The following is a 72,089-nucleotide window of genomic DNA, read 5'->3' as shown; positions in this document are numbered from 1 at the left end:
CAGCCCCAACTCAATTTTGATTACATGGAAACACATATGAGTGTTAGAATCAAATAATAATAGGGAGTGTCGGATTTGCCGAATCCCCAAAAATAGGATTTGTGGATTCAACAATCATATCTTAATTAAAAGCTGTTCGTTAGGAGGGAGTTGGTTCCAGTTGAAGACTTCAAGGGAAGGCCCAAAAGGACGTGGGTAGAGGCAGTAAGAAAAGATTTTATGACCTATGGTTTAACTGAGGGTGTGGTCCTCAATAGAGTGGAATGGCATAACAGGATTTGTGTTGCCAACCTCAATTAATTGGGATAAGGCTTAGATGATGATGATTTAGGCACCCTAGGTATATCCGCGACTGATATATGTGAGGTAATCTCCCACTTTTGGCAATTCCAATTGGATTTTACCACGTTTTGACTGACACACACTGGGCTATAACATGTTGTACACCTCATTTATTCTTTCTCTGATCATTTAACCAAAAACCCAAAACAGCACACATCCAGCAGCATTGAATCCTGTACAGATCCGTGCTACTCTTTGTTATGATCTTTACCCATCCTTTCCCCATTTTCTCTTAAATGAAAACAGTTATCAGTGATTCAGATTTCCTCCTGTCCTTGTTAGCGTGACCGGTCTGGGAAACATTGTCTCCTTTCTGAATATCTTATCATCAGGGTCTTCTTGGATTCCTCCTATCCTTGTGTTTGTATGGAATCTCTGGAAGTTCTAGAACATAAACCGTCTTCGTTTGCCTTCCAACATATTTCTCCCTTTGAAGTTATTATTTACCACATCATTTCATATATTCTCTTCCTCCATGAAAGCATATGTGTCACATATGCAACCTAGGACAACTTACCTGCCTTCATGTTGTTTGCCTTATACTTCTGCCTAACCAAACAGCTCTATGTATGGTCCCTCTTGGACATATGCATGCAAAGGTGTGAATCGTGATGTGATTTTTGCGTGCATTGATATCTGCATGTTCTTCACTTGTATGTTGGTGGGTTATTATGGGTGATTAATGACTAACATGTCCACAGGAAATTAAGAGGCCGCGATGTCTGCTCAAGAATTTCAGAACGTGTCCCAAGCTTTTGTACGGTCTATGTTGTTTCGAAAGGAAGACTGTCATCTGTTCGTGCATCCACTTCAGAGACGAATGAAAGTGCCCGAGATGAAAGGAGTGATTCCAACCTTTCTACCAACAGCTGCTTAAGTTCTACTTCTAGCACACAGACAGGTATCAACCTCTGGACCATGATGTTGCAAGTTATGTCAAAAGAAGTGACATAGAGTTAGTGTTTGTTTGGATGCACCTATTGAATTAAATTGCAATTAGTTTAATGAAGTGTAAATGACTGAATTGTAATTACTTTCCTTTGTGTTTATTTTGAAAGACGAGGCTCCAAACTGCAATCACATCACTTTCAGGTTGCACTTGAAAGGAATGAATCTGCAACAGGAAATAAAATTACAATTGGTCATTTCTTTTTCATTGAACAGAACGGCTGCAATTCAATTCAGTTGTGCATCCAAACACACCCATAGGACATGTTTGGATGCATGAATTGAATTACAAATATTAGCCTAGTAAACTGGAAATAACCCAATTGTAATTTTTCTTAATTAGTTCTCATTCTGTGGAACTGAGTTCCAAATTGCAACTACTTTACTTTCAATTGGAAGTTGGAACTGAAAAGAAACGTGACCACAATATCCAGGGCTACTTCCTCATTTTGAATGCTAGCAAACATTATTCAATTATTATCATTTCATCTTTGATTAAACTGAATTCTCACTATCCAATCCGGTTATGCATCCGACTTAGTGTCACAATTTATAAGGATTTAAATTCTTTATTAATATATATTTGTTCTTTTGGTTTCAGAATGCACGAACACAACTCCATCTGTGAACTTCTCCCATTTTCGCAGTTCTTCTCTACCAGATCAGCGCTATCAAGCTCTTTTAACTATAAACCAGGCTGTTGTTAATAAAAGAGCAAGCCCAGATGATACCCACCATTCTAAAAGTCTATCCGTGAGTACTGAGGAGGAGGTCATGAGCTCCAATTCCAGTTTTTCAGACTTTCAGTATGGTGGCAGTATGGAATCTAGTTATAGAAGCTTTCAAACAGACAGTCAGTCATGCTATTCTGATCAGGCGTCGACATCAGATCTTCCTACGGATTCCCCTTTGCCAGGCAGCCAGGTAACCAAATTTCATCTGTCAATGCAGCAAAGTATGCCGGTAAACAGTATGGTGAGATGATCCAGACTAGTATGATAGGACTTATGGTGGATGGAGCATGGCTTGAAAATCTTCTTGATGGGATGATCCTAACCCCTAAAATTCAATTGTTGGCCTGCAACAGACGGTAAGAAAAGAAGAACAGATGGTCCACATTCAACTGAAAGGGCCTAAGATTGGCAGATATGATCCTCCAGTCCATGAAATTTTTTAGGAATGTCCAGCCACCACGGGCCCATCAGATCAATGGTCTGGGTCACGGAACCATTGGCCCACTTGCCCCAATCGAAAACTGATAATAGTGTGGATATTACGCAGATTGTGTAGTTTCTCATGAAGCTACACCTCATTTTTGAATCTGCAGAAATGAGTGTCCCTTCAGACACCAAAGAAGTTCAAAATAGGTAGTGGCGATGCTCGTTTTATTCTTTTATTTACTATATAATTGCAGGTGGATATTAGCTTTGAGCTAGAAAGGCTAAGAATTGAACTCAGGCATGTTCGGGGGATGTATACGATGGCCCAAAATGAGAAAACTGATGCTGCTCGGCAAGTAAGTTTCATTTTCTGCCTTGGAACCATCGAAAAAAGGGTAGAATGGTAGGAATTTGGATAGAGAGATATACTGACATCCATGCTTTCTTTCAGGTAAATGAACTAAGTAGACGCCGTGCAGAGGAAATCATCAAGCTCAAAGAAATACATGACCGTGAGGCGAAGGCTAGGGAACTAGCAAGCCTAGAGAAAGAAAGAAGTGAAGCTGTGAAATGGGAGGCTGAAGTTGTGATGGAATGTGCCGAAAGAGAAGTTATGCGAAGAATAGTAGCAGAGACGAAAGCTGCCCGGGATGCTGAAGAGAAACAGAAGCTAGAAAAGGCCCTTGTGTGTTCTGATCAGCAATACAAGAAGTTTACGTGGGAAGAGATAGTATCGGCTACCTCATCATTCTCTGACTCTCTTAGGATTGGAATGGGAGGGTATGGGATGGTTTATAAGTGCAACTTGCAACATACAATGGCAGCAGTGAAAGTCCTTCATTCAAATGAGGGGCATAGAACCAAGCAATTTCAACAAGAGGTATGAAGAATTTTGGAGTTAAAAAAAAGTGACAAGCCAGAAACTGTTTATCTATTGTTGTTATTTCTGTGAAATGTAACCTTTCTGTCAGTTCTTCGCCTCTTCGCTTTCTAAGATGATCAAAACAAGCAGACCAGTTTTGTCTGTTTTCCACAACTTGTTACATAATATTTGTTGCCTTCAAGGATCTTACTGAAACCATATCTATATGTTTTATTGCATTTCAGCTTGAAATCCTGAGCAGAATGCGTCATCCCCATCTTCTTCTTCTCCTCGGAGCATGCCCAGATCGCGGTTGCCTGGTTTACGAGTACATGGAAAATGGTAGCTTGGATGACAGATTGCTCTGCATAAATAACAAGCCACCCATCCCTTGGTTTGATCGATACCGGATAGCTTGGGAAGTAGCCTCAGCCCTAGTTTTCCTACACAATTCAAAGCCAGAACCAATAGTCCATCGTGATTTGAAACCTGCAAACATCTTGCTTGATCACAACCTTGTTAGCAAGATTGGCGACATTGGCCTTTCTACATTGCTTCCCCTTGCAGATTCTTCATTGTCTGCCATGTACAAGGATACTGCTCCCGCCGGGACGTTCTGCTACATTGACCCTGAGTATCAGAGGACAGGTTTGGTATCGGTGAAATCCGATGTGTATGCTTTTGGGATGGTGATCCTACAGTTGTTGACTGCAAAATCGCCTTTGGGACTCACCGATGTTGTGGAAACTGCTCTGGAAGAAGGCCGCTTGATGGATGTTCTGGATCGTCAAGGTGGGGAGTGGCCCACAGAAGAGACACAGGAATTGGCAGCCCTGGGACTGAATTGCACGGAATTAAGACGCCGCGACAGGCCTGATTTGCAGGATCAGATTCTTCCAATGTTGGAGAGACTGAAAGGGCTTGCAGATAGGGCCCGCAATCCAGCATCCAGTGTCATGTCCATCCCGCCAAGCCACTTCATCTGTCCAATACTTCAGGTTGGTCATCTCCTCTCACAGCTTCTGTATTATATTTCTGAAATCAGATCTGTTAAACCAGCATCACAAACTCTCAATTGCATTAGCATGCGTGCGTGTGTGCTTGTGCGTATGCATATATCATCAGTGTTTCAGCATTCGAATCATGTGGGATTAGAAGTATGGTTAATTTGTTAATAAATGCGAATGGAGATTATATTTCTGAATTTTTTGAAGCCCATGTGCACACATTGCACAGCATACAAGCCACGCATCAGGTGGGCCTCACCGTGTAGATGACCTGGCCTAATTATAGGCCAGTGCACCAATTAGTCAGGCCATACATGCATGTTGAAGGTGGATCATTGTCTAGTTTTTAAACCATCTGTTATTTTCATGTGTCTGGACCAGCTAACGAATTGATCTGCCTGATTCTGGGACCATGTCATCTACAAAGAAGCTCACATGGGTGCGTGCGGACTATGCTCTTCTTCAATTCAGCCCACCAATTGGTTTTGACTTTCATGGGATTCTGATTCTTTCTATGCAGGATGTGATGGATGACCCCTGTGTAGCAGCCGACGGATATACTTACGAGCGCCGTGCAATCGACCTGTGGCTCAGCATGAATGACAAATCACCAATGACAAATTCGCCGCTGCCCCATAAGTATCTTGTGCCCAATTACACCCTTATTTCTGCAATTATGGAGTGGAAATCCAAAAACCAATTACACCTACCATGCGATTCATGATTTCAATGAAGACTCATCAGCTAGATCCTGTCATGGATTGGTGATGGCTGTCTAACCACATCAATTAAGATCCTGTACGATACTACTACCAAGCGTAAGCTCATTTGATTGCAGTGAAGCCATTATCTACGTAAACACAGGCCGGAATCCAAAATTTGAAAAATACGATTAAAAAAAAAAAAAAAAAACTATGGTTGTATAAAATATAAAATGTGCATACTAGGAAGTTATATTTTTGAAGTCATGAAACGTTTGTTTTGGAGTTGGGAATATTGCGCTTAGTTGTAATTGTTTTAGTTATTGCATGAAGATTTGTACACTTGAATTTTGATGTATGAGAACCTGAACATTTGTTGGTAACATGGTAATCTTTTATTCAACTGTCAGTTTCTTTGGTTTGAATATCTGGATTGTGTTTGGATACACAAGTGAATTGAATTGTGAACATACTGTTTAATCAAGAGGAGAGAATGGCAAATATTTAGTGATGTTTCCTAGCATTTGTAATGTGGAAGTAGCCATCATTCCTCTTAACTCCTTGGATAAAATCACATTGCATGACCCGAAGTTCGGGTTGGGCCAAACGGGTTTGGGTTCATATTAATGGACGCATCTGCAGAACACGTGGCAAGCATATATTTTGATCTAGAACAGCTGAAACTTAGGTCCCATGATGGATGAAGAATGGCTAAAAAATGTTAACCTGTTTTAATTTGTATGTGAATCTGTGCCGCTGATCTCTCTTTTTTCTTTTTTTTTTCAATTATACATTCAGTGGTCATCGATCTGATGGCTAGGATCATCTTATAGTGAAAGTATATGCAATGCTGGAGTATGGTATAATTCTTATACAGTAACGACCTACCAATATAGGGTTGCAAGTGGACTGGTTAGATGGACCCAGGCCCAAATACAGCAACGAGCCATAATCATGGGATCCATGCCTCACATATGCAACTATGCAAGCCATGGGATCGATGCCAACAAGGCCCAAGCCCAGATCATCACATACGCAAGAGCTCATCAAGCCGGGCTTGAGCTCAAACAAGTACCATGTTTGGCCCAAATCAAGCCCATACGGAACCCAAATCCATATGTGTACTAGTAGATAATAATATATTAAGAATAATTTAATAAAAGATACTCAGGCCAAGCAGGGCAATCATGCTTTGGCATTCTAGGCCCAATATAGGACAGGTTTTCAAAAGATACTAGTAAAAGACAATGAGAACTGAAGAAATCATAAACTAAAATATATCAAATACCATAAATACTTTCAAGATTAGAATATCTAAAGTGAAAGAAGCTTTGACAAAAATGAAATAGGAAAGGCTTTGGACTAATTCGTATGCTATTAGAGGTTTGGAAGTGCACGAGAGATAATTAGTTATTTTGGTTGACAAAATTGTTCAATAAAATTATAAAATTTAAAAGAATAGGAAAAAAAAAAGTAAGATAAATGAAGGAATAATATCTTAGTACTTATAAGAACAAATAAGATATACAGGATTGTACTAATTATCATAGGATTAAATTAATAAGTCATACTATAAAACTTTCAAAGAAGTGATTGGACAAGAACCAAGGCATAAGACGAATGTATCAGAAAATTAGTTTACTTTCACGCTACAAAGGTCTACCATAAAAGCTATCTTCATAGTGAGATAGTTAATAGAGAAACATAAGGAGTAGAGAAAGTATCTCTACATTGTTTTTATTGACTTAAAGAAACTTATGAAAGGGGCCTTAGATTGTTAATCTTGCAAGTTATGGGAGACATGATTAAGGATATGAATAAGAGTGGTAATAAATGTGAGTACCATTAGTAGAGAAATAAGAGACTTCCCTGAGGGTTGACATTGAACCCACATAGTTTTACTTGGTGATAGATAAGTTAATGGAACATTTGTAAGAAGAAATCCCATAGTATATATTGTTCGCAAATGACATAGTTTTTATTAACAATATAAAAAAATGTAAACACAAGGTTAGATATACGAAGGGATGCTTAAAATTGTAAAAGATTTAAAATTAGTCAAATTAAAATGGAATAATTGGAGTGCAAGTTTAGTCAAGATGGCAATGAAAATGAGGAATTAGTTAAAATTGATAATCAAGAAGTTTCCCAAGTGATTACTTCCATCACCTTAAGTTAATTATATATATGTATGGGAAAAGGTTCTATGCGGTCAAGCTCATGGGAACTTCCCATGAGATCGAACTGTGTGGGCCCCACCATGATGTATGTCGAACATTTACACCATGCATTTTATGGGTCCCCTTTAGATTATGAGATATCCCAAAAATCAGTTGTATAAGGAACTCAGGTGGGCCATACCATCTAAAATCATGGGAAGACATGCCTAAAACATATAAAGGCACTTAGTGGGGCCCACCTGAAATTTGGATGTGTTTGAAACTTGGTCTGACCCTCATCCAAGTGGGACACACATAATGGATGGGCTGGATTTGTGAATCACATCTCGGTGGGCCCAACAAATGATTATGACTGTTTTAATGGAGGGAAACCCCTCTCAACTTTTGTATGTGGTGTGGCCCAAACAAGACACAGATTGACTTGATTTTTAAGCCCTAGGCCCACCATGGAATGGTGCATCTAACTGATGGTGTAGATCTTCGACATGTATCAAAGTGGGGCCCACACAGCTCGACTTCATGGGAAGTTCCCATGAGCTCGACCGCATAGAATATTTTCCCTCGTTAGAAATGCATAACTAATATGATATATATAAATTCATGAGTGAAGAGTTTGAAAAGAGATGTTACTCACAGAATTCAACTTAGGTAGAAGAAATGGAGCGGTGCCCATGGTTAGAGCATACCATGCTTCCCACCGATCTGATTGCGGAATGCATTTCAGTTTATACCTCTATAGTATCAAAGAGTGCGATCAATCAGGTCATGGATCGGGGCCCGGGTCCAACCTGTCAACCCGGATCCGAACTTGGGATCAATTGATAATTGGCTCAGATTCATGTCCACCGTGACTTCTACCCGAATCCCAGCCATGCACATTCCTAACTCTGGTAGGTTTGGAAAGGACCCGGATGATCAATGGACCAAATATCAGGCCCGATTAGTAAATAACGGGCCGAGTTCTACCCTATTTTGTATTGAGACCTAGCCCAAATATGGATGTGGGCTTGCCTTTCGGGCCCAAGTAGAAGACATACAGAACCCTACTAATCCCATCTCGTTGTCACCGTACACATGGTCATTCAAATGATGCACATGGACAGAGCAAGGCCACCGTCCAATATCTGTCAATCACCCTAACATCTTCAGCGTCCGTACACCGCACGTGCAACCGAAAGACGAATGCATCGTTTTCTGAGAATATATTTTTCTAAAAAAATCCACATGACGATTCCACAAAATCGACGGTCACATGGCAAACAGCTACCGATCACATGGCCCTGAAACGAGAAAGTTCCACCTTGTGCCGCACGTGCACCCGTATCCATGAAACTTCCTAAAATCGTTATCGGATCCTCTACGTGAGGGGGCGTTAGTTTCTACAACTGGACCCAAGGTTTGGTGATCCAGCCCGTTGGAGTGGTGGGAGCCATCGTGGATTAACCATATCATAAAAATATCGTTGATGGGATAATCTTAACCGTTAGATCACAGCCTGCAAATAGATAAAACAAAATTGTAAACTAAACTGAAAGGCCCAAGATTGGTGGTTAGGATCTTTCGACCTTGGATGTTTTGGGGAATAATTCGTCCTCGATGGGTTCATCACACCAACGGTTCGGATCACCGAAATATGGGCCCCACTTGTACGAAATGAATACCCGAGTATACGTCTATTCCACGCTACGCATCCTCGTTTTTTGGTGCAATGTAAGCCATCCAGGCCGGCGTATCCAAAGAAATCTAAGGCTGGGACGAAAAAGCTCCATCGGACGGCTGAGGATTTTTCGTACATATGCGATCCCACGGACGGTGGGATTCTTTTTTCGCGGAAAGAAGGTGTGATGAAGCCCTAAGGAAAGTGATTAAATAAAGAACTAGCGATTTGGTTTTGACCGGGAATCGGATCCAACAAGACCCGCCGTTTGACTGGAACTTGCACGTGTGGTCTACGGGGATCGCACGAACGACTCGCTGTCGATCGTTGGGTCTTCCATATTCCACGTCGGATGCACATGCGTGCAATCACGGAACCGAAAGTAGCAGTACCACAACGACCTTGACCTCTGATGAAATAACCAAAATGCCACCTGGGTCCATGTATGCAACATCTAAGTGCTGTCCTTGTACATAAATGATGTGTACTATACATCTCCTACAGTCCATTTCATGTGTTGAAGGTACATTTATAGTCATTTACCCTTATAATTGGAAAATCTAATGGCTCAAGATCCAAACATCACCCATGATTTCAAGCCTGGGATATGCACCTACCCACAAAGCCACAGATGCTCCGGCTGGTATTAGTATAAGGGCTGAACCTCATACATTTTAGATTTATTTATTTTTTTCTTTTCCAAAAAGTAATTAATTTCTACCACCTATTTTTATTTTGGATGATCAGTACACTGCCGCTCGGCTACAGGCGTCCATACTGGAGAAAGCCGGTGTTGCGTGGGAGCAAAAGGGTGGAAGTGTAGGTGGAGCTCCATTGAAAGCTACTCTACCCATCAAATGCATCACCCGTTGTAGGCCTAAAACATATAAATTAGGCTGGTTTGCTATTTAAATGAGCTTCACAATAAAGACAGTGGGTAAAGGAATACCTACTCTCCAAACTATTTCTCTTGGCTCACTTGAATCACAAATCATCCTGATTTATGGCTCTGAGCCAACTTTGCAGTGATATGGTAGCTTATTGGAGTAGATTTTACGTAAATATCATGGTGGGTCCCATAAAAATAAGGTTGGATATTCACCAACCTGCTCTTTCCCTTGATATGGTGCACGTAAATCATGTATTAGCCCGTGTTTCTTGCCCGTGGCATATATTGGGATAAAGCATCTGATGGCAAGAGTGGATTTTACGCATATTTGGTGAGCATTATTTTTCTAATTATTTTGGTGGTATGATCTACCTAAATCAAGAACTAGTCTGATTTTAGAATTAACCTAGATGGGTTAGATTTCACATAAAAAAATAAATAAAATTAAATTAAAAAATCACAGAGCCACCAAAGCCGGACCCTATTTGCTCACCCCAAATGGTACAACGGGGTACAATTGGTAAGTGAATGATGAGAGCGGTTTTTGCACGGCCTAGCATCTCACTATCCATCCATTTTCCTCATCATTTCATGGCATATGCCTAAAAATGAAGTAAATCCAAATTTTAAGTAGATCACAACGTAGGAAAAAGTGGTGATTGAACGTCCACCGTTAAAAACTTACCAGGGCCTACTGAAATGCCATCCAACCTTTTGATTATATCACCTGGATGAAAGGAAAAGGACATATATCAGCTTGATCCAAAACTTTTGTGGCTCATGGTAAGTTTGTAATGATCAATTTTCCCATGGTTATCGTTACCGGAGATTTCGATCTGCTTCACTTTTTGGATTGTGCTTTTAAATGGTCTTGGAAAAACAGATTGACAGCGTTGATTAAAAAAAAAGAAGAAGATATAAGTCAAGGTGGGCCCATGGTCAGCACCGCACTGTGTTGGGTGAGGCCGGGGACGCACCTAATCCGCCGACGTGAATGATGGATAGCAAGTGTACGGTGCAGGAAGAGAAGGCCATCACTTCAGAATTTATGCCCCGGTTGGCATTTCAAAATTATTTGAGGCAGATACGGTAGGTGGGCAATGATACGAAAGAGACGGCTCATCATCATACGGGGGACACACTTTCTTCACCGTACACATGGTAGGGAAGATCGTTGATTGGCACCATTCACCTGGTGGACCCCACCTACTCTAGAATTTAAATTTTCTACAAACTAGATGACTTCACAAGTCTAATATGGACCGTGACAAGCAAAAGTCAGTCAACGGTTGATATTTATCAGTCAAAATATGAAAAAGAACCATGTGTCTTTTGAACTAATGGGCCATCCATGCCAAGGCCCAATAGATAGACGGTCTCGATCCATAGTAAATGGCCTGAGATTACCTGAACTCAACTGGGCCCCACACCCATGCATTACTCAAGACCGTTGGCTGTCCAAACAGGCCCTTAACGTCCAATGCTATATGTAAAATATTGAATCAGGGACGTTTTTGAACCAATGGGCCATCCATGACCGGGCCCAAACAAAGCGGCAGAACTCAAACTCGTGCACCCGCGGTGTATGTTACCGGTCCTGTTTTCGGAATACAAGACAAAGTACGGGGGTACTATCGTAAATTAATATAGAAGAAGAGGACATAGGGCATCATCACGTGAGTCTCACATGGACTAGGACCTCGTACTGCTGACCTGGGAAATGGGTGGTCGGATAGTGAAGTAATCCATAGTTGGGGACACGTGGGACAGCTATCACGTAGTCGTGGGGACACCAATCATACAACCGACATTGTGCCGGAAACACATCTCTCATTTTCAACGGCTAAAATAAAATATATCCACTTTCTTTCCCTGCAAGCGTCCATGAGTTGGAATGACCAAAACACCCTCTACTCCTAAAATAATTAGACACGATAGCCTCTAATCGTAAGGGCTTGTTTGGCCGGGCAGATGGGATGGGATTGGAAGATAAATCCCGGGATTGGCCACGCGTGCTCCTGATCTCAGATATAGCAATCCCATGGATCTTAAGACAATCCACTGACATCACCATCATTACCTTTAAATCCCATCCAATCCCCCCTAATTCCTTCAAAATTGCCCGGTACGTGTTTGGTACGAAGGATTGAAAGGGATTGGAAGGTTTAATCCCGGGATTGGCGGGGCATGCCAAACAGACCGGATATAGCAATCCCCGTACATAGCAATCCCATAGATCTTGCACCAATCCAGTTACACTGCTATCATTACCTTGAAATCCGTGCAATTTGCTCTAATACTATCCAATCCCATCCAATCTGCCCGGCCAAACAGGCCTTAAAGGGGTGCTTGTCGCATGGTATTGATGTGATGGAATTGCATTTGGTCCGCCGCACAATTCCACCCAATATTTGGGAAGAATGGAAAAGCTTGGAATTAGATTAGATGGAATTGCATTGGGTTCCATGCCAAATCCACTCAATATTAGCAAGTTGTGTAGGTCCCACCATGATGTGTGGGCTATATCCACAGTCCACCCATTTTTCGAGATTATTTTAGAGCATGGGCCAAAAAATCAAGTAGATCTAAAGCTCAAGTGGATCCCACCATAGAAAGTAGCGGAGATTGAATACCTACCGTTGAAAACTTCTTTTGGGCCACATAAGTTTTAAATCTGCCTTATTTTCAGGCTCATGCCATGAGATGAGGTTACCAAACAAATGAACGGTTTGGATATAAAACATATGTGTTATTCTCAATAGGTTCAAATGATGACGGGTATATCCATTCAATGTACTACCGTATTACAAACATAGCATGGAATTAAGCTTATCCCATAGTAACCAGAGACAATCCCTGCCACATGCCGTATGTAATAATTACGTTTTTTTAATCTCATCCCACCTAATCCTTCCCAATACCATGCGCCAAACACCCCCTAATAAACCGTCTCATTCATAATGAACTTATTAAATCAACGGTTTTGATCTTATCGATGCATGGAAAGTATTCACCATTGACATGGAACCGTTGGATCCACTTCCTCTTGGTGATTGGCCCATCTCATGGAGATCCTCCTGGCCAGGATAACAATGGCAATGAGTTGGGTTTGCCAGAGCTCAATGAGTATGGGTTGGGCTCAGGTTAGAATATATGCTTCATGTAAATAAATGGGTTGGGCTTGGGTTGGACATAGCTCAATGAGAATAGATATGTTTGCATGATCGTGCATGTATATTTGTATACAATTATTAATTGAATAGGTCTAGGCATGCCTTCTACCTTGAGTTCGAGTTTTAAACCCAAATGTAGTGCTGTTGGATCCATCACAATTACAATAAAATGAGTCAATCAGGTTAAGCTATCAAGTTTGGTCGTAGGGTAATTAGTTGTGGGTTTGGTTTAGGTCATAAATTTTAACTAACCAATGTTCGTGCTTACTCAACCTGAGCCAAACACGGAGTATTGACACTCTAATTGGGTTAGGTTGTCAATAGGTACATAGATTTATGGGTCTGTCTTATTTTAATGGTTTTGGGTTTAATTTCTTGACTAATTAAGAAGTTGGGTTGGGTTTGCATCTCACTTCTTAGAGCTTGTTAGGTATGTAGAATTACGTAGTATTGAATTGCATTTAGTGAAATATAAATTTCATCTAATGTTTAGAATCGATAGAAAAAATGGATTAATACATGTATTTAAACTTTCAATATTTGAAGGAAATATAATAGAATTTATGGATATCAAAATTCACTATATTTGTAGGCCCCTCATTGATGGAAATGTTTTACCTATGTCGTACCCTTTATATGTGACGCTCGAGTTGTAAACGAATATGGGTGACCGACATCAATTGTGAAATCTGGTTTGTTGATTACAATTTCAACGTCAATCAAATATTGGTTTCATGTAAAAGTGTTTTTTTAAGTGAAATTTAATTCTAAATGTGGGATTAAATGGTCAAAATATCATAGTATTGCCAAACATATAATCATTGTGCAATACTGGTATTAATTTTATCTAATACAATGTAATGCATCTTTCTACACATGCCCTTAGGACTTCATTAAAAATATGATTTAATTAAAGTATGGTCATGTCTTCCAATTAGCCCTAGTTAAAGTTAGGTCTAACTTGGTTAATCTTAATAATAATATAAAATATTAAGTACATAATTCTAAGAACAAAATAATGCTTAATAAACAACACATGCATATCTAAAAGAGTTTCATTAATTACAAGCCAGGCACATGTCAAAGCAGCACGTTTGCCATCTATAGATACTGAATGCCTGTGCCCTTGACCGCAAGAGTCCTTGCAATCAGAAGCCGGGTGAGGGCTATTGTGATATTTTGGGATATTTGTTAGGACATGAGACCAAAAATTAAGCAAATTTAAAACTCAAGGAGGCCATGTGAGAGGAAATTCAATACTCTATCTATCCATTTATGTACCATCCAAAATGGTAGTAAGTTCTTCTATTGGGATAGATTGAAAACACAAAAAAATTAACATAATACAAAACTTTTATAATCATATAAATGTTTCAACGATGGGTGCTTAACTGCTATTGTTATCTTGAGCTCCATGAATGTTTCAATGGTAGGCATTCAACTTCTATTGTTGTCTCGTGGCTCACTTGAAGCTTGAATCCACCTCATTTTCTATTCCATGTATTAAATTGAGCTAAAAAAATGGATAGACAAGGTAGATTTCCTACTAATACTGTGGTGGGCCCTACGTAGCTTTCAATCGAAGTTCTTAGGCATGATAGTATACTAGGCAATTGGGCGTCCCCTAAGCTATCCATCGAAAGATTTCAATCATGTATTCTCATTTGATCCATAGAGATAGACCCAACTCGGAACTTAGGTCCAAAGCACTTTTGGACCCGGACCCAACCATTATGGAAAATTGAGACATGAGCCAAGGACTTGAACGGGCAAGACCCAAACCCGATTCGACCGACACGGATGATAGATGAACCCACTCAAACCTGATCCTTTTGACAACCTTAATTAAGGTGATCTCTGAAAAGAGGTGGACATCTGTGTCATTATACCTAAGCTAGAGGGTATTTTCGGCAGTTAGCGAAAATAGGTAGGAAGGAAGGACGACGACGATGATGAGTCGGAGTGAGAGTTCAATGATTGTGGGGGGGGGGGGTGGGTGTCGGGTCAAAGGTTAACAAGATGACAAGCGCGACCAGTGGTGGGCCCAGATGTCATGTCTTTCTTAGTCATGTTGCCACGTGTCCGTACAGGACGTGTTGATCCACGTGATTTCGGGCAGGTTTTCTTCTAGCTCCCACCCCCGCCAACGTGACATCCCACCCCCCGCTGTCGGGACCCCGAGGGCTCGCGGCTCGAGCCGTTCCGTTTCCCGACAGAGATGAAATCCGGCTTGAGCCGTGCCGTTTCCCGACTGCAACAGGATTCGCGAGCCGAGGCTTTGCATGGTTTATGAGGGTTGTTAGTTCTAGACGTCAGGTCTGCATGCGTAATCCGGACTACTGTTTCTGTGGGGCCCATCTTGGATGACCATGCTAAAAAGAACTGCTCGATCGGACTATCTGACCTATGCTAAAAAGAACTGCTCGATCGGACTATCTGACCTATGCTAAAAAGAACTGCTCGATCGGACTATCTGACCTTTACTGTTTGTCACTCAGGAAATAGACGGCTAAGAAATCCCAGTACCCGTACGCACGAAATCGTGAGGTCCAGAGATTTTTTAGGGCGTGGCCTCCGTAAATACCCTGATGGATTACATCCGCTATGCCAATCCATTTTGAAAGCTCATTTTAGGACATAATCCTTGGATGCTAGAGGTTTTTCTTCCATGTGCATGAGTTCATGTGTGTGTGTATATATATATATATATATATAGGGTAAAAATAGATTGACTAAAGAGAAGTGAGCTCAGACATCTCAGCGTGACATGAGATAGGCCAGCGCCGATCATGATTAATGAGCTCCTCAATGACCAAGGTAGATATGTCGGTCAAAACCAGCTCGGCCTCGCCAGCTCAACTTGGCCTCGGTCAGCGCAACTCAGCCTCGGTCAAGTCAACTCAGCCTCGACAGGTAAGCTCGGCTTCGGCAGGTCAACTCGGCTCAGCTATTCAGCTTGACCTTGATAGATCAGCTCGGCTCGGTCAGATTAGTTAGGTACGAAATTTTCTCCCAGTAACACATGATAGGAGTAATCACCCACGATATGATTCTTACGTAACTGCCGGCATCCATCACTCCCTGACATCTCGTGTAATGGCTGAAATTGTGTCTAAAATTACAGACCACACTGTCCTATCTTCACTATAAATAAGAGTCTCATCTACATTGGAAGGTACGCAATATCTCGCACTCTCCCTCTACAATTTGACTTAAACCCAGATTCTCCTGACCTGACTTAGGCATCGGAGGGTCCCCTGTGCAAGCTAGGGTCTCCTTTGTCCTTCTCTTGTGCAGGCTTATAGGGCTCGGAGTGAGTGCTCGGAGCTCGGCGAGGATGAACTAGATTTTTGCATTAACATTTTCGCACCGTCTGTGGGAAACGGAATAAAAGACCGTTCCTACTCTACCAAAAAATCGCGATGGCGAAAGCAAAGAAGAAAGCTCTAGATGTCATTGTTGCAGCCTAGCGAGAGCTCTTCCTGAAGCATTTGCTGCGGCCAAGTCAGAGCTCTTCCTCAACAGCTCAGCTCGGCCAAGTCGGAGCATTTGCTGCAGCCAAGCCAGAGCTCTTCTAGAATCATTTGCTGCAGCCAAGTCAAAGCTCTTCCTCAATAGCTCAGCTTGGCCTCAATGGGCCCGCTCAGCCTTGACAGGATAGTTCGGCCTCGACATGTTAGTTCGGCCTTGGGAGGTCAGCTCGGTCTCAGTCAGGTCAGCTCGGCCTTGACAGTTCAACTTGGCCTCATCAGGTCAACTTGGCCTCAACAGGTCAACTTGGCCTCGGTTAGCTCAACTCTGTCTCAACATGTCAGCTCAGCTCACCCTTGGTAGGCCAACTTGGCCTCGGCAGAGCAGCTCGGCCTCAATAGGTCTAGTCGATCTCGATCAGCACAGCTCGGCCTTGGTCAGGTTAGCTCAACCTTGACAGTTCAGATTGGCCTCGGCAGAGCAACTCGGCCTCAACAGGTCAGTTCGGCCTCGACAGGTCAGCTCGGCCTCAGTCAGGTCAACTCGACGTCAACAGTTCAGCTTGGCCTCAACAGGCCTGCTCAGTCTTTAAGGGTTAGCTCGGCCTCGACATGTCAGCTCGGCTCAGCCTCAGCAGGCCATCTTGGCCTCAGTAGAGCAGCTTGACCTTGACAGGTTAGTTTAACCTCGGTCAGCTCAACTCGGCCTCGACAGTTCAACTTGGCCTGGCAGAGCAGCTCGGCCTCAACAGGCCCACTCAGCCTTTACAGGATAGCTCGACCTCGGCATGTCAGTTCGGCCTCGGGAGGTCAACTCGGCCTTGACAGTTCAGCTTAGCTTCGGCAGAGCAGCTTGGCCTCATGAGGTCAACTCGGCCTCAACAGACCCGCTCGACCTCAACAGGTCAGCTCAACTCGGTTTCGACATGTCAGCTCAGCTCACCCTCAGCAGGCTAGCTTGGCCTCAGCTGTAAGACCCGTATCCTAGCTAGTATCGTTCCGTAGACCTCCGTGGTTTTTCCGGTCGAATTCCAGCGACCTGCAATCTGTTATCAGCGATTGCGCGCAATCTTAAGCCGAGTCCTGCATATCGGGGTCGGCTTGACCCGAGACTTGTACCAGTGCGACCGCGCCATCGCCGCGGTTCCGACACTGCCTCTCGCGCGCTGAGGCGATACCTAGACTAGGAGATGTGGGCCCTCGTTCAGTTTGAGAAAAACACCGCGCGTTGCGAATCCTGAGAGAATCTTTACGACATGTCTCATCAATCACATCAATGTACAAGTCAAGTACATATCCCATCATACTCATCCCTCTCACACTCAAAGTCAAAGCAACCCATTCTTAACCCATTCATTTCTTACCAAAAGTCAAAAGAAACCATACCCTCCATCCCATCTCCCTTACAACAACCCATCCTCTCTCTCATTTTCTCACTCCATCCCAAGCACCAAGGGAGCATCCAACGTCCAAGCTTCCCAAGCCTAACCCAAGTGTGGCCCACTTCCCTACCCCAATCTCCCATCTTAGCTGTCCAATCTTCATTATCCTCCATTAAGATCGAAGCCAATGAGCCTAGGAGTTCAAGGAGCTAAAGAAGGAGGCCAATAGGTGGGTGATTTTATTTGTAATTTGAGGGCCCACATATGTGGGACCTATCTTGATGTATGTGTTGTATCAAGAGGGACCCATAGTGGTGGGGTCCCTCCGCTACTCCGATCTCCATTTCTCTCTCTCTCTCTCTCTCTCTCTCTCTTTCACGTGTGGCCCACCTATCTTGCGCATGCATGATTCAGACTATACAACCATTGGGCCAGCCCCGCTGCCTGATCTGGATGAAGGGAAATCACAAATATCAGCTTGATCTCGGCTCAGGTGGGCCACCACGTGAACCCACCATATTGTATGTATTTTATCAATGCCATCCATCTGTTTTATCCAGGTCGTCCAGCGGGTCTGGACAATGAGAAAACACAAATATCTGCTTGATCTAAAACTGTCGGTGGGTCCCATGCATGTGGACCCACCTTGTGCATGTGTTGCAGCTGGGCCGTCCATCTGTTGGACGGCCAGCAGCACCTGCTATTGTTGGTAAGTTCCATGGGTCACGCCTTGACGTATATGTCGTTCCACACCGTCCAGCTACTTGGACGGTGGGCCACACTGTGTCGTATGTGTGAAATCCAAACCGTCCACTCATGTGGGTCCCTCTATGATGCATCGTATATCCAAGCCGTCCATCCATCTGGACGGAGCCATGGGACCCACCTTGGTGTGGCTACACTATCCAATGGACAGTGGGCCCTAATGATATATGCGGGTGTATTATCCACCATCCATTCATATGGATGGTGGGGCCCCCTTTTATGTATGAAATAACATCCAAACCATAGAAGGTCTGGACGCTGAGTAGTTAAAAATAATAATAATAATAATAATAATAATAATAAGAAGAAGAAGTAAATAACACATAATATATATATATATATATATATATATATTTGGTGGGCCCCACTTGGGACCCACCTGCATGAGAGGACGTCACCAAGTTCTGTGGACCCACCGTATATGTATGGGTCTTATCCACACCGTCCATCTGTACACACGGTGGGACCCACTTCAACGCATGTGCTCTCCATCACCACCGTCCAGAATGTCTGGACGGTGCAGCGGGCTACAACGTGATGTATGTGCCTCAAATCCACATCGTCCAGACCTCTGGACGGTGGGCTGATCATGAGGTATGCATTATATCTAAATTGTCCATGGGACCCACCAGACGTATGAATTTTTTTTATCCACACCATCCTTTTTGTGCGGGGCCCTGCACGTGTGGTGCATCCACACCATCCAGACCTTGGACGGTGGGACCCACCCTACACGTGGGGCCTACATTGATGTGGGAACGGATTGGCTAGTGTACGTTTACAGCAGCTATTTAGCTGCTGTGTTGATGTCACCCAGCAATGTGGGACCCACCTTGATATATGTTGTATATCCCCACCGTCCATGGGCTGGGACGGTGGGTCTGATCACAAAGTATGTGCTATATCCTAACCGTCAATCCACCATAGGACCCATGTGGTGCATTTGATTCCTCCACACCGACCAGATAGTGCTGGACGGCGCTGGACAATGTTCGAATGGTGTTGATTTACATAGACAATGTTTGGATGGTGCTGATTTACCTTGACAATGTTTAGATAGTGCTAATCATCATTGGTGGGCCGTGTACCCTATGAAATGATGTGTATAGTGATACACATGTTATCCCTACAACTATTGAAATGATTTTAGGGCAGCCCATCCATGAGGCCCATCATGATGTATATTTGAGGCCCATATGATGGGGCCCACTTGCTTGAATCTAAGGCCCATTGTGATATATTCGAGGCCTATGGGCAGGGCCCATTGTGATGTATTCGTAGCCTATGGGCAAGGCCCATTATGATATGTATTAAGCTCATGATGCGTGGCCCTTTTGATATATTCGACGCCCAGATGCATAGCCCATTTGATGTATATGAGGCCCATGTGCAGGGCCCACTTGTTGTGTATGTAGCCCTTGTATGAGGCCCATTTGCTGATATAATGAGGCCCACTTGTTTATATATGAGGCCCGTTTGATGTATGTGTAGGGCCAACTGAGGCACATTGTGATGTGCAAAGCCCATTTGATGTATTAGGCCCACTATGTATGTGTGAGGCCCACTAATGTATGTGAGGCCCACCTGTTGTATATGAGGCCCAGTATGATGTATTTATGGTCCATGAGCGAGGCACATGTGATGTATATTTACCCTTGAGTGAGGTCCATGATAATGTACATTAGGCCCTTGTGTGAGATCGTGGGCCCACTGTATGTTTGACCCTATGTGGGCCACTCCTTGGGAGCAATGTTGGTTAAATGTCCACATTTATGGACAATGATAGTTAAATGTCCACATTGTGACCTTCCCTTAAGTCTGGTTAGGCCCATTCTCATCATTCTCTAGTGGGTTAACTCAAATTATTGGGCCCCATTGATATTACTTGTCCCATCATCGGCCGTTCATCTATGGAACCCGCCTTACATCGAGATCGATTACCGATTCTGATTCCAATTGTGGAGACTGATTTCGATTATGGAGGCCGATTTCGATTGTCGAGGCCGATTCCGATTGTTGATACTGATTTTCGATTTGTCGAGGCTGATTATATAGGCCAATTCCGATTGTGGAGGCTGATTCCGAGTGTCGATTTCGATTGTTGAGGCCGATTTCAATTGCCGAGGCTGATTTCAATTGTGAAGGCCGATTGTCGAACTTATATGATGTATATGCGACCTGTTGTTGAGGCCCATGGGCAAGGCCAATTGTGATGTATTCATAGCCCATGGGCAAGGCCCATTATGATGTATTCGTGGCCTATGGGCAAGGCCCATTGTGATATGTATTAGGCCCATGATGCATGGCCCATTTGATGTGTTCGAGACCCATGTGTAGGGCACACATGTCATGTATTTGAGGCCCATGAGCAGGGCCCACCTGTTGTGTATATGTGACCATTGAGTAAGGCTCATTATGTTGCATATTAGGCCTTTGTGTGAGGTTGTGGGCCCATTATATGTTTGGCTCTATGTGGGTCGTTCCTTGGGGGCAATGTTGGTTAAATGTACACATTGTCGAGGCCGATTGTTGATGCCGGTTATTGATACCGATTATGAGTATGTGATAACATAGCATCATAATACATGCACATATGCATCATCTGCATGTTTAGTGTGAGATGTGATTGACCCTTGCATATGCTATAGTACAGATGGTTTATGAGACTCCCTGATAGGTGGAGTTATCCCACATGAGCGCACGGTATGCGCAGGATTGATGCATGATTGGACTACATGACTCATGCATCTTGCATTGTGTGATTGTGATTATTTTACGTCCTAGCGACATCAGAACTGTGACCTCCACAAGCATGTTGTGGATGGTCAGATGGAACACCGAAAATGTTTGGTTGGAGCATCTGGGAACTTTAAATGTCTGTGGGTGAAAGTCCCTAAACCTCCGAGACCAGGAAACGCTGTGGATACATGAGCACCCGAGTCCCGAATATCAGGAGGCCGCATCTCCCACTGTGTCTTAATCGATTGGGAGGGGGTGTGGCCTTACCCGTCTGAGTGTAGGGGGCATAGCTAGGCTGAGTTTGACCAGTTCGTGAATGGGTCCGCTATCGACATGCCGAGTAGATATTGGCCGATTCCTGGTCAGGCGGATAATGAGGTCTCTTCCACTTGCATGGTCGCGCGTCAGTGGGCGGCGATTTGCATGTAAAGTGTACTAGACCCCGGTGATGATCCTAAAGATGAACTGTACTGATATGTGGACTTATTGAGCATGAGTTGCATACTCGTTCATTCATTCATTCATTCACTATCCACTCGGACTAGTGGTGCGCGATTATTGTTACTTGTACCTTCGCAATGACGAGGATTTTGGCTGGGACGCACGACTAACCTGAGATCGGGAGTTTACCACATTGAGTCTGACTATCCAAATTTAGGTTTGAGACTGGTTTGGATAGAAGTCTCTTATGATGGACTCCATAGCTTGCGATACTACGTACTATCATCCTGACTTCACACTTCAGCATGGTTATTCCATTCGCACCACATATTGTATTACATTCGCGGCATATGACATTTTGAGTTACTGTGTTTCTGCATTTATATGGTCTAGATAAGGCTAACGGTATTCATGAACTCATCAGGAATTGTATATTGCATTGCATCCTCGGCATCTGATATTTGGCTCTTTATGACTCCTCATTTGCATAGCTGATTTATATTGCGTACTCTGATATTATTTGACTCATGGACTTGTCAGTAATTCCGCTTTACTTCGATATCGTATGATTCATGATCTTACCAGTATTTCCTATATTGTATGATTATGGCGTTGTGTTGAATATTTCGCACTTATCTTGTGCATACACTCTAAGCTTTCTATAAGCTTTTGCACGATAGATGCGTGCAGGTGATGTTACGTTGCAGCAACGTGGAGCTTGGAGCATGTAGCTGACTTCTGGAGCTTTGATTTTGACATATGTATTTCCCTTTCAGCATTGTATTCAAATATTTATATTAGTAGATATGTGATGATGATGTTGCTTTTGTGATTTGGGTAAACTTGTGATTATGATTCTTATGAGACAAATTGATGTTGAAAATCCTTCTTGTAGGATCCCAGGATCGAAACCTGACATATGGGCGCTGGGAGCCGAGAATGGGGTACTACAAAGGCTGTCGGCACCGGATTCAGTGATTGAGATTCCTATGAATCCAATTTTCAGGTTTAGGGCGTGACATCGGCAAAGCAGCTCGGCCTCAAAAGGTCTGGTCAACCTCGGTCAGCGCAGCTCGGCCTCAGTCAGGTCAGCTCAACCTCGACAGTTCAGCTTAGCCTTGGTAGAACAGTTAGGCATCATCAGGTTAACTCGGCCTCAACAGACCCGCTCGGCCTCGGCATGTCAGCTCGACCTCAATCAAGTCAGCTCGGCCTCGACAGTTCATCTTGTCCTCAAAAGGCCCGCTCAATCTTTGAGGGTTAGATCTGCCTCGACATGTCAGATCAGCTCAGCCTCAGCAGGCCATCCTGGCCTCAGCAAAGCAGCTTGACCTCAATAGGTTAGTTCAACCTCGGTCATCTCAGCTCGGCCTAGACAGTTCAACTTGGCCTCGGCGGAGCAGCTCGACCTCATTAGGTCAACTCGGCCTCAACAGGTCAGCTCAACTCGGCCTCAACAGGCCCGCTCAGCCTCGACAAGTTAGCTTAGCCTCGGCATGTCAGTTCAGCTCAGCCTCAGCAGGCTAGCTTGGCTTCAATAGAGCAGCTCGACCTCAGCAGCTCAGCCTGGCCTCAACAGGCTCGCTCAGCCTTGACAGGTTAGCTCGACCTCAGCAGCTCAGCCTGGCCTCAACAGGCTCGCTCAGCCTTGACAGGTTAGCTCGGCCTCGGCATGTCAGTTCGGCCTCAGCATGTCGGCTCGGCCTAGGCATGTCAGCTCAACAATAAGGCTCATCGGCCAACTCCGACTTCAACATCAAATACTGAGCGATGTATCGACTAGAAGACATGAGGGCTCTTATCCCGCCCATGGGATGCTAAACGCATGAAGGTCTACTACTCCCGGGGACTTAAGAGACCCTTTGACCAGGAGCGCGTTGACTGACCGACCTACTCGATAAGGGTGACCTCCCTTTCTAAAAGGGAAAAAAGTCCTCTACCATGAATTCTACTATGGAAGAGCTTCCCCAAATCGGGAAGAAAATCTCTTTTTCTACAATCTGAACGACACAAACTACTGAAGACTTCTCTTAGTGTAAGGAAAAAATAGTCCTCACCAATCATCCGACCCTTAAAGAAGAGGTCGGACCACTAATTACTAACGCTACTCGGATCGTGCGATCTACAATGAGGATCTCTTAGTGCAAGAGAAAATAATCCTCCTAAGTAAATCGCACGACTCCTCATGAAGGGATCATTGCAGCCAACCCATCTGTTCAACAAAAGCAAATGACAAGATCAACTGAGAAGGAAGAGCTTACTCCAATACTCCTACTCGGCTAAAATGTCCGACCTTAGGACAACCAACTTACTTTCCAAGCACGCATGCGAGCTCGAAAGTAATGGGCTTACTGTTATGGGTAAAAATGGACTAACTAAAGAGAAGAAGTCGGCTCAGACATCTCAGTGGGACATGAGGTCGGCCAGCGTCGGTCATAACTAATGAGCTCCTTAATGGCCAAGGTAGAAATATCAGCCAAAACCAGCTCGGCCTCGGCACCTCTGCTCGGCCTCACTAGCTCAACTCAGCCTCGGTTAGGTCAGCTCAGTCTCGGCAGGTAAGCTCGGCCTCGGCACCTCTGCTCGGCTCAGCTGGTCAGCTCGGCCTCGGCAGGTCAGCTCGGCTCGACCAGATCAGTTAGGTATGAGATTCTCTCCCAGTAACACACGATAGGACTAACCGCCCACGGCGTGATTCTTGCGTAACTACCCACATCCATCACTTCCTGACATCTTGTGTAATGGCTGAAATTATGCCTGGAATTACGGATCACACTGTCCTATCTTCACTATAAATAAGAGTCTCATTTACATTGGAAGGTACGCAGTATCTCGCACTCTCCCTCTACACTTCGACTTAGACCCAGATTCCCTTAACCTGACTTTGGCATCGGAGGGTCCCCTGTACAAGACAGGGTCTCCTTTGTCCTTCTCTTGTGCAGGCATATAGGGCTCGGAGTGAGTGCTCGGAGCTCGGCGAGGGTAAACCAGATTTTTACATCAATAATATATATAAAACTATCGTATATTTAAATTTTTGATTAAATATGATCCGGATGTCTCACGGGTCTAAAACTATGCAGTTTTTATAAATCTAGCATAGTCTATGTCCAATTGAAACAAGCAAATAGCATATGAAGGTCAAGATCTGAAGTGTATTCAAATTTAATAAAATTCATAGCTAAGACCTCTATTCTCAAATTTCGCAGAGAGGTTGAGAAAAAAATGTTAATATTTTTAGGTACGGGCGATAGTATATAAAGATCCAAATCCAAAGTATATATAGATTCAATGAAACCCATAACTAAGATCTCTTTATCCAAACTTGTGGAGGAGTTGATAAGAGAATGTACTATTTCTTAAGTACTTTAATACAAGCGATAGCATATAAAGGCCCAAATCCAAAGTGTATTTAGATCGAACAAAACCCGTAGCTAAGATCTCCATACTTGAACCTCGTGTAGGTGTTGAAAAGATAAGCTTAATAATTATATGTATACCATTCGTAAATCGTATGCAACATACTCGTGTTCATATATTGATCAAATTCACCGCTAGTTAAAATGAAGATTCCAGAATTCACTATTGGATAAAATTCATGGAATTACTTAGAAATAAAAAAAATTTCAAAAAAAATTTGAAGAATTCCTGACTCAAGTTACTCTTAGATAAGTCCACACCATGTATTCTAGGTAAGGACGTCGGTTACGGAAAAGGAAGAGGTTAGGCAAATTTTCCTACATATATCAAACACAATCTCTATTTTATCGGATTGTATGATTTCAAAGAAAATTTAAGAAACTTCTAGTATAATACTAAGATTCAAATATCTAAAATATAAAAGATAAAAGATAAACTAAAAACAAATAAAAATGATTAGAAAAAAATAATTAATTTCCAAAATGACTAATTACAACCTTCTTCATGTAAAGACAATGGCATTTCCACCATTTTGATGGGTGCACGCAATACAAGCACATTTACAAATGGAGTATCTGAGGATCCAAAAATAGGCATGTCCATATCTCTGGTGAATGACATAATCAGAAACCGTGATGGTTTACCATTAAAAACTTCTTATATGCCACAAGTTTTGGTCAGGCTGACATTTATGTGGTCATTTAATATAGTTCTTTGTGATCTATCAATGGGTTGAATAGAAAATAAACATTCGTCGGCCCTAAGAAGTTTTTGTTGGTGGGTATTCAATCACCCATGTTTGCGGTGTGGTCATTTGGATCTACTTTATTTTTAGCGTCATGCACTAAAATGATATGTCAAAGAAGATAGCCCGCGTGGATGTAAGACGCATACATCAAGGTGAACCCATTGTAAGGGATCGATCCACCGAAGCCGTGCACGATTTTTCAAGAGATGGTTATGGTTGGACGCTGATTGGGTATATTTCCCGCCAGTCCTAGCTATGTAAGGAGAGGGGACATGAGTGGCCACAGTAATATATGGGTTTTATCCACACCATTCATACATTTTTCCGTATCATTTTAAGCTTTAGCCCAAAAAATCGCAGATACAAGGCTTAAGTGAACCACACCGCAGGAAGCAGCGGGGGTAATGACACCCAACGTTGAAACCTTCTTAGGGCCCACCGTGATAGAAAAACACAACAAATATCTGCTTAATCTAAAACTTCTATAGCCCCCAAAAAGTTTTCAACAATAAGTGCTTATCTCCATTGTGTGGTCTACTTGAGCCTTGGAACTACTTTATTTTTGGGCTTATATCATCTTGGTCTACTTGAGCCTTGCAACTACTTTATTTTTGGGCTTATATCTCAAGATGATATAGAAAAATGGATAGACGGTGTGGATTCCATTTGTATATGTACACACACTCACGCTAGTGGAATTTGACCATATATGGATACTCAAACCCCTGCCCGGGAGTCTACCACCCGAGCAAGAGTAAGGATCCTATGTGTTTGTGGGCTTCAATCACATTTTGCCTCTTTATTTGAAGGTCACGATTCAAAGGTTTAGATTCTCCTATGGCGATGTTCTGGGGTCTGGGACATCCTATGTGAGGACCCAAGATACACTGAAATCATGACGCTAGGACCTGATCTGCCGGGGGCCCGATTGGATAGCCACCATCCTAACCCCACACCAAAAACCTATGGTTGTCATCCTATCCCCATTATTCCTTTGTCTGGCCCACCTAAGTTGTGGGTCAGGCTCATTTTTATATCTAGCAACTAAAACCGAGGATAGCACCTAATGGATGGACCGGATGTTACATATACAACTGGTGGGCCCCACAAAGCTTAATTAGGTGTTTTAGGCAGCACTAAAACAAACAAGCCCTGTGGGCCCACCACACCCTCCGGGCAAAATCCACTCTGTCCATCACACCGTAGGAAACAATAGAGATGAGATGCCACCATAGGTTTGTGCTCTGGGCCACCATTGTATGCATTTGACTCATGGAAATAGATATATATATATATATATATATATATATCCCTCATCCGAAACTCAAGTGGGCCACACTGCACAAACTTGGAGGTTTTAGACACAATTTCACATTGTTTCTGTTGGTGTGGACCGTATGAGCTTTTTATTAGGCTCATATTTTAAATCCACCTTAAAAATAAGGGTTCTCACACGTTGGGTGGAGTGGATTTTACATACACATCATAGTAAGCTACACAGAGTTTGGGTGTTTTAGACAGTTTTTGTAGACCGTTCCGGTCCCATTCAATCTGACCATAGATTAGAGAAGTAATTAAGCTGTTAAACCGCATTACCTCATATGTATTTTTTAAATACTATGAGAATAATCTTACATCCTTTTCAATCTATTCGTAATAGTAAGCATGTTAGATTTTCAAGTTAAATAATGAGATTATATCCTTTAATTAGGGAGATGATTTGTCAATAGGAAATGCAGTGGGCCCTTTCTTACTTCTAATTCAAGGTTCAAAATATCATTATCATTGTATAGAAAATGAGAATGTCCCACACGCAACTACTTCTACATGAGAAAAACTATACAATCAGTCGAGTGTGGGGCTCACCATGATGTGTGTGTGGCATCCAACGCGTGCAGCAGGATGACAATCTCCCATTATTTTATATGATTGTTATTGTTAGTAGGATGGGAATCCTCTACTATACTATACCAATACCAGTTACAGGAAGTGCGTCCAAAACCCAAGCTCTGTGGAGCCCACAGTAATGTGTATGCAACATCCAGGCCGTTTGTCAGTTTAACCACCTCATGATCACCGTACGTAACAAAAATGAGCTTGTTTCAAAACTCAGATGGGCCATGCCACAGGAATGATAAAAAAAATCATGGCTGAATTATACAAATTCATGTAATATGGCCCACCTATATATTGGATTAGGCTTATATTTCGGATGTCTCTTCATCCTGGAGGGGCTCACCTAATGAATGGGTTGGATAGCATATAAACAAATGGTACACCCTATTTACGGTTCTGTGATGGACGTACGTCCCCATCCCACTGTTCCATATGGTGTGGCCCACCTGAGGTTTATATCAGTCTGATTATTTTTCATCATGTCTAACATGAGGTGTTGCAACTAATGGACGAAGTAGATGTCACAGGAAGATCATGGTGGGCCCACAGATAAATGTGTGTTGCACACTCTGCTTAGCAAGTGCGGCCGACTGGGATCCTTGTATGTATTGATGATAATGATATCTATAAATAGAGAAATACTCGCACTGGTGCGTCCAACCAGATGGTGTGTGGGCCCATCATGGTGTTTGTATGACATCTCACCTGTCCACCAAGCTTGTCCACATGAAAATGAAATGCCTCGGAAATCAGGTTGATCCAACTATCACTTTATCACTTGGACTAAGCTATAGAAAATAATGAATAACCACCCAAAAACCTCTAAATTTTTATGGGTCCCATCTAATGGTTGGAGTTACCTGATTTTTAGGGCATCCAATTTTCAATGCATTGGAACCTGATGAAGGTTGGGATGGCGTACAAATAATCCATTAAGTCCTACACACCAATTAGTTAGATGTGCAACTAATGTATGAGCATTTCTGTTCATGCTCATGCACAAATAATTAATATGTGGGACGTGGTTTTATGACATCTTGCCCACACATCGTGAAAATGGGATGTCGATCCAACTATTAAGTGGGCCATATACCATAAACCCAAAAAACCTCTATATTTATATGGGTCCCATCTAATGGTTGGATCAACTTTATTTCCAAGGCATCCCACCATTTTCATAAGGGTACCATGGTGGAAGGGTAGGATGGCATAATGGCATACAATCACCACAAGTGGGTCCCATACACTAATTAGCGGGATGTTTCCTCCTAGTTAAAAATGAAATTTATCAAATAATAAATCATTATCATCATCACTGTCTCCGTCGTCATCATCATTATCAATATTATTAGGATTATTGTTGTCATTGAGAAAAGTCCAACTCTAATTTACTGTCTAACCAGTGGATAACTTCTAACTTATCATGTATGCCTGATGTCTAACCGCTCTAAGTAGGTTGACCTAACCATAGAAAACCTCCTCTGAAATAATGATCTCCATCTACTCATCCAGTGGAGTTTTTAATGCGTAACCACTGATAAATAACAAAAAATACTGCTTTCACATTGGTTGGATCTTGAGACCAACTCATTATTATTATTGAGGCCTTCAGAGTATAATGCTTCAGGTTGCCCGAAATGCCTCTGAGTGAGAGGAATGGTGGCTTGCTTTTGTAGCTAAGCTTTACGGGAAATACCGACTCCTTTCTCAGTACAATGGACTTGCCCGGGGCAATATTGGCCTCAATTTTCCTCATAACCGAGGCAAAAAGGGCACTGAACCAGTGAACTCTGAGGGCCCACCATGACACGGCATTCGCTCCATCCATCTCCTATGATAAATTATTTTAGAATGGGACCAAAATAGTAGGCTCATTCAACACTCCAATGATCCATAATGCATGGATCAGTGATAATGGGACCATTTACCTTTGAAATCTTATCGTGGCCCACTGTGATGAGTTCGGTAGCCTCATGAAGGCTTCACTGATAGACGTCTTTAAGAAATTATTTTTCGGCCCACTTCCATCAATGAGTTTCCAAAAATGATGGACAGATTTTTAGCCTCGGTTACCAACCAACCGAGGCAAAATGATAGACTTTTGACTTTAGTTACTCACCAACCGAGATAAAAGGGTAGACATTTGGCCTCAGTTGTTCATCAATTGAGGCAAAAGGGCAAACTCTTAGCCTCAGTTGCTCACCAACTAAGGCAAAAGAGCAAACTTTTGGCCTCAGTTTCTCACCAATCGAGGCAGCATGGGAGACTTTTGGCCTCAGTTTTCAATAACCGAGGCAAAAGGGTAGACTTTTGGCCTCAGCTGCTCACCAACTGAGACAAAAGGGTAGACTTTTAGCCTCAATTTTCAATAACCGAGGCAAAAAAGCAGGCTTTTGGCCTCGGTTTTCAATAATCAAGACAAAATGGCAGACTTTTGGCCTCAGTTGCTCACTAACCAAGGCAAAAGGGCAGACTTTTGGCCTCAGTTTCTCACCAACCGAGGCAAAAGGGCAGACTTTTAGCCTAAGTTTCTCAACAACCGAGGCAAAAAGACAAACTTTTAGCCTCAGTTGCTCACCAACCGAGGCAAAATGGCAGACTTTTGACCTCGGTTTCTCAACAACCGAGGCAAAAGGGTAGACTTTTAGCCTCAGTTGCTCACTAACCGAGGCAAAAGGGCAGACTTTTGGCCTCAGTTGCTCGCCAACCGAGGCAAAAGGGCAGACTTTTGGCCTCAATTCTCAACAACCGAGGCAAAAGGGCAGACTTTTGGCCTTAGTTGCTCACCAACCGAGGCAAAAGGGCTGACTTTTAGCCTCAGTTTCTCACCAACCGAGGCAATAGGGAAGAGTTTTGGCCTCAGTTTCTCATCAACTGAGGCAAAAAGTGAATTTTTAACCTCAATTCCTTTACAACCGAGGCTAAAAACCATATTTAGCCTCCTTTTTTTGAACCGAGGCTAAAAAATTGAGGCTAAAGGCCTACTTTCTTGTAGTGATTATGTTCCACACAACACCAACTAGATAGGCTAGTGTGTAAGCAGTTTTTGCTAATACACAACTAATCGACATGTGAGGCCCACCATAGCTGTATGACAACTCACCCACCAACAAAAGGTTGTCCCACCATGAAGATAAGATGCCACAAAAATCAGGTCGATCAACTATCAAGTGGGCCACACTGTAAACCTTGAAACCTTCATATGGGTCCCATTAATGGTTGGATCAACTTTATTTATCAAGCATCCCATGCGTTTTCATTAGGGGGTACGAAGGTGTGATGGCATACAATCACCACAATTGGGTCCCACAAACCAACAAGATGCATGTATCCTTAAAATTAAAAAATTAAAAATTATTAAATAATAAATCATCATCATCGTCATTATTATCTTTATTATCGTCATCATTGTCATCGAGAATAGTAAGACAATAATTTACTATCTTTACTATCTAGCTGCTGGGTGGATAACTTCTAAATTGTAACAAGTGCATGACATCTAACTGGTCTAAGTAGGTTGGCCTAACGATGGGAAACCTCTTGTGAAAGATGCACTCCATCCACTCATCTGGGGGACTTGAGACCATCTTATTTACTAATACTACTACTACTAATAATTAATAATAATAATAATAATATTATTATTATTATTACTATTATTATTGAGAAATGCTTCAATGCTTCCAAAGTTATATGGATCTTGGTTGCCTATATTTAGTTATATCATCTAATCAATCGATTTGAAGTGTCCATCAAGTCCAAGACACATTTCTCAGGCTATCATGCAAAAAATCCATATTATCTACTCCATCGTGGATTTGACCTTATTTTCTATAGCCATCATTTTCCCAACTCATGGATGGGATGACTACCACAGCCTGACAAAAGTAATCCTTTAGAATCATAAGCAATCCATCTTGGTCTTGGACAAATAGATAGGCCAAATTGTTGATTGGATCCAAACCATCAAATTACTGTGATGCTTGCATGGTTGCCCTGAAATGTGGGTTGTACCCAATGAACAGTCTAGATCAATAGAGTAAACAATCCAAGTGTCCTAATACAACTAGTTGCATTATAACATAAGTGCTCTGAGAGCACTGGAGAATTTCTCATCATCATCATCAGTTATAATGTGCAGAAGGTTTCAAGTCTAACCCGTCGGACCATAATTTACAGGTCCCAATTAAAAACTTCCAACCTGTCATGTTCATGCAACGTCCAACCCTTTCAATAGGTTGGTTTCACTGTGAAGATCTTCCTGTGTAAAAATCAGCCTCATCCACTCGTTAGGTGGGCCACACCAAAAAATAAAAATTGATAATAACAAAATGCAATTGTGGCTCATTGACTGGATGTGGCTGATTTTTGTACAAGGTAATTAATCTCAACTATTAGATGGTTTGGATGTCACCCAAGTATAGAGAGTTTGAACATCGGGGTCCCTACCCATGGCTCATTGGTAGACCCTCTTGGTTTCAACACTTAGTGATGGTATGGTTTGAGTACCCATATGGTGTGTGTTGGTAATATATATATATATATATATATATATATATATATATATATATATATATATATATATATATAGTATATATATGTATATATATAGATATATACGTATATATATATATATACGTAGATATATATATATATATATGTATATATATATATATGTATATATATATATATATATATATATATATATATATATATATATGGAAAAGGTTTTATATGGTCGAGCTGTGTGGGCCCCACCATGACGTATGTCAAACATCTACCCCATCAGACAGATGCACCATTCCATAGTAGGCCTAGGGTTTAAAAATCAAGTCAATCCATGACTTTTGTGGGCCACACCACATACAAAAGTTGAGAGGGGTTATCCTCCATTAAAACATTCATAATTATTTTTTGGGCCCACCGAGATGTGGTTCACAAATCCAACCCATCCATCATGTGTGTCCTACTTGAATGAGGGGTAAGACCAAGTTTTAGATGCATCCAAATTTCAAATAGGCCCCACCAAGTACTTTTATATGTTTTAGGCATGTCTTCACATGATTTTAGATGGTATGGCCCACCCGAATTCCATATACAGATGATTTTTGAGATATCCCATAATTTAAAGGGGACCCATCAAATGCACGGTATTGATGTTCGACATACATCATAATGGAGTTCACACATCTCGACCTCATGGGGAGATCTCATGAGCTCGAAAGTATAGAACCTTTTCCCATATATATATATAGAGAGAGAGAGAGAGAGAGAGGGAGAGAGAGAGAGAGAGAACATTTTGAAAACTCATTACATATTATGTGAATCCAAAATGTAAACGGTCTACCTGATGTGGCAACCATGAAACCCCCGAGTCTCAGCTTTTACTTTGTTTCAAAACTTTGGTAGCGATGGAAAAAGAAAACATTTTCCTGTCTTAATTTATATCTCTATTTTCTATGGTTCACCAGATTTTAAATTAGGGTGGAAATTAGACATTATGGTTTGACGGGACGCCGCATCACATGAACCGTTCAGATTAGATGCCCATGACATGTGTGCAAAGGTGCACACTTGCACAGGTGGACTGACGTAAGTTATGGTCCAACCCGTTGGACCTCCGACCTTTTCATTAATGTGGTAGTGACGAGGATGATGACACCAGTGATGTTGTCCACACCACATATAGCAACACCATCAATAGAGATTGTGTAATCTCTTATCCTCTATTCATTCAAAGCAGGTGCAATTTATACACAGTACCTTTTCCACCGTTCCTTTGTAAATTTTTGTAGCGGTCGTGAGCCGTTTTTTGATTGATCCTATAGTCTAAACCGTCAATCTGGTGTGCCCCACCGAAGATCCCATGAAGTTGGTCAATTGCTGCACATTTTTTACATCAATACTACACATGTATTGGCTTCCAGTAAAAGGTTGGAATTATCCGTTCTGAGATATTTCCTCCGCATACCTCATCAATGGTGTGGTCCATGAAATAAGCGGTTTGGATCACTGAAGCGTGGACCATATACAAGCAAGGATTGGTGTGCACTTACGAACCGTGTAGTTGCTAGTGACCCAATAACTCATGAGAAATAATGGGAATCAGCCCACCATGGTTGATAGATACACCCTTCTTTTCTAATTTTGGTAATAAATTAGTACAAAAATAGACTACTAATTAAAGATTATAATAAAACTAAGGGCCTGTTTGGCCAGGCGGATTAAGAGGGATGGGATGGATTTTAAGGTAATGATGGTGGTGTCAGTGGATTGGTTTAAGATCCATGGGATTGCTATATCTTGGGACAAGTTCACTAGTTTGTTTGGCACCCCCAAAATATCTCGGGACTTTACCTTCCAATCTGTCCAACCAAACATGCCCCAGGCATGATTGAACGGGATTAAAAGGGATGGGATCAATTTTAAGGTAATGATGGTGATGTCAATGGATTAGTTTAAGATCCATGGCTTTGCTATGTCCTGAGACAAGTTCATTGGGTCTGTTTGGCTCGTTTGGCATATCCTGAGATTTTAGCATCCCATCCCTCCTAATCCCATGGAATCTGTCCAACCAAAAACGCCCTAATAGAAATGCTCCACCGCTCCCATAGGATGTAAGTTGTAATGCTCCTAGTTGCATTGACTTGAACAGTCCAACATATTGATCTGTATCCTCCTGTTGGTTCAAGACACATTTTATAGACTGTCATGCAAAATAATACTGATTGATGTTCTAATCCATCCTCCGTTTGGCCTTATTTTCTGTAGCCATCACTTTTTCAGCTATGGATGGGATACTTAAGATTGCCTAATAAAATGATTTTAAGAATCATAAGCAATCTACAATGTTTCCTAACAAATAAATAGATCAAAAATCTTGATTGGACCTCTATGTATTTTTTGCATAAATTATTCTTACAGTCATGTTAAAAGTCATTAATCAAATAATTAACATTTATCAAATTAGCATGGCGCTTTCATCATAGCCCGTGAAATATGGCTAAGACATAATGATCAATGGTATGAAGCAGTTTAGCCATTATAACTACTTTCTCTTTACGCTAGAGGAGGATACATGTACATTTGAATACCATTAGGTAATAGTACGTCCATGCTTATCATTTCAAAATTATTAGCATCCATTACTACTATAGAAAAATTGAACTAATCTCTCGCATGAGAAGAGTATCAATTATTTACCAGTGATATCCATCCGAGCTGAGGTCATCCAAGTCGGGCAAAAATATCATTCATAGGGGACAGCCCATCCATTTCACAATGTAAATTTGGGCCTGTTTGGCCAATTGCATTAGGTGGGATTAAGGTGGATGGAATTGTAAAAATTACAATAAGGGCCTGTTTGGCCGGGTGGATTGGAAGGGATTGAATGGTATTAGGGTGGATGGCATGGATTTCTAGGTAATGATGGTGTTGTCGGTGGATTGTCTGGAGATCCATGGGATTGATATATCCCTGGATTGCTACATCCAGTCTATTTGGCGCGCCTGGCCAATCCTGGTATTAAACCTTCTCATCCCTTCTAATCCCTCGAACCAAACACGTCCCAGGCAAATTTGAAGGATTAGGATGGATTTGATGGGATTTAAATGTAATGATGGTGTTGTCAGCGGATTGTCTTGAGATACATGGGATTGGGATCAGATCACTGACTCTGTTTGGCACGCCAGGCCAATCCCGAGATTTGACTTCCAATCCCTTCCAATACCATCCAATCCCTTCCAATCCGACCGGCCAAACGGGCCCTAAATGCTTGGGTAAAGTATTGTTCTTGTATTGGGTGTATCTCATGTTTTTTAATATTATGCTCGGATTGTATGCATTAAAAAATAAATTTCTTGATTTACCTTCAAATTGCATTTGGATTGAACCTATATGAAGCAAAAATCCATCATCCTTAGGATTAGTTGTCCCATTGCACACTTTCTATTACAAGGCTAATTTTCCCAAGTCTATAAAGTTAATTTTAATCCCATCTCACTATCCCGCCAAACATATCATTCCAAATTTCAAAGTGGACTTAACAACGCAATCCCATTTAATACAACTTAATGCCATTGTCTAGCATCTCAGAATCTCAAGTAGACCACGTTACTAGAAAACAGTTTGGATGTTAGAAACGGACTTTACCCATAAACATGGGGAACGGATAAGAAACGGAAGCGGATTGTGTACTGAGTAACTCAGTACAGTAAGCGTACTGAGTAAACTCCATGGGCCCCTGTGTCATTCATGTATTATATCCACTCCGTTCATCTATTTTAACACATAATTTTAGGGCTTCATTCAAAAAATGGAGCATATCCAAATCTCAAATAGAACACATCACCAGAAACTGTGTGAATTGAACATCTACCATTGAAAAATTCTTGGGGACAACAGAGGTTTTAGATCAAGCTTATATTTATGTTTTCCCTTCATCCATGTCCTTCTGATCTTATGAACAGGTTGGATGACAAATAAACATCATTGGAGGCCTTAGAAAATTTGCAACGGTTGAAATCAATAGTTCCACTTTTTCCAGTGGTATGGCCCACTTGAGCTTTGTATATGCATCAATTATGGGTTTAACCCATAAAATGATCTAGAAAAATGAATGAATGGCGTGGATAAACTACATGCATTCGCAATGGGCCCAACTGAGTTTACTCAGCACGTTGAGAGCGTACCGAGTAACTCAGCACACAATCCGATTTCATAAGAAATGAAAGTGGATTGTGTACTGAGTTACTCAGTACAGTAAGCGTACTGAGTAAACTCAGTGGGCCCCTGTGTCATTCATGCATTATATTCACCCCGTCAATCTATTTTAACACATAATTTTAGGGCTTCATTCAAAAAATGGTTTGGACATGTGGGAGAGAATCCGATCATTCATCAGGTTTGGACCTTGTTCCAGAAACCAAGCCTGCCTACTCCTATGTGTCCACCCGTGTAATGGACAAATGGACGGCTAAAACAAAAGTGTCCGTATCTCTCGTGGACGCGGATTGCGTCTGTGGAGCTCACCTTGATGTAAGTGTTTCATCCAGTCCGTTCATGGCTTTTCTCAGATCATTTCAAGGTAGTTTTATAAAATTGAATCAGGTACACAACTCCAGTGTACCACACCAAAGGAAGCTGCAGTGATAATGACACCCACCGTTGAAACCTTTCTAAGGGCCACCGTGATGGTTTTTTTTACCATACAACCTATTTATAAGGTATTTAGAAGTGGATGAAGTGAAAAAACAAATATCAGTTTGATCCGAAACTTCTCCAGCTCCCAAGAAGTTTTTAATGGTGGGCGTTCAATCCCCACTTTGTAGTTCAGTTAAGATCTTTACCTGCATAATTTTTTGGATCATACCTCAAAATGATCTTATAAAAACGATGAACGGCGTGGATAAAACAATTACATCACTATGGACCCCACATAGCCCTGGTAGGACGCAATCCGCGTCCATCTCTCGCACGCTTGCCGCATAATGCGTATTTGCGCGAATCGCATTGCTTACAAGTTCCGTACAATCATTCCTCTTTTCTCACGCATGAAAAGCGAGAAACTGAAAATGGGGAGTTTGGTCAGCGGTCAATAGCTGAGAAGCCGCCTTAGTAGAGCCGAACATGAGCAAGAGCCGAGAGCCGAGCCAGTAGAGCGTACTCCAGTGAGGAGAAACCGGCGATGAGAACGTAACTCGCGCGACTGAGATGAATAATATACATCGCCCCAAATATCATGTATTTTTGTACTTTTATAAAATCTGGTCTATTCAAAAGGTGAGACCCACATATAAAATACAATATTAAAAATCAATACCATTAAATGAATATGAAGGTCCAAAATTCGTATGAATTAATATTTTTTGCATTTTTTTCAAAAAAATAGTCTACCTCATCAGAATTCCAGAACAATTTTAGGATCACGGAAGTTCCATATCTGTATCCACATGATGGATGTTTTAGATCTCTTACATGTATTCTATTTTAGCATGTGTGAAGGGAAGCCCGTAAGCATATCACTCGCGACAGCCGGCGTATGGATTCCAGAAGAAGACCGCATTGACCATGGTTAGGTGAAGCAAGTACGAATCTTGACCATGGTTAAGTTAATTAGAAAAACCAGAGCAATGGTTAGGCAGGCAGCCACACATCATTGAGAAAATTGTAAACCGGACACAAGTGATGATTGATCAGCTCTCTCTGCCAAAGAACCTGAACCGTACTCGCTCGTGTGAGAAACATGGAGATTATTTCTCATCGCATGTGATTAAAAATCGTACGTGTTAAATATCTGGTCCATCCATACAATACGGATTCATGTGGTCATTCCTTGATCCAAAAATCAAAACCAAAATACAAATTAAAAGGCCATAATCATCGCTGAATATAGACGTCTGATACCAATTTTTCTTATAGATGACTGTATGTTTTTTTATCATCAGTTCAGACTTTTAATAAATTAATAAAATAGTGGGTCTCACAAGATGAACGGATTGGATATTAAATACGTATACTAATTTCACACGTGTAAGAGGCGAGTGAACTCCGTCGGTTCACCTTACGATTTCTATACATATCTATATAACCACATACTCATCCCTCAACCGCTGTACTGTAAAACGCTGGAAAAGGCCTTGTTTCCGCATTTCTACTCTGGTCTTTCTCTCTTCGCCTTTTCAAACCCGAGCTCTGGAAAAAGATCAAAGGAAAGAGAGAAACAGAAGCAAAAGGGAGAAAGGAAAATGATTGTGGGAAAGGAAGATCTAGGACTGAGCTTGAGCTTGAGCTCGTCGGAGAATCGCAATGCATTCCTGTTAAATCTCATGCCTTCGACGATCGCGTCGTCGTCCCCTTCGACTTTCACGCTGCAGAGAAGCTCGTGGAACGACGTTCTGTCATCAGCAGCTGGTATTTTTGAGATTTGCTTTCTGCATGCTTGGATCGGATACGCTTTTCTTCTTTTGCGTTTTTTTTCGCTAGGAATCTCCAGATCTGATGAAATATCGGGTTTCTGTGACTTCCTTTGGCGATTTTTCTGCTTTTTTGAGTCGCGATAGATGTGTTCGTGGGATTTTTTTATATTTTTTTTTTCGCTGCGATTCAAACGATTGTAGCGATTTTGCTGAGATTCCACGGATTCTCGTCGGAAATGAATCCAATCAATTGATATGAGAGAACCACTCGATTTGTAGTTTTCGTGTACCTAAACCGCATATGAACCACATAATCTATGATCAGGTCCGTTCGTACAGTGCAGCCCAGCTGGGATGGCTAATGCTGTCAAAATCGCGAGCTGGACAATCCGATGGGCTTTGCTATTAGCTTGGATTTACGGTAGACGTCCATATAAATGAAGGGTCCTGATCAGGCCGTGTGTCTGAAGCGGGCCCTAGAGCTACGATTTCAGAAAGTCTTACGACTTTCCAACCTAATTTTCAGATCTTTCATTTCGGAGTCTCTCTATCAGAACAAACTTCGCCTGACTTGAACCAAATCCATGCAGAGCGGAATTCCGAGATCTACAGAGGCGAGACTCAATCTTTCCTGAAAGGGATCGACGTGAATCGGATGCCGTCGACGGCCGACTGCGAGGAGGAAACTGGTGTCTCCTCTCCAAACAGCACTGTATCGAGCGTGAGTGGGAAGAGGAGCGAGCGGGATCCGATCGGAGAGGAGAATGAAATCGAGAGGGCTTGCTCTCGAGGGATCAGCGACGAGGAAGACTGCGACGCGTTATCAAGGAAGAAGCTCAGGCTTTCCAAAGACCAGTCGGCCGTGCTTGAAGAGAGCTTCAAAGAGCACAACACTCTCAACCCTGTAAGCAGAAAACTCCCCTGTTTCTCATCTTTTCTTCTTTCATCTCAGGGTATTTTCGTCACAAGAAGGAACGGCAAGGATAAAAATTTTCTGGAATAATAAATAGAGGTCGTTTAGTCATTAATGAAAAAGTGCTCACTAAATACAAACGTACAACGTCATCCCCGATCGCACTCTTTCTAATGGGTGGGTATCATCGAGTGCCCATCTTCTGCGTTGAAGGCACTGAAAAATTCAGTGCCGTCCCTTCTAATTGGTCCACGTCATCCCCTGTTACTCTGGTTAACATGATATGCCGGATTTCTCTCTCCCAAGATAGATTGTCTACTACACAACAAGCGTATGGAATTTTTTTTGGGCCCCACAATGATTTATGTTTTAAATCCACACCGTCCGTAATCTTTTTTAGATCATTGTAAGAGCATAAGCCCATTAAAAAAAAAGGCACATCCAAAGCTAAAGCGGACCATTACACATAAAACAGTAAGGATTTAAGAAGTTTATTAGCCATCTAACCTCTTCACAAGGTCGCATGGACCTGGATGAAGAGAAAACATAAATATCAGCTTAATCAGAGCCTTCTGTGCTCCAAGAAGTTTAATCCAAACCATTCATATGACGAGTTTCCATTGGAATGTTGGAAATCCAGCAAAGCTCTTAATCGGATTATTTCAAGTCTTTTGCTTTCAAAGGTTGTGGATTATCCCATCGTATCTTATTACAATGCGTGGGGATGTATTCGAATTGCCGAGCCAATGCATTTACATAGCTCAAAGATACACATACGCGTATCCAATGATTCTCGGTTGGCTGACCCGATCAGCACCCTCTGCACGTGTATCTAATTTTTACACGCTCGGTCTTACACGTGTAAATAGTAACACGTGCTTTTGGGCGTCCCCACACCAAGTAGATGAGTCCACCGTTCACACATCCAGATAGGAGGAGGATCTATGGGTACCCCCATTTTCCATTTCGAGTTTTGAAATATATAGCACACAGCCATTTTTCCATGGGTATGTGGATACTGTAGAACTGTAGAAAGAAAGTAATAGAGAATAGAGAAGGGAAGGAAGAAAGGGAACTGATTTTCCCGTTATTTTGTGTGGAAACCAAAACAGAAGCAAAAGCTGGCGTTGGCAAAGCAGCTGAATCTCCGTCCTCGACAAGTCGAAGTCTGGTTCCAAAACCGCAGGGCAAGGTGAGACCGATTGGCTTGTGGAAATTTTCTCTTTGAAATAATACACTTGTAGAGTTCGCATCGAGATATCTATAAATTTCTTCTTTTTTCTTCTTTTTTTTCCTTTTTACTTTTAACTAATCTGCGGTGGATGGAAAACGGAACAGGACGAAGCTGAAGCAAACGGAGGTGGACTGCGAGTTCCTGAGGAGGTGCTGCGAGAACCTGACGGAGGAGAACAGGAGGCTGCACAAGGAGGTGCAGGAGCTGAGAGCCCTCAAGCTCTCTCCTCAACTCTACATGCAAATGACTCCTCCCACCACCCTCACCCTCTGCCCTTCCTGCGACCGCGTCTCTCTCTCCGACCCCAGGCCGCAACAGCACCACCACCACCACCTTCCCACCCCCTCCTCCTGGGGTGCAGCCCCGATCGTCCGCGCTCTCGATGCTCCTCATCCTTCCCGTTCATGACGATATTGAAAGGGCACTTTGGTCATTCTAAAAAAAAAAAAAACGTTTTAACTTAAAAAAGTGCTAACCGAAATGAGGGAGGGGTAGGTGGGCTACAGGCAGTCGCGCATGCTAGCTGCTTTTATCTCGAATTTTATGAGATCATCACATCATGCGGATTTGCTTGTTTGCTGGGTGACGTTTATCTTCTTCTTCCTCCCCTTTTTTTTCTATATTTTTTTCTCCGTTTTTGTTCTATATATATATATATATATTATTTGAGAGAGACCTTGAGTAGTAGGTTTGACGAGTCAAAACATCGTAATACATTTGTATTCACATCCCCCACCTGCTTTGTATAGCTTTCTTCCTCTCTCTTTTTTTTTTCTATAATCTAATCTGGTATTCGAAATCACATGCGACTCTGATTGTTTACCCCACCATAAGGGGGGCAAGTTCTGGACCATTGAAGGAAACGCACGACAATAGCTGGGGTTGCTTTGTTTAAAGGAATGGCTTTTAACAGTTGAAGCGGAAACATGTATGAGAAGAAAAAGGTTTAAATAGAAATTTCAATTCCCACAAACAGTGCGGGTTCCCCACATGTATTTACTCTGTATCAGACTGACCGCAAACGATATTTTGGGAATCTAAAAAGGTGCAAGCGATCTGCCATGCGGGAGACAATGAATCAAAATTAAGTGAGGGGGGTCATTGATATTAAGTATAATATCTGTGTGATTTTCTGGTTGGTAGATTGGCAGACATTCAATAAATGGTCATGGGTCCGATTCAACAAAATAAAGATTAGAGACATTACATCAATAAAATTTGAAAACTAGACCATCCAACGTGATTTCCCCCACTTTGACTCAAATTGGGTACTGAGTAACCCAGTTAGCCACGGAGTAAACCCTGTAGGACCCACTGTGATGTTTGTTTTTATCTATGCCATACATCTGTTTTATCACCGCATTTTAGGGGACGAATCCAAAATTAAAACAGAATCCGTAAACCACAAGAAATCCACCGCTGAAACTTTCTTAGGACCCACAGTAATCATGTTCGTAAGGTAACAGAGACGGATGAAGGTAAAACACAAATATTAGCTTGCTTCAAAACTTGTGTGGCCTCCAAGAAGTTTTGGATTTAGATTGTAGGTGTTCAATTCCCATTGTTTCCTATGTGCGCGGTCTACTTCTGCTGTGGATATGCTTCTGTTATGGGCTCATGCCCTAAAATGAGCTTAAAAAATGAGTGGATAAGACACGTCACAGTGGACCCCACAGTCTATAGCGTACAGCGTTTACCGGCACCCAATCGACTGTTTGTGTGCCACGTGCAAAATATCAAGTGTCCGAGTTTCAACATCGCACTCTGCCAGAGTATCCAGTAATCCCTTTTTGACCGCTTCTCCCCATCTTACAAACCACCACCGCTCTACTCCACATGTGAGTTGCACATGTTATGGGCTGGGCCGGATGGAACAAGTGCGAGCCTAGCCCAATCTTCATACACAGCAGCCAAGGCGGGCACTCTGATAATATAGAGAGCAAACAAATGCAAGTTTGCTATTATAGACGCATGAAAAGATGCAACAAGATGAGTGGGTACCTGCAGTGGGACCGTGGCACGGGGAAAACACGCAACAACTAGTCTCTACTATGTATAATGCTATCAAGGGAGGACAAATTCGTAATTTTGAAAATGTATCTGGTTAGTATGGGATAGTTCAGATTTTTCCGCAGATGTCATGGCCAATTGTTTGAAAACAAAAAATAGTATGTATTCGGAGCCATTTTTGTCCTTTCAATTCTTTTGTGTGAGTGGAACTACTAAGCGTATCAGCTACCACCTCCGCCCTTCACTAGTTAAAAACTAGGAACAGACGAGCTATGAGGGGCCACCGTTTATGCATAGGTTTTATCCACCCTGCTCATCCATTCTTCCATATCATTTTTAGGCAACAAGCCAAAAAGGGAGGTAGCTCCAGGGCTCAAATAGACCACAGAGTGGGGATTAAACACTTACCATCAAAAACTTTTCAACGGCCACAAGTTTTGGTCGATATTTGTGTTTTACCTTCATCTAGGTTTATGTGACCTTATGAACAGATTGGATGGCAATTAACTATCAGGGTGGGCCCTCGGAAGGTTTCAACAGCGGGTGTCATCATCACCTCTACTTCATGTGTAGTCCACTTGAGCCTCAGAACTGCCTCATTTTTTGGCCTGTAACATAGAATGATATGGAAAAATGGATAAAACCCGCACATCATGGTGTCCACTCGGTGCCCTCATCTATTCATAGCAAGGGGACAGACAGTGCAGTACCCAATCCGCATCCTTCCTACTACAATTTTCATGTAACCTGCACCACCAACAAAGTGGGCCACAACACCTGAAAAAGTGGGAATGGTTCGCCGTCTAAACCATTTGGCACTTCTCCTTTTTGCCCATAACATGCACCTGTACCTTAGCCCTCTACCTCTCCCTTACAATGCGTTCTGTGCCTAAACCTCAAGTGGGAGTTGTGAATAATATATTATAAAGAAAATGGCCCTAAATCACCATATAAGCTCACAAGGATCAGCAATATAATAGCTCCATGCCTTGGAAACTTACCAATGTCCCACCATCCGGTGAGGGAGAATGCTTTTCCAACTACAACATTGACAAGGAAAAGAACGGGTTTTCCAAATAAGAACCATTTTTCCCCAGCTATGAAGAGAGCTAAAATGGGAAATCCTGTTGCCTAACCCCTCATTTTCTACGCCCATTAGGTCCACAAAGGAAATAAATGGGAGGGAGGGAGGGATGACTAATCAACCAATATTGGGGAAAAGAACATATTATATATATGGATTGCCTACTTGTCCGGATCAACCTGGTATCTTTAAATCCTTAGGGCCCGTTTGGCCAACTACATTAGGTGGGATTAAGGTGGATAGAATTGTAAAAGTAACAATAAATGCATGTGTAAGGTATTGTCCCTAGATTGGGTGTATCCTATGTTTTCCAATACCATATTTGGAATGTATGCAATTAAAAGTAAATCCCAGAATTTCCTTTCAAATTACACTTGGAAATTCATCATTATGGGATTTGAAAATCCCATCTCACACTTTCCAACATAAGGCTCATTTTCTGAAGCCTATAAAATTAATTTTAATCCCATCCCACACTCCTTCCAAATATGCCATTCCTAATCCCGAGGTGGGATTAGCAATGCAATCCCATTTAATACAACTTACTACCACTGGCCAAACAGGCCCTAAGATTCTAAAGCAACTCTCAATAAATTAACAAAAGACAGCTATGTTGGGTAAATTACAAACAGACTGGAACCAGAGACTACAGTGGTGTCCTTCGTAGATTTTGTCAAACGGCAGTATTAAACAGTATTGACGGTGTCGGCAAGTGAACGCAGTATGCATCCCAAACCAGCTCTCTCCGTCAGTTTCTCGTGAATCCGCAGGCATTGATCGCATGTAGGTCGGTCTCCAGTTGCCAAGCCTCTATACAAATACCTGAAAATTGTAATTAAAATTAGGTTCTTAGATGTCTTCAGAAGAATGTCAGCCAACTTCTTTTGATAGGGTAATACGACACTCAACACCATAAGTGCCATTACCACATGTTTGGAATAAGTTATAGGATCGTGATAGGGACTTTTCATCGCCCATCAATGAGAAAGGAAGAGCCGTTGAAAAGGTCGATAAATGAAGGACCACCTCATGCGTGGTGGATACTAAATGCAGTGTTGTGAGGGACGAAAGGCGGTATATCGCAAGTGTTCTGTGGTCCGCCTGGGATTTGTGATTTCAATAAAGAAAAATTGTTCACAATTGAAGTCTGTAAAATTTCTTGAGTCGCTTGCAGGGCCTCCAGAACTGCAATTGGTTGGGCAGCTGGCAAGTGTTAGCCCCTTGGAAGCAGACAATTATGTTGCAATCAATGAGATTTAAGTGTTGTCATCTCCTCCTGGGTCCTTATTCATGCCTCAGTGGTAGACTCACAAGAGTTTCAACACAAGGTCATGGGTTCGAGTAGCCATTTGTGATGAAATCCTACTGTAGTGTGAGTGTGTGGGTGTATGTGGGGTGTGAGTGCGTGTGTAAAAAAAAAAAGGTGTTGTCATCTCCTTTAAAGAGGAGCTTCATCATCATAGTCATCATCGTCTTTTTTCTTCTTTTTTCTTTTTTTTTTTCTTTGAAAGACATCATAATCATCATCATCTTAGCATTTCTCCCAACAATTTGGGTTGGCTTTTAATGGTACAAAAACTGTTCCACTGTTGGCTGCCCACCAGACACTAACTTCCTCTTTTTCCTGGCTCTTGGAACTGGCCATGGCAAAGGTTCACATTGACACCTCACCTGAATACATCCATATTATGAAGAAGTCCTTGATTTTGATAGTAAAAGGAAAAGACGATTTGATAGTAAAAGGAAAAGACGCAGCACACCCAAATAAACCAATTCAAACCTTCAGATTTAACACAGACCAATTAATGAAATTGCAAAGAATATTCGCGCTATCGAGGCTTTCTGATATGCTTCTGTCAACCCACAAGACAGATATTTTGATTCCTGTATTCTCCCAGAAAATTGGTTTACATGATATTGAATTACATCAAGTATCCAAAAAATAAAATAAAATAAAATAAAATAATGAAAATAAAAATAAAAAAGAACAAATACTGTAATCTTCCAATGATTTATAGCTTCCTCATAAAAACAAATACCAAATGCTAGCATTCTCCCCTAATGCTAATTTCTAATCCATTTGGTTCCTAGCAGAGAAATATTTTTCGAGTGGTCAAAGAGTATTCTCGTTGAAGTCATAGAACAACTTTGGATGTGAGCAACCTATCAACTAAAACGATACGAACTCATTTTTTAAGAGACAACCAAACAAGGCCTCAGTTGTGATCATTAGGGTGCCTATGGCCCAATTTGCAGGAATTGGCGGTTGGGCCTTCCACCTAAAAAAGAAAGGGGAAAAACAATGAAGGCCCAATAACAATTTCTAGATGAGGCCCATTTAGGTTTATTTTTCTTGGCCCACTGCCAACCAATCGGTGGCCGGCCAATGATTTCGGCTCAATTTTAACAGATGGGCTAAGGCAATCAAAAAATCTCTACGCTAAGCAAGAACTATAGATATATTTTCCCAACATAGCCAAGCAAACAATTTAAGGTGTAGGTTGCCGAAGCCAACCTAGTGTCATCCAACCAGCCCATAAACAACAGCCCATGTCTAGCTGATCAACCCAAATTTTATACAGAAAGGCATATTACAACATATCAACACCTAGAATATCATTTTACACCTGTAAATAGCTACACCCTTGATGTAATGAACTTCTCAATAACCAATGCCCACTACAATCTAAATTTACCACTGCCACACAGGTTTCTCGTTCAATCATACAATCGCTCAAGTAGCATCAAAAAGATATTCTTGAAGGCATCATTATGATTGGTCATTGACCATAGGATGGTTAGCTTTTAATAGGGTTTGGCATCTGTGTTTACTAGCAGGGTTATGGTGCATTTGGTTGGAAAAACAATCATTTCTTCAGCAATCGAAGGGGTCGTCTCTCAGAAGTTTTAAATAGGGCGAAATTGAATGTAATGGAATGGGTGAAAGCAGCTAATATTTTAGTCCTTGATCAGTTTCCTGTTAGCTGGTCAGAGTTGTAATGGGTCTTTTGGTTGTAATTTTTTTTTTTTTCTCCTTGTTTGTATTCTTTGGCTTCAACTGTTTTTTTAATAAAATTGATTATCAGTACAAAAAAAAAAAAAAAAAATTTATGGTAAGCTTTTCAATGTTGGTCACAGGAAATTACCTTTGAGAAGAGTATTGAAACTTCCAAAAATATTGCTTCATTGAAAAGCTAAAGGGATTCATCTTCCTACTTTCCATGCTAACGTTCAAAGTTCCCAAAGACATTTGAAGGCAAAGATACAGCACAAAGAAAGGAAATGAGAAAAGACAACAATAGAACTGCAAGGATCTCCTTCATCAATAACAGTCATAACATTCAGAAAAACAACCAGCACTCCACACAATACAACAACAAAAGGATATAGGAAATATTCGCTCATATTCCCCATACAAGCAAGAAATTATTGTTTCTAATGTCTACTAGGGTGGGACTTCTAATAGTATGGTATGGACTAGCCTGTGTTACATGGGATATGAACCTTGGCAGAGTTAATTGTTGTGAAACTTTCTTTCAACTGTTCAAGGAAGTTTAAAGATGCATAAAAAATTGGATGAGTTGTTACTGGCAGGTAGCATTGTGTTAATAGTCAATAATACCCTCCGAATTTGTGGCAAGTTCATGGAACTGTGATAATTTGAAAACTTGATGTTTGGGAAATGTAAAGAAACCAGAGAGGGTCAGAATGAACTATAATAAACTATCTCTTTGAAGAGGTCATTCAGTAACTATAACTTTGCACTATGAATTGTGTGCACATGAAGGACCTGAACTTGTTGGTTATCTAACACAACCTGTGACATTCTCATGTTCTAAGTATTTGAGTCCTTTCTCTGTTTAGATTCACAAACTTTTGGTAATTTCAGATTCTCTAACTATTTCGATGTGTTAGAGATTTTGCAGGCCCAAAGTTTATTAAACTCTGGGTGATCATTAGGCAGTTCAATTGGCAGGAGTTTCCAGGTGAATTTTGGTGTAGAATCTCGTCTCCTGGACACTTCACCAAATGCAATTATTGTCGTTGGGAAAAATGGGTAACATTGGTTGGTAATTATATGATTTTCCTATTTCAGGGCGATACTTACGTAGTGTTGGTTGTTAATTATATGATTTTCCTTATTCCAGGGTGATACTTCATACTATCTAGCCTTTCTCATATGCACTCCTGACCCTGCCTTCTGTAGTTCACTGAAGAAACAAGATTGACCATTTGAAAATCTGATTCATACAATTATAGTAGGCTACAACCAGCAGTACAACAGCACAAGTCACAATATACCTTGTATACACATTACATGCTGACACAGAAAACAAAAGTAAAACTGCATATGCCAAATAGTAAATGCAGGACTACACAGTAATTCTTTTTTTTTTTTTCTTTCTTTGAGGGTATGAATATATAGGAACCCCTAACAGTTATTACTATTTAGTATACATTATATATGTATAGAGCTTTACTGGGTGGCATGCACCTTCTGTGTGCACACTCTACACTTGGACACCCATGCCAAAACTGGCACACATGAAGAACGTCTGACCAGTGTGTCAATGAGACCTGCTGAGTGGATGACCTGGCCCAAAACTAGAGAAGCTAACTCATGAAATCTCTATACATATATTAAGATCAAGGCTGCGTTATGTGTAGGCTGCATTACATTCTGTTCAGAATCTTTGAACCTAGAAAATGAAATCTCCATTCCCATCCATTAGATTTTAGTACGAGTGCAGTATCTTTGGCTATTCCAATAAAGATATTAGCTTTTAAATGCTAGAACCATGTCCACGAGGGGTCTGCAATGAGTAGTTGATTTATGAGAAAACAACAGAACCTAAATCCTTTCCTAATTGAACAAAAGCCCATTACTTAATGAGGAAATGTAATGAACAGTTGTTTTCTGGAGAAATGAAGAGAAACCCACAAAAGCCCCACTTCTTATGCCATCCTCCAGAAGCCTGGTCACTCTGAAGTTCTCATCAAACATCCATCACAACAATCAGCTGATACATTCTGCATCACTGCCAGATTTATGCCAATGCATTAGAAACAAGACATAAAATCCAATTTTCCATCCAAAGTTCACCTGCAATCTGCCTATAACTACCACAGAAATCACAGAAGATTTCTAGTGGTCAAACCCTAACAAAACAGACCCCTCAGATGAAACCCTGAAATACAGACACCAAAAGTCAATTAACAACATTGAAGTCCATACAAGAACCTCAGCAAGTAGAAATGTGATCAAGCTCCTGCTCCAGCACAATTTAATACCCATGTAATATACAGCCTTCATTCTTAAACTAACGTTGCCCTACATTCCTACATCATTCAATTCCTCCATCCTGTTTATAGAAAAGCGTGTCATTTTCTTTCAAAACATCTTTGGAATGAAAGTCCAAGCTTATTCCTCACTACAGTGGTGAGTCATTTCTGAGATCGCTACATACTGCTGTCACCTTCTAAAGTCCATGCCCCAAGTAATGAAGGCGGATCAGTCCATACCCCATACCATTCTTTGGAGGATGAATCCCTAGTAGACATTAAAAACAGTTAGTTCATTCCAACTCGTGAACTCATCATTTCAAAAAAAAAAATGTTATCGTTAATTCAACCAACCTACGGTGAAACAGACCACATAAAAAAATTCCCAACACATATGGATGATTCCAAACATTTCAAACGGATTATAACTAGGACCACATGCGATCTTTATGACCAGGGACTCGAGAAAGAAACCATCAACAGCTACCAACTACCAAGCTAAATAATTGAACAGATAGCAATCCAATATTATCCTCCTCAAGAACATCAGGATCCCAAATAACTACAATCCCACTTGCCACATCCTGGCCCCTGAAACCGACGAATCACAGTCTACTCCCCGGAACAGATTTCTTTATTATTGCTAATGGAAAAAATAACTTGAAAGGTCAATAATGAAAATATCTTGATAATTAAAATATTGTTGAGATAAAAATAAGAAACTACATCACATATTCTGGTCCCAATTAAAATAGAGGAAAATGAAAAGAACAAAGGAAAAGAATAACTTTTTTTAGAGGTAATGGAAACTTTATCAAAATTAAAGGAACTACATCAATTATTTGGAATGAGTCCCCAAAGTGAAAGGCAATGGATCCCTTAGCCCCTTTAGCCAACGACTTTGCCATAACATATCTACCCACGTGTCCATATCATTACAACTCATTCCCTCTATCACTAAATTATTGGTGAATCTCTTTGAAAACCAGTTGCAATGGAAACTTTATCAAAAATTAAGGAACCACATCAAGGCATGTGGAAAGATTCCCCCATACAAAGGGACGGGCGATGTGCACCTTAGCCCCCTTAGCCATGTATCTGCCATAACATTCGCATATCTACCCAAATGTATCAAAATCATTACGATTCATTCCCTCTAGCACTGAACCATTGGTTTAGTGACAGAAAATGTTGAACCCATATATCCAATTCCAGAGAAAATATCATGAATTTCCACCAAATAAAATTGGACAATCCACCACTGACACTTTCTTTATAGCGCGCGCATGCACGCACACCATACTATTTTGATTCCTGTAACATCATTGCATGCACTTCCTTATTTTGAAGCTCGTTTTTCAGCTTCGAAACAACTATAAATTAAGGCGCTAGTGTCAAGTTTTCTTACTAAATCCTTGAACATGAATACACAGTACAGAATAGCCAGAAACCCCTACATTCCACAATGGGATCTTCATGTAGCAAATATGGATAATTGCTTGTCAGAACCTTGCTACTAACTCTATGCTTCTAACCTGCCTTCAATATTTACTGAAGAAACAAGGTTAACTGTTTGAGTATCTAACTCACACAATAGTGGTAGGCTACAAGCAGCAGTAAAACAGACTAGTCAGAACGCGCCTCATATACACATTACATGCTGGCATACAGAGACAACAAGTTAGCATATGCCAAATGATAAATGCAGGAATGCATAGGAGTCCCTCAGTAGCAATTATTGTTAAGATAAATTATATATGAGTATAGAGGTTGCTAGACTCCATGCACCCTCTCCACACACACACATCTATATGTAGCCACATGCCAAACAGCAAATCTGAGAAGAGCTGCCATGCCAATTACTTGGCTGAGTTATGTGTAGAACATGTTAGATTCTATTCTCAATCTTAGAAACTAGCTAAATATCCACCCGTCTGACCAATTTTAGTACGAATGTAATTTCATGGAGTTTCCATTAAAGATCTTAGCTTTTGCATGCTAGAACCCATTGTCAACTAGGTCCTAGTTAGTAGTTGATTCCTCGTGAAACCAAGATAAAACAACAAAACCATACATCCTTTGCTATTTGAATAAAAAGCCAGTTATTGCACAAGAAAATGCAATGTACAGTCATTTTATCCAGAAATGAAGAGATATCCACAAAAGCCTCACTTCTTATACCATTCGAAGGAAGCCTAGTCACTGCAAAGTCCTCTCTTTTTTGTCCGAGGAGTAACTAAAAATTTTATCAAATATATATCACAACATTCAACTTATCTATTCTGTGTTATTGCCAGATTTACACAGATCATTAGGAACAAGAAATAAAAATCCAATTTTCCAATCACAATTCACTTGCAATCCACCCACATCTACCATAGAAATCACCGAGAAGATTTCTAGTGGTAAAAACCTAAGAACACCTAACCCTTAAATGAAACCCTGGAAAACAGACACCAAAAATAAATAAACGATACAGAGATCCATGCAAGAACCACGGCGAGTAAAGTCCTGGTCAAGTTCCTAATAGTCTGATACAGCATAAATTTAGTACCTATGATATCCAGACTTAATTCATGAAAATAACATTGCCCTACATTTCTACATCATTCAATTCCCCCTATTTATTTATTTTTTTACAAAAAAAAAAAAAAAAAAAAAAAAAAAAAAAAAAAAAGAGAGGCATCCTCCTGCTTGGTTGAGATTAGTGTTCTAAATAGATTAGACTGTGTAGCATATAGCTCACTCCATGTAGCATTGCTTATCCGTAATGCTACATATTACATATGCTACACTCTACATAGCTTATAGTACAGGTTATTTTTTACTAAAATAAAAATCAATTAATGTTTTCAATGACTTGTTACACTTTTCTTGTTTTTAATAAATAGATAAATAAATAAATTGAGAGGCAACTGAATTTTTACTAAGAAAACCGCCTTAGGGCAAAAAAGAATGCAACCCAGCAGCTAGGACAACAACCAAGAGTCAAGATTAGCGGCCTTTGTTGCCTTTACAAAAGGGGCCCATTCTGAGATAGCAAATTTCACTAAACAGATAATCTATTCAACGGAGGGGCTCTTGTTTTTGAAGCATCGGGTGTTGCGGCACTTCCAAATGAACCAGAATATTTCCAAAGAGATAAGCCTCTGGATAGCTTTCTGGGAGTTCCCGATGGCAACTCCATGCAAAGCCCATAAGAGGAGATCTACAAATTTCGGCATCACCCAAGATATTTGAAATATAAAAAAGAAGTGGTTCCACACTTCACGTGCAAAGGAACAATGTATGAAGAGGTGATTGACCGACTCCGCATCTTCCATGCACATCAGACATATGTTGGGGAAAGTAAGGGATCTCCTTTGAAGGTTATCTATCGTTAGAACTCTCTTCCTCCCAACAAGCTTTGGGATGCGATCCTCAGGGGAGCACCGTAAGACCACTGGTGAAATGGAAAGGAAGGCATGGTGGTCAGCTTAGAGATCAAACCATAGAAAGATCTAACTGAGGTTGCGCTAGAGCTGTGAACTTTCCAAATCATCGAGTCTTCTTCTTAAGGCGATGGTATGAAGGGCTTCGAGAAGTCGAGGTAACGAGTAACTCGTCAAACTCCATGTCCGACATATTTCTTTGACACATGGGAGACCATACAACCGATCCGCCCACTATAGAGTAGCAACGATCGACAAGGATAAAGTGGTTCGTGGCGATATTAGCAATGCTCAGAAATCTCTCTTGCAAAGGTGTGTCCCCACACCAATGGTCAACCCAAACGTGGATCCGATTCCCCTTTCCAAGCGAAAAGGAGATGGCTTCCCGAAACTTATGCTCCGTGGAGATGATTGCCTTTCAAACATTAGATAATTTTTTCAGCGATTTTAATAAAACTTAGTTAATCTTTTCAGCAATTTTAGTAAAATAATAAAAGTAGCAATAAACCTCTGTTGCTCTTTCTTTATCTTTATAGTTAATCTTTGCCCTATTTTTCCTATTATTTTAGGTTATGTTCGGTTGCACCAAATATCATGAAATTCCATTATTATCAGTCTAATTTGGTGCAAAATATTATGAAATTACATAATATTTGGTGCAACCAAGCGTGACCTTAATTAAAAATCTAGAAGTGGCATGTAGTCACACTTTAGAGGAGTGAACACTACGCTACACGCTATTTGCTATTTAAAACACTAGTTGAGAATTGAGATACACAAATTCAAACTAGCAGCTGCATCTCTGCCTAATTGCATGGCGAGTTTATCCTCTCAAATAATATGTGGAATAAACGGTTAGTGGAACAAACTTGGTTGGCTTAATGGACAGCTGAAATCCTGAGTATCCATATCCCAATCGCTCTACAAAGATTGCCTGGCGTGGACAATGGACCCAACTGGCACCTTTCCTCTCAAGCAGCCAAAACAAAATTGGTTGGGCCAGTTAGACAGGACCAATTAACCAACTGGAAGTATAGAAGCTTCCTTGTGTTTCTAAAATTTGGTTTTTCATGTGGAAGCTTCTCCATGATAAGCTTCCCACTCTTAGCAAAATGAAGGTCTTCCTACCAAGCACTTGCGCGACTTGCAAACTTTGCAACAACTCTCATGAAGTTTTTTTTTATTATTATTTGAAAGGTGAACTCTTAGCAAAATGAAGGTCTTCCTACCAAACACTTGCGCAACTTGCAAACTTTGCAACAACTCTAATGAAGTGTTTTTTTTTTTTTTTTGAAAGGTGAACTCTTAGCAAAATGAAGGTCTTCCTACCAAACACTTGCGCAACTTGCAAACTTTGCAACAAGTCTAATGAAGTGTTTTTTTTTTTTTTTTGAAATGTGAACTCTTAGCAAAATGAAGGTCTTCCTACCAAACACTTGCGTGACTTTCAAACTTTGGCAAAAAAAATTATTTTTTAAAGGTGAACTCTGATGAAGATGAGGATGGGTGAACGATATTCTACCTAGGTGTTACCACCTAGGCCCCAAAAATGTAAGGCATCTTGCGTCCCCACCCCCCTATTAGGCCGGAGTCGCCACCTTCACCCTCGTCTGACCTCCTTCAGTTCTCATCTTGCCATTTAAGGCAGCCCAAGCCTTTGACATGTTAGCCATCAAGCAGCGTCAAAGGCGAGCCATTTAAGGTAGCCTCTGAGGGTACATCAGTCGGCCTCTCCCCCCCCCCCCAAAAAAAACCCATTCAAGGGAGGAGTACTTTGGTTTCCTCAACTACGAGTGGTATGCCAAGTTCGAAAGGAAAATCTTAATAACTCGGTTGAACACTACATCCACCCTATTTCGGTCAAGGAAGCCTTCCGTAAGTGGATTGAATACAAGAAGCCTAACCCCCATTGAGACTTCCTACGGAAAGCTATTCTTTGTAAGTCTAGTGGTAAAAGTGAAAGCTAGGAAAGAAAGCATTGTTTTTAAAATAAAAAATCCACATGGCTTCATAATGCAGGGGCATTTTCACACCGGGCTCGAGTGGGGTGGCCTATGAGATGCAGGGGCACATTCGGGATGGGCGGCCTGTGTGAGGCAGGTGGCTCGTGAGATTTGGGCCCCACCCGTGTGACATGGGTAGCTCGTGTGAGGCAGTACCCATGTGATTTAGGGCCCACGAGGGGGGTTCGACCGAGGGCCTAACTCATGAGAAGTGGGGCCTGGGCAATGAGATAAAGGGATTAATTCGTTATACTCTAACAGTTCGAGCTTTTAGAGCAAGTGGTTAATTGTCCTACATCAATTTTTGGTATCAAAGCTTAGGTCCTTGCATTGGGTCGTCTTAGATCGAGTTATCGAGAGTCTAGATTTTTATTTATTATTTTTTTCTCTAGGGTTTCATGCATCGCATATGGAGTCTAGATCTGAAATTTTCAGATTCGCACACACAAAAAAAAGAGTCTAGATCTGAATTTTTCCACATTTGCATCATTCTAAAGGTTAGGATCATCGGTGTCTATAGTCTTGTGTCAAAATAATCTCTTAGAGTCGTATCTTAGGAAACCTAAGTTGAGTCTTATTGTGTATGCCTACTCGGACTAGTAGAGGATTTGGTCTACACCCGATTTTCAATATGGAACAGTTGACTGAGATGATGAACACAATCAACCAACTTTTAGCCGCCATTGAGGCACAATCTAGGAACACGAATACCCGTATGGATCAAATAGAAGCATCCCTAAGAGAAATCTCCGACATTGGAGGGGATGAACAGTCTCACGTAGGGGGAGTAGTTGAGGAACGGGTAGAAAATCGTGGTAGAGGTCGTGGAGTACGTGGCCGACGGGTAGGACGTGGAGGGGCGCAAAATTCGCAACCCGTTTTCGAGTATCAAGACCGTTATAATGTCGATGAGAGGGTCTTAAAGAGTGTTAAAGTAGATGCTCCTAGTTTTGATGAGCGTCTTGACCCAAAATCATTCCTTGATTGGTTAGCGGACATGGACCATTATTTCGAATGGTATAAGATGTCTGAGAACCAACAGGTGTGGTTTGCGAAAATGAAACTTGTGGGTCAAGCTAAACTATTTTGGACAAATATGGAGCGTAGGATCGAGAGATCAGGAGGTGTCTCAGTCGCACATTGGGTAGAGATGAAAGAGTTATTAAAGGAAAAATATCTTCCTCTCTCTTACCGTCAAAAGCTCCTAGATCAATGGCAAGCATTACGCCAAGGATCTATGTCGGTTGCAGATTACATCGCAAAATTTGAGGAGTATATGATGCGGTGTGATATTCAGGAGGATCCCTTAGTGATGCTAGCGCGTTTCAAGGTGGGTCTTCGCATGGATCTGCAGCGTGAGCTTATGATCCATGCAATGGGTGACTTGGATGATTAGGCTTACCAAGTTGTACAGGAGTTAGAGTTTTACCTAAAGTCTCCTGTCACGAGGCGCTTTGAGTCCCGAGACTTTACTGTTAGATCTGGTTTTCAGGGAACCAAACCTAACATTGGAAGTCAGCCTAGGGCGCAGGCTAGTGCACCGCCTAAGCCTAAAGATGATAAGGGCAAAGTTGTCCTTGGTGTCAATCCTGGCAGTGGTAGTCACTTGAGATGTTATGTTTATGAAAAAAAAAAAAAAAAAGAGCTTTTTTTGCCTCTGACGATTTCGTCTTCAACTTCCAGTGATTGGAAGAGGGCGTGAGGCCCAGGTAAATGATTTCTCATCCTCTACTTCTTTCTCCTTCTCTCTTTTCTCAAGGTACTCTTTTCTTTAACTCCATTCTCTTCCTTTTCTCCTAGAATATTTAGATCTAGAAGCCAAATCTTGTTTCTTTTTGTCTAAATCATTAGATCTCAAAAGATTTTCATCCCCTTTTCATTCCCCCATAAAACCCATCACCCAAATCTAAATTTGAAGAACCACCATTTTTTTTTCCTGAATTTTTCAGATTTCCCATTCCAGGAAATTCCTATTTTTCTAGATTAGAAAATCCACTTGGATCGTTAGACAGACATATTGCAAGACGAAAGTTCTATCTTTCGCCGGATCCAACTAAATTCAGATTTTAAGATTCAATACTTCGTGTTTGTGATGGATGGCTCTAATCAATGCTATATTAACCTTATTTCTTTCTTGTGTTTATGATGTATAAAGCAAGCTGATATTTATTTGTTTTTAAAGATTGCATGAATCTGCCCCTTTCAAATACCATGATCATTTAAGGTTGGATTAGGCCGTCCTACATCACTTCAATCTTCACAAAGTCCTAGAGCACAATTACAGAATTCCATAACATTTATAGCCCAAGGAATTAGCACAATCCCCACAACCTTCAAATTACAACGGTGGAACCATAGGTATCTCCACCAGTCGTATCATCATCATCATCTACGCTTTATCCCAACTAATTAGGGTCAGCTACATGAATCATTTTCTACCATTCCACTCTATCATGGACCACAACTTTAGTTAAATCAAGGCCATCAAGTCTTTTCTTACTACCTCCACCCATGTCCTTTTGTGTCTTCCCCTTGCCCTTTTAGAGGCTTCAACTTCTAAGAACACATTCCTAACCAATGCAGTCCTTGGTATCTATTCCACATGACCAAACCCTCTAAGTCTACTTCCCTTCTCTTATTACCTATTGGTGCTGCTCTTATATTCCCTAAAACGCATTCATTTCAAATTCTATCCTTCCTTGTGTGGCCACTCATCCATCTCAACGTCCTCAGTTTGGACACACTCATCCTATGAACATGTTGTTCCTTAACTGCTCAACATTTTGTCCCATGAAGTGTGGCAAATCTTATAGCCATCCTATAAAATTTCTCTTTCAATTTGAGTGGGTCATGACGATCACGTAACTCGGCAAATTTCCATTTCTTCCACCCCGCATGAATTCTATGGGCAACATCCTTCTAAATCTCTCCTCTATATTGAAATATCGACCCAGATATCAATAGTGGTTATTTTGGGAAACTTCTTGGTCAGCAATCGTTACTAATTCTTGGTTCACAGTCCTATCATTACTAAAATTGCACTCCATATACTCTATTTTAGTTCGACTAATTTTAAATCCTTTTAAAGCACCTGTCCATAAATCTAGCTTTGTGTTTACTCCCACCCTCATCTTGTCAATTAAAACTATGTCATATGTAAACAACATACACCATGATATCTCTTCCTCCAAATGCCTCATTAATTCATCCAGAACCAATGTGAAAAAGTAAAGGCTCAATGCCAACCCTTGGTGCAAGCCTACAATAATTGCAAACTCACTTGTCTCTCCACTAGTGGTCCTCACATTTGTTACCGCTCCCTCATACATATCCTTAATCATGCCAATATATCCTCTTGAAACTCCTCTCTCCCAACACCCGCCGGACACTCCAAGGATCCTATTGTAAGCCTTCTCGAAGTCAATAAAGACCATTTGGAGATCATTTCCTCCTCTCTCTATATTTCTCTAGGGACTAGTCATATAGTAAGGAAATTTCTGAGATGAGAAACTATGAATGACAAGATTCATCACTGTGATTGCAGGCATGAGTTTCAAATCCATATAATCCAGCACGAGTTTGTAGAATCACCCATTTCTGATGTAAGCAAATCAAACGGCCAGAAAGAACACATAATTTGACCCCAACAAAATATATCGACATAAGAAATTCCAGTTTTTTTGGTTATAAATTGCAAATCATCACAACATAAAGCAAATCAAAAAGCTTCCCTATATATATATATATATATATATATATATATATATATATATAACAGGTGTCAAAGAGAAGGTACCGACTTCATGAGGATGTCGTAGTATTCCGGATCCAATGAGGAGAACATCCCATCCACATCTTTGATGGCCATCATCGCCCGATGCACCACTATCCAATTTGCTGACTGCAATTTTTTTCCAGACATTGCAAACAACTATTAGGAAAATTTTTATTTTTTATATTTTTTTTTAAAGTACTACTTCAATTCTTAGAATGGAAAATTGGGTGTACGCGCAAATCAATCATTGTCGCATCTAGATATCAAAAATCGATAATTCAAATAAAAAATTAAAATTTTAAAATAAGAAATAAAGAGAAGATAAAAGAACCTTGCATCTCTCATCTCGGGTCTTCGGAGGAGATCCTTCGAGAGCGGTTTTGAGGGCTTCGACCGGTTTAGACCTTTCAGGAATATAAATGGAATTATGAGAAATTATGAGGGGCATTTTCGTCACAAGTAAGAGTAGAAGTGCTTACTGCTTGAGTAGGGTTTCGATTTTGCGGGATTTGTGTTCGATTCTGGCGATGATGGCTTCGGCGTTGTCGGCTTCGACGAACCCGTCTTGTTGTTGATGTGTCTGTCCAGCCATTGATATTGATGTGGGATTCGATCCCACGGCTCTCCTCTGCCTGATGATGTCTCATCTACGGTTCCTGTCCATTTGAAATCTGATGAGAGAGGAATAGAAGGAGGGTTCTTCTTCTCTTCCGATACTGACCCTCTCAGAGAAGAACCTACTGTTGGTTTTTGCCCTTCCAAGGAAAGTAAAATACTTTGATACTCCGGCAGAGTGTGATAGATGATACGCAGGCAGTTGTAAACTACCAAGAAACTGCATACGTGGCATATAATTATTAAAAAAATGAACTGTCCAAAATTATGAACGCTGGTTTAGATGTATTGAGAATTAAAATAATCGTATTTGATTGTCTAGACATTAGAGTGTTGGACATTTATTGGACGGTAGAGGATATCTCAAAAAAAATAATAATAATAATAAAATAAATCATCGAGTGGCTACGATTTTTCAACCAATCTGATTTTAAGAATGTAAATTATTTTATCTAGGTGCCTGCGTATCAAGCATCATGTGCAGCCAGAGTATCAAATAACTCCGTTTGGATCATAGCCTAAAATGATATCTCCGGAGAAAATGACCACTGTAGACAAAACCTTTTATCCAGCGGTTTTTATGAAGGAATACAAACTTTAGTTACCAACTTAGACTAGCACGTGCGGACAGCGACTTTGAGGACGAAACTACCCCTCCTTTTCACTGCGAAGACGAGCGCCGACGCTCCTCTAACTGAGAGTTGTACGAATGGCTTAAAAGAGATCAAAGCTACATGGCCCCACAGCTATATATTTATTATATCCACAACGTTCATCCATATTTCGAGATCATTTTGGAGCATTATCCCAAAAAAAAAAAAAAATCATATCCAAAGATCAACTGGACCACACCACAAAGGGCAGCGGGGAAATTGATTTTCACCGTTAAAAATTTTGTAGGGCCCACCATAACATTTATTTTCCATCCAATCTATTCATAAGGTCACAAAGGCATGGATGAAAAGGAAAAACAAATTTTATAATGATCCAAAACTTCTGCAACCCCTAAAAGGGTTTCAATGGTAGACGCTCAATTTCCCACTGCCTTTTACAGTGTGGTCCACTTGATGGTTAGATCTGTCTTATTTTTCATCTCAAGCCTTAATATGAGCTCGCCAAATAGATGGATGGTTTGGATATAACACATATGGTTATAGCTACGGTTATCACTACGGTTTTAATCCGTAGCCATAGATCGGGGGTGGAATCACGGAATCTGCGATTAATCGCTGATCAGGACAGCGACTTGCGATGGAATCGCGAGATCCGCGATTGATCGCCGAATTACTGTTATCTATGGCTACGGATTATAACCATAGCTATAGCTGTATCCCTGTGCAATTTTTTTTTCCCTTTTTTTACATGTAAAATTTTATTCTACCTACATTTTTCTTTAACACATATTTATATAAATATGTATATATAAGCATATAAAAAATTTTTCTCTTTTTTTCATTTCTTTCTTTATTCATATAACAAGAATATCAACATGGAATCACCGGGAATGACCATGAAATGCATGGAAATGACCGTGAAGTGAAGCGAATTGACCTGACCATAAAATGAATGAAAATGACCGTGAATTGAAGCGAATTGACCGTGAAATGCATGAAATGATCGTGAAGTGAAGGGAATTGACCGTGATGTGCATGGAAATGACCATGAATCTAAATTGCCGGAAATGACCGTGAAATGCAATGAAATGACCGTGAAGTGAAGCGAATTGATCGTGAAATGCGTGGGAATGATCGTGAAGTGAAGGGAATTGACCATGAAGTGTATGAAAATGACCGTGAATCTAAACGGAATTGCCAGAGATGACCATGAAATGCATGGAAATGACGGTGTAGTGAAGCGAATTGACCGTGAAATGCGTGGAAATGACCATGAAGTGAAGGGAATTGACCGTGAAGTGCATGGAAATGACCGTGAATCTAAACGAAATCGACGAAAATGACCGTGAAATGCATGGAAATGACCCTGCAGTGAAGCGAAATGACTGTGAAATGCATGGAAATGACCGTGAAGTGAAGGGAATTGACCGTGAAGTGCATCGAAATGACTGTGAATCTAAACGGAATCGCTAGAAATGACCGTGAAATGTGTGGAAATGACCGTGAAATGCATGGAAATGATCGTGAAGTGAAGGGAATTTACTAAAAATTGAGCGGGACAAACTGGAAATTGAGCGGGCCAAATTGGAAATTGAGCGAGACAAACTGGAAATTGAGCGGGCCAAATTGAAAATTGAGCAAGCCAAACTGAAAATTGAGCAGGCCAAACTGGACTACGTGTCAAATCGAAATTGAAGCAAAGCAAACGAAAATTCGAGCAGACAAATCAAAATTGTGCGGGCCAAATCGAAAATTGAGCGGGCCAAATTGAAAATTGAGCAAGCCAAACTGAAAATTGAGCAGGCCAAACTGGACTATGTGTCAAAATGCTACGTGATAGAACAATATTAGCTTTTCCGTTTTGGTTTACCATAGACGGTTCACATTCAACTGAAAAAAATAAAGGTCTAGATATTGGTAGCTGGGAGGTTCAAATGACAGGTTTTCTGAGACCTGCTCTATCCACCGTTGGACACAACAAACCAACAGTCTGGATTAACGAACTATGTGCTTCATTTATTTGAGATGAAAGACGGTTTATACCATCGATAGATGTGTGTTAATCATCACATGATTCATCCTTCATTGTGATGAAATACGTGGGAGATGCCAACCATTCATCAGATGGGTCTAGAACATATGCCTCACCTACCCCAGAGAGTCATCTCTATCTCCTTACGTGGCAACCCACGCATACAAATATTAATTATAAGGGTCAGGTCTATTTCATGACCCAACCAGTCTGATTTGCGAAGATGTAATACCCAATCTTAAAACGACATAGATCTAGGCATGTCAGCATCCCAATCTTAAAACGGGGTTAGCTACAACGGGTCAATGATGTATTGTAACAAGACAAGTAGGATTATAGTTGTATTTCCAATTTAGCCCGCTCAAATTCTAGTTTGTCCCACTCAATTTCCAGTTTGGCCTGCTCAATTTCCAGTTTATGCTTATCAATAGCCCTTGACCTTGAGTCAAAAATTGAAATACGAAAAGATTTCACATACACCAAAGTTGGTTTTTGCCTTATTTTAAAAACTTGTTTCTCCTTGTTTCAATTATTAGAGGAACAAAAAACGATCTCAAATGTTTGGGGTGTGAATGCCATTTGCGGGGTCGACCGGGTTTCCTCGCTCATTTCCTAGGTTGTCTCGTTTAATTTGTAAGTTGCCTCGCTCAATTTCTAGCTTCCCTCGCTCAATTCCTAGGTTCCCTCGCTCAATTCCTATGTTCTCTCGCTCAATTTCTAGGTTGCCCCGCACAATTCCTAGCTTCCCTCGCTCAATTCGTAGGTTGCCTCGCTCAATCCGTAGGTTCCCTCGCTCAATTCCTAGCTTCCCTCGCTCAATTCTTAGGTTGCCTCGCTCAATCCGTAGGTTCCCTCGCTCAATTTCTAGCTTCCCTCGCTCAATTCCTAACTTCCCTCGCTCAATTCGTAGGTTGCCTCGCTCAATCCGTAGGTTCCCTCGCTGAATTTCTAGCTTCCCTCGCTCAAATCCTATGTTCCCTCGCTCATTTCCTAGGTTCCCTCGCTGAATTTCTAGCTTCCCTCGCTCAATTCGTAGGTTGCCTCGCTCAATTTCTAGCTTCCCTCGCTCAATTCCTAGGTTGCCTCGCTTAATTTTTAGGTTGCCGCGCTGAATTTCTAGCTTCCCTCGCTCAAATCCTATGTTCCCTCGCTCAATTCGTAGGTTGCCTCGCTCAATTTCTAACTTTCCTTGCTTAATTCGTAGGTTGCCTCGCTGAATTTCTAGCTTCCCTCGCTCAAATCCTATGTTCCCTCGCTCATTTCCTAGGTTGCCTCGCTCAATCCCTCGCTCAATTCCTAGCTTCCCTCGCTCAATTCCTAGGTTTCCTCGCTCAATTTTTAGGTTGCCTCGCTGAATTTCTAGCTTCCCTCGCTCAAATCCTATGTTCCCTCGCTCAATTCGTAGGTTGCCTCGCTCAATTTCTAGCATTCCTTGCTCAATTCGTAGGTTGCCTCGCTCAATTTTTAGGTTGCCTCGCTGAATTTCTAGCTTCCCTCGCTCACGGTCAATTCGCTTCACTTCACGGTCATTTCCATGCATTTCACGGTCAATCCCGGCGATTCCGTTTTGATTCACGGTCATTTCCATGCATTTCACGGTCAATTCCCTTCACTTCACGGTCATTTCCATGCATTTCATGGTCAATCCCGGCAATTCCGTTTTAATTCATGGTCATTTTCATGCATTTCACGGTCATTTCCATGCATTTCACGGTCATTTCCTTTCACTTCACGGTCATTTCCATGCATTTCACGGTCAATCCCGGCGATTCCATTTCATTTCACGGTCATTTCCATGCATTTCACGGTCATTTCCCTTCATTTCACGGTCATTTCCATGCATTTCATGGTCATTTCCATGCATTTCCTGGCAATTCTCGAGACCTCAACCCAAGCCCAACTCAAGTTTTATCGATTTGCTGTTTGTATGGCCCAACCCCAACACCAAACCTGATACATACTAACCAAGCCCAACCCAATGTCGGGTTGGTCACAGGTTGGTCGGGTTGAGCCCACTCAACTTTCAACCCTAAAATTATATATGGTACGTCAAGTAACTAATTTTGGTTTAGAAAATATTCTTGTTATATGAATAAAGAAAGAAATGAAAAAAAAAAAACAAGAGAATATTTTTTTATATGCTTATATTTACATATTTATATAAATATGTGTTAGAAAAAAATGTAGGTAGAATAAAATTCTCCATGTAAATTTTTTTTTTTTTAAAAATAGATAAAAAAAGGAAGAAAGTGCATAGGGATACGGTTATATCTACCGTTATAATCCGTAGCCGTAGACCGGGGGTTGAATCGCGGAATCCACGATTAATCGCCGATAGGACAGCGACTTGCGGTGGAAGGATAGCGACTTGCGGTGGAATCGCGGGATCCGCGATTGATCGCCGAGCTACTGTTATGGCTACGGATTGTAGCTATATCCGTATCGCTGTGCATATGCCATTACCATTTTGCTTGAATGTCTGCCGTTGAAATCCTTTTAGGGGCCATACAAGTTTTGGATCATTATGAATTTTGTTTTTCCTCTTCATCCAGGTCTTTGTAACCTTATGAATAGATTGGATGGAAAATAAATGTTATGGTGGGCCCTACAAAAGTTTCAACTATGAAAATCAATTTTCCGCTGCTCTGTGTGGTGTGGCCCAGTTGATCTTTGGATATGATTTTCTTTTTTGTGATAATGCTCCGAAATGATCTCGAAATATGGATGAACGTTGTGGATATAATAAATACATAGCTGTGGGGCCATGTAACTTTGATCTCTTTTAAGCCGTTCGTACAACTCTCGGTTGCAGCGCTCGTCTTCGCAGTGAAAGGGAGGGTAGTTTCGTCCTCAAAGTCGCTGTCCGCACGTGCTAGTCTAAGTTGGTAACTTAAGTTTGTATTCCTTCATAAAAACCGCTGGGTAAAAGGTTTTGTCTACAGTGGTCATATTGTGCTTTTCTCTGCAAAGATGGTTATTGAGAAATGATCTGGTGTTCTTGCAGCAGTGTGGAGGCTAGGCTCTGGTGCTCCTAATTGTATCCGGACACTTGGCTGGGCTGTCCATTTGGTCAGCACTTACTTCTTGGTTATATGGAAGAACAAACAAACTGATTGGATGATTTTCGTGATCCAATCAATGGCATCTAATATAGACGGTTTAGATAATTTATATTGAAATAGGGCCCACAAGCAATTTGGAACATTTATTTGTTGGTGTCATCATGTATGGTTTCTAAATAATTATATTGTTTGTGTAATTCAATCAAACACGAGCCCATACATCTTAACGAAGAGCCGTATTCAGTTAAGCACTTGCCGTTAGGATGGTGTGGGTGTGCCACAGTCATACTTGACTTGAGTTCGATTGAACGCTGAGTTGAACACCGTTGATGCCAATGCTAAGATAGATTAATTAAGATTGAATCAGTGGGATTAGCCACTTTCATCTACTGATTGCTAAACAATCATGCGATCTGAGAATGGCGGGGATTAGTCCTTCATAATTGATTCTTTTTTTTTTTTTCTTACTTTCATGACTCTCTTCTTTCAATAACGATTACAAGCTTTGTATTTCTCAGTAGTATAATGATGGATAAAATATTTTAAACTAAATGCTAAAAATGATGATTTTATTTATTAATGTATTCAAAACTTAGTATAATCATCATATAAACAACATGGAGAAATAAATGAGAGATAAATAATTGCAATTGCCTGTATGAACAAACAAGTGAGGTTGATCGATCGGCATGATATAATCAAGGTGTAATCTTTCAAGTAAGGACACGGTTGATTAGAGTTCCAACAATGGAAGGTCATGTATATTTTTACTACTCCTAAGCATACTACAGTGATAACATTAGACACTAGCAATCTAAACTAACCTAAACTTCTAACGTTTTTGCAGCATAGCTGAATAAAAGTAGAAAAAGTAGAAACTAAGTCTAGTAACATTATACTGCGTAGATTGATTGTATTTGGCATGGGCCCTCGAGCTCTTTATCGAGCTTGGCTTTATAAATTTGGAGAGGTGGTGATCATGCGTGAGTTTCTGCATGGTGAGAAATTTAGATAATTAATCGTGTAAATCTTCTTAATTCACCACGTAAGTGAAACCAATTGTATCGTGCTACTTGTGCAAGAGATCACAACGCCTCTTGCCATTCAGGTCAAGTAATATCCATAAGAAGTTTGTTAGAGGCTTGATGTGACTGGATTCTTTCCTTTCGTAGAGTTGTTTTTTGGCAAGACTTTAGCATTTAATGCCTACAAAGACTTGCTTTGATTGGACTCTATCATTTAATGTTTTCAATTGTACAGATATCTAACTCCTCTTTTTTAAGTTCATTTATATCTTGTGTGGTATGACTGCCATGTGGCAACTTTTGGATGGTTTGATCTGGCTGCACCTGGCCATGTGTAAACACATACCTATCAAGCAATCAAAACTATCCCATCCATAAACTTGAAGACTGATGAGCATAAATTTGAGGACAACTTGAGGTTGAATGGGATCTTATGAGTTTTTTGTAGGTAGGCAGTAAAAGGTTTGGTGGACCTAATGGATGATAAGATCATTGAGGAACCATTTGGATGCAAGTGAAGTTCAACCATGCACTGTTCATAGACAGCATCTATGGCTCATCTATCACGTTTTTGCAAAGGAATCAAAGCGAAAATTGAAAAAAAAAGAAGAAGAAGAAGATAATTTGTCCTCAAATATAGTTCGCATGATAACACATCTTTTGTAAAGTTGTAGGAATGTTATCCCTAGTTTTATTTATGCATGAAGAAATTATTCTAAATATTAAGAGGAAACTACACAAGGTTTAATCCAATCCTATAAGCGGCCCATGCTACCTATGTTGGAGTTGTGCCCTGAAAGGCCAATAAGAATATTATTCATCGATGGCATAGATGTGATATTGATGATCTTGTTCGTAGATTATGATGACCATGAGTCTTAAATGGACAAATTATAGTATTATGGTTAATTGCAGAAGTACTTTAAACACATGAACGTTGGTTAAGAGGGAGGGATCCCTTTAGTTGTCTTTGAAAACTCGAGACTGAACACAATAGTGACTAAATAAGAGCTGTAGGTAATAAATCTCAGTACATTATTGATCTATAACCACTTAACAGGTTGTAAGATCAATTTATGGTTACTATTATACAATTATCCCGTGTAAAAGGACCAATGATGAGTTAATGTCTCTTTTTTATCAGTCGCTTGCATTGGTGGAACAATTCAATTCTTTAGACTAGGAGACACATCATGTTGAAGTGATAAAGTCCCTTGATATACATTAATACACCACACTTTGACAACTTAAGCTTTTGGAGTAAATGGTTGTTTGACACATCATGCGTGAACTATTATTGACCTGTAGATGTATAAGCTTTGGTTAATCCCTTAACACTTGGAGAATTGCAAATAGTTCAAGGCCTTGATAACTTAACTTTGACTTGCTTTACAAAGTTATTATATGATTGAAGATGTGAGTTCCGCTAAATACATTACTAAACATAAATGCTTCCTTAGAACCATAACCAATGCAAAAGTGGGATCTACCAAATAAATATCTAAAGAGGATAATCATACTTATTTTGTTTCTCCACTTAGTTTTGACATCAAAATTCTACGCTGTTGATTTTTGCACCACGACTTCTACTAACTATATAAATGAATGGACAGTTAAAATGATAGATAATCCCATATGACCTTTAAAAGTCTTGGAGTTTGTTAGTAAAACCCTCTATTACAAGTTAATACAAATCAACCTAAAATGTCAAAGGGATGTGTTTATGGTGGTATTAGGTGGATGTGGGATTTGTGTGATGTATGCAGGCCATCCAACCTGCTCATCAAGTGTGTCACCTCACATTATGCTTGGGTGTCGAATAGATTCATTGCTCAAGTGTAACTTAACATGAGAAAAATGTGATGGAGGATGCTTACCCCTATATAACAAGGGGCCACATGAATTACAAAATAGCTCGAGTTTTTACTTAGCCTTTAGGCCAAGTGAAGAGACAAAATGATCTAAATTTAATATACACATCATGGTAGGTTCTCCACATAAATCAAGGGTGAGCTTTCCCCTGACTTGTACCCTGAGGTGTGGCCACCTTATTTATGTATTAGCCCAATTGTGGACAACCCCAGTAACAAGTGCTAAAGCATTTGATAAATAGGTTGGATTTTATTAATGGATCATGTGGACCTATAGTTGCTTGGTTTCATTCTACCTCTACGAATCGAAATGTGCTCTTTGCATAAAAAGTGGTAACTTAGAAAATTGTGGAGCCCAGATGATTTTTGCATAATATCTAACTCGTCCAATAGATACAATTCACCATGATGTTGGGAATAATAAATATCAATAAATTGATTGATCTAAACGTGAGGTTAGTCATACCATAAAGATTAATATATACCTCTCGAAAATATCAAAAGTAACCTCTAACTCATTTAGTGATCCGATTAGACATATTTTTGCTTAGTATGGTTATCATGGATGAATGTAATGTTTGGGAGATTTAATGTCATAAACATACCATGTGAGCCCCAAAATTATATATTTTATTATTTTTTAAAGAAAACCCTAAGGGTACTTTGGTAACTTTTTCTTTTAAAAAACCACTACCCATGTATTCTTATTCATAGAATAATTCTTTGATAAATATGACATCTGTGAAAAAAATTTCTATAAAAATGTAAAATCTAAAAATAAAAAATAAAAAAATCTAAAATTATATTTAAAAAATTTGAATTACCAATGCACCACTATTGTTTCATCAAGAGGCTATTTGATGTTTCATTGTTTCAAAGGGTTGTAATTTGTAGTAAATAAGCATTTATTATTTACACTTGGAATTCTCTTCAACCCCCCTATAATGCCCCCCCACCAGTGATAGCTAATAGCTTGTGACACATGTATGAAGTATTGAGAACTCAAATGTGTGGGGTCAACAATGATGTATGTGTTTGATCCACATCACCCGTCCATTTTAGGGCATGAGCCTATATTTGTGAAGGATCCAAAAAGCAAGTAGACCACATCACTTGAAATATGGGGAATTGAACACCTACCATTGATAGCTTCATGAGGGCTATAGAAGTTTTGGATGAAGTTGATATTTATGTTTTTTATTCATCTATGTTTATCTAACCTTAGAAACATGTTGTATCACTTCTACACATCACAGCAAGACGAGCCTCCTCGATGGGGGGAACGGTGGTGGCAGAAGATGAGGAGCTATGGTTGCTGCTGGAGGAGTTATGGTTGCTGAAGTCGGAACAATGATTGTCGGAGTCGGAACAATGATTGTTGGAGCCCGGGTCTTAACAGGCACCACAGCGGGGGCTGCGACAATAGGAGCTGCAATTGGAGCTGCAAAAATAGGAGTGGGACCAGAGGGGCCCTCCTCGCAAGGGGTAGTCTGTCATCTCCGGATGGTTGTCTTTGTCCAGGGCTTAGCCCTGAGCATCTCCTCTGCCGTTGGGGCAGTTTTCCTCCTCTGAGAACCAGATGCCTTGGCCATGCCTGTGCAAAAAAATAATAATAATTTAGCAACCAAGTGATTAAGTCTGGCCTCTCCAGAAGGAGACGGAAGTGAAACATACTGAAGGATGTCGGAAGAGGTGGGGACTTGCAAAGCCCTGACCGGTGAAGGTTGGTGGCTGTGATCAGGTCCGACCAAGAGCGAAGCTCTCCCGATCATGCCTTAGCCTTAGCAACGCAATTTTTCTGGTCCGAGGTGAGGAGTGGCATGCCCCTCGAAAAATCTACAAGGATAAAGGAGGGCTTCAGTCAGACTGGAGTAAATAAAATGGGGTGAAGGGAAAATTGCTTAAAGTCCAGCTGGTTTTGAGAATCGGGTAGGGACCCGAGTTGTCAGAATCCCGAGCTCCGCCGCTGGCACCTCCTACTCACCCGCAGTCGAAAACCATTTGTTCTTCCAGTCCTTATTGAAAAACGGAAGATTCATCACCAACCCTGATCTTTTGCTATCTCGGGTTGCGAAGTAGTACCATGGTTCTTAACTATCTTGCTTGACCAAGTACAAGCTTATCAGCTCTTCTAGGGTCAGCTCCGGATTACCGACTTGACACCAGATGATGAAGGAAGAAATTAACACCCACCAAGCGTTGGGGGTGAACTGCCTAGGAGCTAGTCCGAGGTAGGCGGTGATGGCTGGGACAAAGGGATGCAAAGGAAGTCGAACTCCACATTGTAGCGCACAGAGAAAAATAGCAACTTCTCCCTTAGCAGGTGCGCCAGCGGTGTCGAGAGGCTCTGGGGCCCTTATTCGAACGGAGTCTGGGATCTATAACTCTGAGCGGATCCACTCCATTTGAGACTCCTATAGTACGGAACCTCCTGGGACTACCTCCGAGGCCCGCCCACTCACTGGCATCTCGGCGGCCTCGGTAGTTGTGGTTCGAGGGGCTTAAGCGGTTTTCTTTTTACCGCCCCGACGAGTCCGAGCCCCTGTCTCCTTCGGCCTTCGGGGCAGAGGGAATAGGGGCATAGCTTCAAAGGGGCCTTCAGAGGCCCCCCTCCCACCATCGGAACTCCCCGACTCGGAATCGTCATCATAATCTCGAACGGTCTCCAAGTCGGATGACATCTTAAGAGAGGAATGCAAAGAGGCACAAGGAAGAAGACTCACCGGACGATCACCGGGAATTGCTTCTGCTGGAAATACTTAGTTGGTCGGAGTCGCCCGTCAGAAAACCCTGATCGGCCGAAATCGCCCTCGTCGGAAATCGCCTCCTCCGGTAACAGCCCAAACATAAAGCGCAGAAGTGAACAAAAATTTCCAAATGGAGCTTATATAGACCTTGCCAAATCTCTGCATTAATAACAAGAAATGATGGCAGCAGTCAAACCGTCGTGAGCCGACTTTGGAGCTTACGTGGCCGCACATTATTGGCTCGGGCTCTGTCGAGCAGTACACCTCCGACATCGAGCGCCGTGCTCCGGGTAAACGAAACGACGCCCGAGTGATGAAAGCTCTACCCGAAACGCTAGTCGGGGTATACGTGGCAATCAGCCATAGGCAAACAACAATTCGAAATCTTAACCGTCACCACGCGTCCGTTGAATGTCGGTCCGTGGTCGGGAAACTTTGAGGGCACAAGGCTTCAGAATTCCAAAGAAAGTTCAACAGGTGAGGCGGTCGATCTTCCATGTGTTTACTCTCCGAGTCAATAGCCAACTTCGAAGAGTAGAGGACTTCTGTTATGGGAAGATCTGAGTCCACTATAGTTCCGAGGACAAGCGTCCGAGCTGAGGGAACAACCTCCGGGCCGAGGGACCATGCTCATGTGCATCCGAGCCGGGGGGATTGTCTTTGTCCTCACCTTCACCTTCATCCAAGGACGGATGTCCCGAGCCGAGGCCAGGGTGGAATATTTCACATGATGAACTAAGAAACTGCCTTAAATGGACGTGCCCGCCAACTTCGCCCATTGATATGTTACACGTTCCTTAGATTACCCATGATATCTCCATGATCCGAAAATCCTCTTAATCGAGTGAATCGTGCCGAGATTAACGAACCCAGACCATCCAACAGTCAGGTATAAATACATCAAGACCCCATTGCTATTGGGACACAAGATCTTACACTCCCCCTCTTCCTTTTGACTTAAACTTGGATTCCCTTGACCTAATTTAGGCATCGGAGGGTCCCCCGGTTTAGCCAGGGTCGGTCAGGGTTCGTCGAGGGTTCCTCTCACGGAGTAGAGGGTGGTCCAGATTTTGACCTCAACAATGGTCATCATTATCCACCATGTTTCTTATGATGTGGTCCACATAAGGTTATAATCTACCTTATTTTTGGGCTCATACACCAAAATGAGCTAGCGAGACCGATGGGCAACGTAGATCATACACATACATCATTGTGGGACCTGGCCAACAAACTGTTATTGCTCAATCTCTATCCATTTTCAAAAAAAGTGATTTTGAAATTGGAGACCAAAATAAAAAGTTAATTCCTCATTTATCAAATAGCCGGTGGAAGTCATGATTACATATTTATCACAGTTTACCTAAGGAAATGTAAAAAAACAAGCAGCAAAATAGTACATGACATATCGGTAATATTTGTCAAAGTATGACATAAGTGATGATTGGAAGTCATGATTACATATTTATCACAATTTACCTGAGGAAATGTAAAAAAACAAGCAGCAAAATAGTACATGACATATCGGTAATATTTGTCAAAGTATGACATAAGTGATGATATAAATCATTGATAACATATGTTCTAGATCCCAAAGAATAAAAACCAATGTGAATAATGGGGGTTGATTTGAAAACTTGGAAACTTTGCCCAGGTGATCAAGTCCCAGTTTAGAGATGCCATGAACCAAAAAA

General features: G+C 41.2%; 2 protein-coding genes and 1 pseudogene across 6 annotated transcripts in view; 2 read left to right on the top strand and 1 right to left on the bottom strand.

The window, feature by feature from the left end:
• Nucleotides 1–5,423, top strand: part of LOC131232470 (U-box domain-containing protein 35-like) — an 8,964-nt gene extending 3,541 nt beyond the window's left edge. For 3 of the 4 annotated variants that reach the window (XM_058228719.1, XM_058228718.1, XM_058228721.1), the window contains exons 5-10: nt 1,044–1,243; nt 1,892–2,214; nt 2,705–2,806; nt 2,902–3,330; nt 3,558–4,310; nt 4,840–5,423. In XM_058228719.1, the coding sequence (XP_058084702.1) occupies nt 1,044–1,243; nt 1,892–2,214; nt 2,705–2,806; nt 2,902–3,330; nt 3,558–4,310; nt 4,840–5,043 (2,011 nt within the window). In that variant the 3' untranslated portion in view covers nt 5,044–5,423. Of the gene's footprint in view, nt 1–1,043; nt 1,244–1,891; nt 2,215–2,704; nt 2,807–2,901; nt 3,331–3,557; nt 4,311–4,700; nt 4,759–4,839 lie in introns of all 4 variants that reach the window. The other variant, XM_058228720.1, reaches the window with a different exon arrangement.
• Nucleotides 5,424–38,387: 32,964 nt separating this feature from the next.
• LOC131233078 (homeobox-leucine zipper protein HAT4-like) lies at nt 38,388–41,493 on the top strand (annotated as a pseudogene).
• A 3,011-nt stretch (nt 41,494–44,504) lies between these two features.
• LOC131232444 (actin-related protein 2/3 complex subunit 5A) lies at nt 44,505–59,198 on the bottom strand. Of its 2 annotated transcripts, none has more exons than XM_058228674.1 (4): nt 58,909–59,191; nt 58,761–58,833; nt 58,455–58,555; nt 44,505–44,759 (listed from the first exon to the last, which is right to left on the bottom strand). In XM_058228674.1, exons 1-4 carry the CDS (start codon nt 59,019–59,021, stop codon nt 44,624–44,626), a joined length of 423 nt encoding a protein of 140 aa, XP_058084657.1. In that variant the 5' UTR covers nt 59,022–59,191; the 3' UTR covers nt 44,505–44,623. The 2 variants fall into 2 exon arrangements, with proteins under 2 accessions (XP_058084657.1, XP_058084658.1); XM_058228675.1 differs by lacking the exon at nt 44,505–44,759 and adding an exon at nt 48,960–49,488 and having other exon boundaries at nt 58,909–59,198.
• Nucleotides 59,199–72,089: the final 12,891 nt, after the last annotated feature.

This window comes from Magnolia sinica, chromosome 18 (assembly GCF_029962835.1).
Source record: "Magnolia sinica isolate HGM2019 chromosome 18, MsV1, whole genome shotgun sequence".
NCBI classification, from domain to species: Eukaryota; Viridiplantae; Streptophyta; class Magnoliopsida; order Magnoliales; family Magnoliaceae; genus Magnolia; species Magnolia sinica.
This window is presented reverse-complemented; position numbering and strand designations above follow the sequence as displayed.

Excerpts from the sequence above, each read along its gene's own strand:
- LOC131232444 (XM_058228674.1), bottom strand. The coding sequence starts at position 59,021 with ATGGCTGGACAGACACATCAACAACAAGACGGGTTCGTCGAAGCCGAC. Across the intron at positions 58,556-58,760 it reads CCCGAGATGAGAGATGCAAG|TCAGCAAATTGGATAGTGGT; the intron begins GTTCTTTTATCT and ends AAAAAATTGCAG. Across the intron at positions 44,760-58,454 it reads TACTACGACATCCTCATGAA|GTATTTGTATAGAGGCTTGG; the intron begins GTCGGTACCTTC and ends TACAATTTTCAG.